Raw genomic sequence first — 72,089 nt, 5'->3', positions numbered from 1 at the left:
TATGATTTTCCTTCTCCTCTCCCCTGTGCCCAGAGGAAGCAATAATATTATCAATCTATTTAAACAGGACCTGTGAGCTCTAGACTAAAACAATGTTCTGATCAGGGATGGCTCATGGACAGGAGGTTTGGATCCAGCTGTGGAGGTGACTTTTTATATTTAAGCTAGAGTTCATGTTTGGGTTCATCAATGCTGAAATCTTGTGAGCTGCTTTCAGAGGGTTTCGATGCATGTTTCTGGCTTCAGCCTATCTCCAAGGATGGAAGGTTGAAAATTTCATCCTCAGACAACGACAGATCCATCTTTCCCCACGGATGGCTCTGCAATGACCCAGTGATCGCAGGCCTCTCTGAGGAGCGGCCGGGGGGATGGCACTGGCAAAGCGAGGACTCAGTACTCAGGAAATGAAAGGAAAGAAAAAGGCTTGTGGGGAAAAGAAAGCAACAAAGGGGATTAACAGCTGATGAGAAGGATGGAGGGGCTGAGTCTTCATTCAGGCCTGGTGAGTCTGGGCTGCTCTGGAGAGATTCACAGCTGCAAGCTTTCTCTGTCAGGGTTAATGGAAGTAAAATGGAAGGAAACAGGGCCGCTGTTCAGGACACAGCCTCCTTTCTTATTTGATGTGTTAGCGTCCAAGCTCCAGAAGGCAGAAAAATGTGGAAAATGGCTTGTTTCCTTGTAGGCTGCCCCAGGCTAGAGAGCTATGGGTGTCTCCTGCATGCAAGGAGAATTAACCTTCTAAAGGGCCAACAAGGAGGAATCGGTTGATATAAACAGAATGAAAGAGGGACATAAATCCTCAGTCCATCCCATAAACTGGGAGGCAGAGTAACAGGCAGCACAGCATTTACTATGAAACTTAAGAAGGAGCTAAGTCCCTGAATAGCAGAGTAGCTTTCGAGAAGGGGGCTTGCAAGTCAAGAAGAGAGTGCAAAGGAGGTTGTTAGAAACCTGAGTTTCATTTCAGGTTTGAATTTTCTCTCTGCTCTCTGGCCTCCTTTATTCCGATTCTCAGTGGAAATGCTTCCATTCTGGGGGAGAGGCTGGTGTGTGGGTGTGGGTGTGCTGGAGAAGGGTGTACAATGTGAAGCTTTTGTTCTCTGAAACCCTCTCATCTGAAACAGGGTCACATTCTCCCACATCTACTAACCCATTCACATTCGCCTTGGGTAGGGGAAACCCCAGCCCCTCCTGCTTACTCGATATTTCCAATGGCACCAGGGTGGCGGAGACTGTACTGTACAGACAGCAGCAATGCACTGTTGCTACATGTCCCTCATGGATGCTGCTATGTGTCAGGTCTCAGCTGACACCTCTGAGGGCAAGAATAGAGGCAGGAGCAGCCTTAGCAAAAGCAAAGTGGCTACTTAGGCCACTCCTCTTTTGGGGACCCCAATAGCCCATGTGATCTCTGGATCTCACCTGCCAGCTCTATTAGGCTACAGGACCAGAGGGGAAGGAAAGAGCTGCTCTGGTCTACATTCGGTGGGAGGTCAAACTAGATGGTGTTAAGAGCCAGGATTCTGCGAATGAGCTCCCTGGTAGACACTCTGCTGGCAGCCAGATGAGAGGGGCAGTCATCTCATGGTCTGATTCGTTCCTGGAACAGCTTGTGTCTTCATCTTTCCATGCAGCCTAGGACACTGCAAGGCTCCCTCGGAGACCGTAGGTGGACTTGTACAGGTGTATCTAGGTACACTTGGTCCTGCCCCAGTGCCAGTGGATGGACTAGATGACCTCTTGAGGTCCCACACACTCCTGCATTTGTGTGTATGGGGCCATGTTCTCCTCTGATCATTATTATTAGCTGCCCAAAAACATAATTAACACAGAATTACGGTTGTCCAGTGGTACCTTGTGCCCTTCCAGCATGCTGGGTTCAGCTACATTCAGACCTCTGAAAACCAGGCAACGAAGAAGGTAGACACTTCCTGCGCAACACAACCTTAACTCTGTCCCCTGGAGCTGGCAATAGTCACTGGGAATGGCTCAGTGAGGGGGAAGAGGGGTGCCATAAAAAGGAGCCACAAAGAACAGCTATGAGAACATGCCATTGCTTGTGTTATGTGCCAAGATCTGAATTCCAGCGTTTATCTGCACGCACTCCAGTTGCATTCACCATGTTAAGTATGGCTGTCCTGAATGTGGGAGCAGCTTGGCAGAGCTGGGATTGCGATAGAAGATCTTGGGGCTCACTGTCCCTCGGCGAGGGGGCGGGGGGGGTCTGAGCCCTCCACCCTGTGTGTGATCAAAGAAAAAGGTGAATGTGTACCTTGAGGATGCAAGTAGGTCTCACTTCAGCGCTGAGTTCTGTAGGTTGTGGCAGTAGCAGAGCACAGGGGTGGTCTTGCCATGGGAGTTATTGGCAGTCTGATGGCATACAATCAACGGGGCGTCTGCGGCCCACTGGGGGTCCACAAGCTCTTTCAGGGGCCCGCAGAGCCCCGCTGAAGCCAGGAGCGGCACGGGGCTGAAGCTGGCGCCCCCTCTCCCCAGCCGGGAGCAGCGTGGGGTGAAGCCAGCAAATCTCCTGCCGCCCAAGCCAGGAGCAGTGGGGGGCTGAATCTGGGAGCCGCAGCACTAACTCCCTGCTGGCCCACAGCCCCTAGCTACCCCCCTGCCCGCACACTGCCCCAACTACCCCCTGCCTGCACCCTGAGCTACCCTCTACCCCACACAGAACCTAGCTACCCCCTCCCTGCACCCTAAGTGGTTTTCAAACTTTTTGAACTGAATTCCCCCCCTTTGAGTTATATTTTTTGGTTGCGTCTCCCACAGCTGGGTGGCCTCCTGAGTGAGCCAGGGGGTGGAGGTGGCGCTCCCTCCCTGAACCCTGCTGTGCAGACCTGGCTCGAGCCCCCTTTCCCCACCAAAATAGAAGTAAAACTATGCCTATGCCCAAGGGTGCCCGGCCCGAGAGCCCGGTGCTCCTCCCTGCACCCAGCCTTTTTACCCCACATCCCAATGCTTTGTGACTGTTTTCCAGCTGGTCAAGGTTGGACACTTTTGTGGAACAGTTTAAGTTGAAAAATATTGACAGGAATTGTTTTCCCCCATGATAAATTCTGCAGGGAAAAAATCCCATTTTTCATCCAGGTCTATACACCGATTCAGAGCAAACAACGCTACGTCCTAAACTGCCAACCAACATGCCACTAAAATTGTTCTCAAGAAATGACCAAAAGGGAAGGAAAGAAAGGGTCCTTCTAAGTAAAGTATTCTGGGAAAGCATGTGAATTCTCCTGTTTCCAATTCCCTGAGCCTTTCCAGAGCATTGTAGTAACGTTACAAATTTAGTCGTAAAGCTGTGGTTGACTTACAGTAATCACTATAAACGAATAATAACTATGAAGATACTTATTATGATGCATTAAGTTACAATGATAGTAAATCTGTCATAAAACCCATGGCAATGCACTTAGCCATGCTGTAGGAATTCCATTATGTTATTGATAAAATCTGCTGTCTTACCCTTCACAGAGCTGCATCTCCGTTTTATTATAAATGGTGATTTGATGACACAACCTCTATCTTCCCCAGCAGTCATTTATCCTCTGAGTTTGCACAAGGCCTGGCGTATAATGCAGACAAAATGGTTTGTAATTGAAGACAGAAGGTGGGGTGATAACAAAGAACCTTAGTCTCTAAGGTGCCACAAGTACTCCTCGTTTTTCCTATTAGTGGTGTTTCTGCATTCAAGCTGTCATTCAGATGGCTTATTGGAAGTGTAGCAAGGTCAGCCACCTCCCATGTGCCCCCTTGTGGCCAGGGCTGGCGCTGCAGTGTCCTGTCTCAGTTTCCCCATTTGTTTCCTCTGTAACTCAGAGGCTTTCATGAGTCCAGTAATAGCAGGATCTGGTTTTATTAACATCATGTTCCAAAATGAAGACAAAAAGGTCTTCCACTACAGCAGCAGTAAGCTGGGCACAGCTCCTCCTCCCTAAGATACTGTCTCTTCCTCTGTTCTCTAAACCTCTTGAGAAGAGACAAGGCCTGGCCTGCCTTCTTCCCAAACGGAAAAAAAACCCATCCCATTGGGTCTTTCTATCCAGCCCCAGTTCTCGTCCTCGGGGCTCTGTCTCTTTGCAGCTTCATTCTGTAGTCCATGTGCAGGCATGGGGATTGTCTGCATGGTTCTAATTGCAGGTTGGTCTACATCTGAAAAAGGGGGGAGACCTTCAAAAATTGCATTGGTTGAAACTAGAGCTGGATGGGAAACTTTTTTCCCAGCCCATGAACATTTTTGAGATTTAAAAAAAAAAATCCATCTCAAATACGGAACAAAAGCCAAAATCTCAACTTTTTAGGATCCAGAAACCAAACAAACAAAAAGTCTGTTTGGGTCAATTGAAGTGTTTCATTTTGATTTTGATCTTTTTTTCCCCCTTAACTTTTTAAAAATTAATTAACTTAAATTTCAAAACAAAAAGTCACTGCAAACTGAAAAACCAGATATTTTTTTAAAAGGTCCAAATAATTTGTTTCAATAATTTCAAAAATGTTTTGAGTTGGGATTTGTCAAAACCAGCCCTGTTTTTGTTCCAGGTTTGACAAACTTGCATTTTTTGATTGGAAAAAACATTTAATCTAAAAATTTCCAGCCAGCTCTAGTGCAAACATACTAGTTTGGTTTTGGAGAGTAAGGTTTTCAGCTTTTTCTTGGGACTGAAGATAGGCAAATTACACTGAAGATTTGGGCCTTCTTCAGTTCCCATTAGCTGAAATTTGTGGGACATGTCAGAGTGCCTGATCCCTATTGGCAGATATGTTGAAGCTCCTTGGAAATATGTTGGGGGCAGATCAGTTGTGAATGAAGCTGACTGAGGTGGTGTTAGACTGAGTGTCCAGTACAAAGGGTCACAAAATGCGGCTAATATTTCCTGTGACTTTTTTTCTGTTCTTGTACCTTCTTAGTTCCTGATTCTCTCCTGAACCCACCAGAAAGGCTTTTCTCATGAATTTCCCTGGCCTGCTTCTGGACTAAAGAGGATGCTGCTTTTGGATGCTTGTGGAAACCAAACCACTGGATCTTTTCAAGGTCACACATTTCTGGTTTGCACCAATCACATCTACATATGCACACACATGCACTCTTAGGCTCATATACACAGAACAGCAGATACACACATGTAATAAGACCTGTTCGCTTATGCTTTCAGGTATAAACTCCCTTGAGGCACACACATAGATACAGCCCCGTCTGTGCTACAGTTTGAAGGGACCCAATTACAACACTTTTGTCCGTTAATCCAGTTAGTGCATGGTGCCATTTTGTAACACGGAATGGACCTTACCATTAATTTTTTAAACTGTGTTTTAACTATACTGCTAAATCTTGGCTATGCCAAGCTTTAACATGGTTCAGAACACTCAGTGGTTTGAGCATTGGCCTGCTAAACCCAGGGTTGTGAGTTCAATCCTTGAGGGGGCTGTTTAGGGATTTGGGGCAAAAATTGGGGATTGGTCCTGCTTTGAGCAGGGGGTTGGACTAGATGACCTCCTGAGGTCCCTTCCAATCCTGATATTCTATGAAATACTTAACTTAACACAGTTAAGTTCCCACTATTATACAAAATGGAACTGCCTTCTCTGGAGCTGCTCCCTTACAACATTTAGCCCAGTGGTTAGGGCACTGGAACAGGCCTGAAAGGGACTTTTTTTGATCCACAAAAAATGTCAGATTTGGTTTAATCTGAACTCCCCCCTCCACCCCCACCCCGATTTATCAGAACTGCCACCAAAGCAACAAATCAGTTATTCACCCAGCTCTAACTAGTTGCTCCCAACAAAGCTTCAATACAGAGAGGCCCATATATGCACTCATGCGGACCCAAACATCGTCCCCCCCCGATGCACACCAGATGCATCTTCAGATAAACGCACAGATTGCTGCATGCACTCACGTTCTCATGTACAGCCTCCCACTCTCCCATGCTCCTAGAAACCCCATCAACTTTGCCAGCAATGGGTGTGTTCCTTCTTTGTTGTTTTTCCGTTGTAATCTCCCAGGCTGGTAAGGAGTTTATAATTTATCACTGCAATAAGGCTTTTCTGACTGAAGAAAACCACATAAGCTGCCATTAACTTCTTGCTGAGCACAGGAACTGAAGTGCTGTTGCTAGCATTTATATTTTCTAATTACTTGCAGATGACTAGAACTGTGTCAATATGCAGTTGGAATATTAGCCTTTAAGCATTAGCTGGTTGATGCCCTGTTTGTTTACTGGCTACTTGAGTCACATACCAGATTTGCCAGAGTTGGGGAGAAATTCAGCAAAAGAGGTTTGATTTTAAAAGGGAAAGACTTCTGAAATCACTGACTTGCTTAGGTAATAGTCATAAAAACAGCATCCATCTTATAGTACATCTTTTTGGATCATTAATTTTTATGTCTAATCAACCTCTCATCTAAGAACTAGGTATGTTCAGTGGAAGTAAGTTACACTTTTAGGAAGCAATGGGAGATCCTCATCTGGCATAAATTGGCACAGCTGTATTGAAGTAAGTGAAACAATATTGATTTACATCATCTGCAGTCTCTCCCTGGATGCCAGATGTGTGGATTGGCAGGTAGTGATCTGTCTTACCTGCTAAAAGTCTGCTTCCCCTGATGAGAATATATCCACACCATGAGTTCACCAGGCTCCTTCACTACCTGTGTCCTCAGCTTGACAGACACCCTATACAGTTGGGTTTGACCCCAGTTTAAGGAGTCCCCCAAACCACAACTCTTGTTTATAACAATACCCCAGATAGTCAACCACCATCATGGGCTGCTGTCTTCTCATGTGTCCTAGTCAAACACATGACTGGGTTTCTCCAGCTACCTCCAGAGATGCTGCAACAGGCTGGGGAAATGACTGGTAGGGTAGGGGAGGGAGACGATTTTTGATGTCTTATCTGGGTCCTGAAACTTAGGAACACCCAGCACTCTTCCTCCTACTGTGTTTTCTCCAGACCCTGGAAAGCGGGGTTTTACAATCTGCCTGCCTCCCTCAGGGAGATGTTCTCAATCTGTCTTGTCAGTTGTTTGGCTTGGTACCATCCCCTTCCAAAGAGGCCTCTGTTCTTTCCATCATGCTGGTGAAACTAACCAGATCCGTCAGACCCAACTTTATGCTCCAACTGGCAGAACCTGCAGAAATTGTTCTAAGACAATTGGATCCAGCATACTCTCTACAGAGCTTATCTCTGGACATAGCCAGCATGGCACCAGGTCTCACAGCTACTGGGCCACTGCCCTTCTGGTGGGAATGGTTGTATTCTAAAGCACAGTTAATATCTTCCTTGACTATGGGCTATGATTTTGCCTGCTCATCAGATAGGGCCCTGTACTCTGCTTAGGCCTTCTCTGACAGAAACGGCCCACCTGACTAGCCCATGATGATTCTGCACTTGCCAGCCACTCAGAAAGCTTCTGGGTTGTTGTTTGGCCTTCTTCCCCAGGAGCTGTTCGATTTCCCTGAGGTCCGTTTCTCCAGGCATTGCAGGAAACCTTCCTGCTGCTTTTGCTGTCCTTGCAGCCTGGGTCTGCTGCAGCCACACCACCAACAGGCAGAGTACATCCTCCATCTTGCGGCTTTTCTGTCCTCCTCAGAGGAGGTCTCAGTAGAGCCCAGACAAGCCCCCGAGAAATGACAAAGTTGCCACTCCAGCAGGCTCCATTCTGGCTGGATGTAGTGATGTAGCAACTCTGCTTCTGTTTCCTTCACTGTCCTTTGGCCTACTCCAGCCATAGCAATGTCCTGGCCCTCTGAACAGACCTCTTTACAGAGTCCAGGCCCTTTTGGGAGCACAGAGGCCTTTACTAAAGTCTAACAGAAATGTATAAACAACCAAACCTTCAGCTTGGCTGGGCTCAGCTGGCCTCCATCTTGTGGCAAGCGTGCCTCTAGACTGCCCTCCTGTCTAATCACAGGTCTTTGGGCCTCCATCAGCCCCATGGTCCAGGGGCTGGCACACCCCTCCCCTCACTCAGGGCTTCAAGCAGGTGGCAGCTCCTAAGGACAGGTCTCCAATCTGGCTTCCAGTCACCCCTGGAGAAGCTGGTCTGGTCTGGTCTCTCCTCTCCCTTCCTCCCCGCAACTGCTGGGCTTCCTCATGTTTTAACGCTGCACCCAGGAGTAATAGCCAGTACAGGTGCCCAAGGGAGGGGCTAATTGAGACCCTGTCTACAAGGTAGCCCCTTCCAGACCAAAATGGGGTTTATATACCCCATCACAGAGAGACTAGAAGGAAAAGCAACTACCAGCAGTTTGTAACTCAGATTAGTTTGTTGCATTAGCTCATGTAAATTACCCTCTTTTGGACATCCACTTATGGACCAATTTATACGTAGTGTGAAACGTATCCCCTCGGCAGGTGTCCAGGAAGGGATCATTGATATTGTTATTTTCTACCACGTAGTTAAACATTTTGAAAAACCCTGCAGTTGGGGCACATAGTTTTTCTACATAACCCCATCCTCCCTCTCCCAGTCCTTCTTTTTGTATCTTAGGCCCACTTGTTGCATCTTGTGTTAATTTAGGCCCTGATCCTCATGCTTAACTTTACCCATGTGAGTTGTGCCATTAAGGTCAATGGGAATATCTCAGGTGCAGAAGAGAATCCCGGGCATTGGTGCCTTTGACTGTAAACTCCTGAGGGCAGGGGCTGCCCCTTACTTTGTGAATGGGAATTTCTCTTCATAGGCACAAGCCTGGGCAGTGCCAATGGAACACTGGAAGATGATTTGCATTATTGTTTAACATGGTCCAGTGCAAATGATGAGCTAGATTCTGTGCTGCACACTCCCTCTAGCTGACAGGGTGGAGGAAGTGGACAATGGTGGGAAGGGCCATTGTAAGCCTGGGCTCCTAGTCTTCCTGCAGCTGTTCTCTACCGGGAACAGGCATGGGGCCATTCTATGACTGCTCCCCACTTACAGCTGCAAGTGCCCACTTCAACTTCAGGGGCTAAAGAAAGGCCCCTGGGTTGAATGGAGACTGGGGCTTCAGCTAGCCAGACCCTCTCGTATCACAGTGAAACATATCACAGCAGCAATTCCCTGCTGTGCAAGGCCCAGCATATGGGCTAGGCCCCACTTGGGTCTCACTTAAGCATTCAAAATAGGGCTTAAGCAGTGCACAGGCCTTGCCTGACTCTCTGCACAGAGGGAAATTGAACCTAGTGAACTAGTTTTGTTCCAAACCCCAAACAACTGTATATTTTTGTAACTCCCCCCCGACCCCCACCCCATTTGATGTTTCCAGGACCCCCCCATTCCAGCAAAAGAAGATGGTGTTTCCAGAGACTGGCCCATTGAGGGAGCTTGATGCATGGATGCACTGCATGAGGTGAAAGGAATCTACTATGCCAATATATTCTTAAGACCAAGCGCTCAGGAAAGTACTTGGGAGGGGAGAGCTGGGGACATCATCAAAGTCTCATTCTCCCCTAGGATTCTGCATGAGCATGTTCACATGTTTCCGGGCTGGCATGCAGACAAAGCCATATTCAGTAAGTGGTTCTGAATCTAGGGCCCGTGGGGGCAGCTGGTAAAGGAATGGGGACTATCCCACCAAATCTATGCTGAGTTGTTTATTTCTATATCTGTTTGCCATCTCACCTCTGGTTGCCTGCACTCGCGCAAGATTTACTGGAGTAAAAATGTATTCAGTCCAGTTCTCCCTTTCCTTGCCCTCTGGGTTGTCATTTACATCTGTGCAAACTCTACCCAGGTTTCAGTGTGTGGAGGACTCTGAGTTGGGAGTGTTTTATACCCATTCTGCACTTGTTTTGCTTATGACAAAGGCTTCAGAGAATCAGAGCCCTCAGTGTGAACAGGGAGCAAAAGAACGAAACTGCTAAAGGAGAAACTCAAGTCCTTCTGAACCGACGTTTTTTGACAGGCAGGGACCTTCTTCCCCTTTGAATCCTGTCGCTTGCTTTATTCCTAAAGACATTCTATTCATTTTGTCTGCAGCTGCATTTTTTAAATTTCGTGTGCACAGATTTTATCCTTGTTCCCTACTGACTGGAAACGTATCAGTATAAACACATACAAATGTGTGTGTTTCCATATGTGACTTATTTAACTTTATTAAATAGTGCAGTATTTACAGTAAGGTCTAGTAACCGTTACTGATTACTGTTACAACTGGTACTGATCTATTTTATTGAACAAGTTTATTTTGTAACTAAATTGCAAACCTCTCTGTATACCAGCATGCAATACTTTATTTATTTTACTGCACTTAACCAAGAGAAGGTGTTTCAAGTCCCCAGCCTATTTAATATATTCATGTGGCCAGCAATAGAGTCATATTCTGCAACTTTCATTTAAAAAAATTTAGTTCTCAGGGCTGCAAAACAAAAAGAACCCTTTCATAGTGACCCAGTGTAGTATTGTCTGCCAGAATCTGCAGACAGCCAGAAACAAAGGCTTTGACAGGCGTGAACTAAACTGGTCTGCTATTAATCTCATTGGGGGTGTTATCTATAAAGACCAGTAATGACATGTGAACATCACCATAACCCACAAAGTAGGTTTGAAGGACATTAAAACATTCAAAATTAGGAGCTGATGCAATGCCCTCATGGGTTGATGATGCAGTGCAAAGATGTGGCATGATGCAGTGACATTGCAAGGTTGTGATGGTGCCTTGCAACATGGTGGTGTCATGGCAGAAGATGATGCTGTTGTTGTCACAGTAAAGTGATCTTACTTCATAACAGGATGACAACACCAAACTACCCCAATGAAAAGGTCAGGATGTTGTGATGTGGTGACTTTGTCCCAGAAGGCAAATGTGTAGAATGTCAACACTCCCTGTGGTTCAAAGTTTCTCTCTTCAGTGGTGTCACCAAGGCAATCCCTATTTACCAGGAACTTTGACTTCTATCATGTCCACTGCAATGAAATCAGTTACTGCTTGTGGAAGAGGGTTGGGAAAACGCTGGAAAGGTTTGGGATTTTGTAAGAGTGGACATTTGGGAGCTTTTTAAATGGGAAAAAAATACTGGTTTTGTAAAGAGGAATTTGAAATGGCTCAGAGCGCAATGGCTCAGCATGCATTGTTACAACTTGGGTTGTGAAAATAAAAACCCTCCTATTGCCTTTTGTTTAGATGTGTGTGCTAGGATAACATCCTGGGGGAACAGTATCTGGCCTTCACCTATGCTCTTTGGGGCCCAGTTCCAATTCCCAGATTGCATCTCCCTCTGATTTCAGGGTCTCTCCTACTTCCTCCATATGCATGCTGGCAATAGTGTAACTTCTGATGACTGTCTCATTAAAGAATGTTCCTTTGATACAGGGCACCTGGGAGCACTAAATAATGGATTATAATGGGCTGTATTTAAGGAAAAATCCCTCATTTTGTTCTGCCTCTTGGCTAGCAAATGGAAGTTATGCCTCTCTCTAGGCCTTTGCTATCCGTAATGTTCGAAAACATTTGGTCACAGAAGTGAACAAGGCTTGTGTTCTGTAAATATTGATCATGGAGCCCTATATCCCCCAGGAACAAAAAGGTAAAATGGTCTCATTAAGTGGCTCTGACTAAAACTTGAGGTTAGCCCTTTAGTGAACAATGCCTGTCTCTGCATGTGCCTTAGACTGAAGCTGCCTGAGACAGATATAAACATTGTGCCCAACTCCAACACACCCGAAATACTTACCTGATTTGAGATCTGGAGAGCTGTCTGTAGAGGTAGGTCTATGGCAGGTAGGCGGGGTAACTGGACAGCATACCATCCTACCAGAGGTGATATGATATATCCGTAAGAAAAAAAACCTTTAAAAAGAGAGATGCAGCCTACATCTAGAGGGGAAGCCAGATAGAGGGGAAAATTGGGGCAGACTGCAAGGAATGCATGTGGTTAATCAATTACTAGAGTAATTTAATCACACACAATAGCAAGGCCTAGAAACTTGGTCCTTTAGCTCCAGAACCACAGGTATTTACCATATAAACTAAAGGAGAGCTTCCTCAGGTGTTAGTAGTAATAGGGCCTTTGTCTGCTAGCCATTAGTGGGTACCAGTACATTACAAGACACCCAGCTGGGACTGCCCCCAAAAAGCTACAGGACCAGGGTGTCACATGAGCAAACTGAGAAGTCTAACTGTAGACATGACCCTTTATTATCATAGAATCATAGAATGTCAGGGTTGGAAGGGACCTCAGGAGGTCATCTAGTCCAACCCCCTGCTCAAAGCAGGACCAATCCCCAACTAAATCATCCCAGCCAGGGTTCTGTCAAGCCTGATCTTAAAAAACTCTAAGGAAGGAGATTCCACCATCTCCCTTGGTAACCCATTCCAGTGCTTCACCATCCTCCTAGTGAAAAAGTTTTTCCTAACATCCAACCTAAACCTCCCCCACTGCAACTTGAGACCATTACTCCTTGTTCTGTCATCTGCTACCACTGAGAACAGTTTAGATCAGTGGTTCCCAAACTTGTTCCGCCGCTTGTGCAGGGAAAGCCCCTGCCAGGTCGGGCCGGTTTTGTTTACCTGCCGCGTCCACAGGTTCGGCCGATCACGGCTCCCACTGGCCGAGGTTCACTGCTCCAGGCCAATGGGGGCTGCTGAAAGCAGCAGCCAGTATGTCCCTCGGCCCACACCGCTTCCAGCAGCTCCCATTGGCCTGGAGCAGCGAACCGCGGCCAGTGGGAGCCACGATCGGCCGAACCTGCAGAAGCGGCAGATAAACAAACTGGCCCAGCCCGGCAGGGGCTTTCCCTGCACAAGCTGAAGATCAAGTTTGGGAACCACTGGTCTAGATCCATCCTCTTTGGAACCCCCTTTCAGGTAGTTGAAAGCAGCTATCAAATCTCACCTCATTCTTCTCTTCAGCAGACTAAATAATCTCAGTTCCCTCAGCCGCTCCTCATAAGTCATGTGCTCCAGGCTCTAATCATTTTTATTGCCCTCCACTGGACTTTTCCCAAATTTTCCACATCCTGCTTGTAGTGTGGGGCCCAAAACTGGACACAGTACTCCAGATGAGGCCTCACCAATGCCGAATAGAGAGGCATGATCATGTCCCTCAATATGCTGGCAATGCTCCTACTTATACAGCCCAAAATGCTGTTAGCCTTCTTGGCAACAAGGGCACACTGTTGACTCATATCCAGCTTCTCATCCACTGTAATCCCTAGGTCCTTTTCCGCAGAACTGCTGCCTAGCCACTCAGTCCCTAGTCTGTAGTAGTGCATGGGCTTCTTCCGTCCTAAGTGCAGGACTCTGCACTTGTCCTTGTTGAACCCCATCAGATTATGACATTCAGTAGCTCTAATTGAACACCCTGGTTTGGGGGCTGTACAAATTAAATGTCCAGAGATTTGAAAAATCCACTCCCTTAGCAAATGAATAACAACAGAATGAGAAGAGTCCCCCTGGCTCAGATGCCAGTACAAATTCCTTTTCCTAGGGTTTACCCTGACCAGCTAACGCACCTTAAAGCTTCAACTTGCCTTGTCTACACTAGAATTTTAACACTTGTTGGTTAATATGTGTTAGCTAGCAGGTGTTGAACACACTCTTTTTCCCATAGAGTAGACACGGCCTATTATGTGTTTGTACAGAACCTAGCAAAATGGGGTCTTGATCTCAGTTGTGGCTTGCAGGTGCTACTGTAATGCAAATAATAACATGAACATACAGCACGTGCCATTCTGAGGAGCTACGGTCATGAATTCTCACATTGTATCCTGACTAGCACGGAACAGGATGATCTCGTCTGACCTGCTATCACTTAATGGCAAAGTTCCAGTCATGGCCTTGCTTTTACTGCAGAAGATGTTTTACAGTTTAGAATGAATTTAGGAAAGTATACTCCACTTCGACAGGACATGTTTAATTAATGCAGCTGCATTCTTGTAGCTTCTCATTGGCAACAAGTTGAATGAGTGACAGTGATTACTACTGGGACAGAATTACTCCTGGGACACAAATTCTGCTTAATAGGGACATTAAGCCAATGACAAGAGGTACATGGTGCCCAAACGCATGTTAAAGAGGGGTGAAATTCTATGCTCTGGTCTTAGAATGTATCAGATAATACATGATGAAGAAATCACACATATTGAGGGAATCTCATTTTTCTTCAGTACAGTATCTTATCTGACTGACTGTGTGGCCGAGTATGTGGTAGTGTGTGTGTGTGTGGTAGAGCATGCATCTGTGTGTGTGTGTAGCTAAGAGTGTGGTGGGGTATGTGTGTCTGTGTGTGATGGGGTGTGTATCCATGTTTGTAGCTGTGTGTGTGCTGTGTAAGCTGAATGTGAAATGTGTATCCTGTGTGTGTATCTCCAAATGTGTCACGGGGTACGTGTGAGTCTTTGTCTCTGGATATCTGATGTGTCCAAATGTGTATATTTGTGCTTGGAAGGGTGTGTGTGTGGGGGTAGCTGAGTGTGATGGGGTGTGTGAGTGTATGGTGTGTATCAGTGTGTGTGTGTGTGTGTGTGTGTAGGGTATGTGTGTGTAGCTGAGTGTTGTGTGGAGTATGTATCCATGTGTTTGGATAGCTAGGGTGTGTATCTACCTGTGTGCATAGCTGAGTGTGTGGTGGGGATGGGTGTGTATGTGTGGCTGTAGCAGAATGTGCATCCGTGTGTACATAGCTGAGTGTGTGCTATGTAGCTGTGGTGAGGCGTGTATCTGTCTGTGTGTGTCGCTGAGTGTGTGGCTGTAGCAGAGTGTGCACCCATGTCCATATAGCTGAGTGTGTGCTGTGTATCAGTGATGAGGCATGTATTTGTCTGAGTGTGTCACTGAGTGTGTGCTGGGTTGTGCATGTGTCTCCCATAAAAGAAATTCTAGGTCTGAGATTTTGGACTATGAATTGAAGTTGAGATGTTTTATCCCCAATGAAATCCATGACACGACCCTTCTAAAATGAACTGCAGGACCCTGCAGACATCATATACATTTATAATAAAGTGCTGAAACATGAAACAGCCCAAACAAACAGTGAAGGAACCAAATAAAGTTTATTTTATTGGCTTTAAGAAAATACTTCCTCCCTACCCTCCAGAGAAACCTTTAGAGGGAACAATCCCAGAGTTACAATGGAATAGGCTCCCAGCAGTTAGCTCCCCAGCAGGAGGTGCCTACTATAGTCAAAATTATATGGTATGGGTTCTGTTCACAGTCCAACAGCCTGACTGGCTGACCAGCCCTGAGGGCTTTATAATCAAATATTTGTACATCTAAATGGGAGCAAGGAAAGGAAAATAGTTCATAAGGCAAGTCCCACAGCCTATAATATTGGAATAACAGATGGAAATATTATATTTTTGAAACATTCTTTCTATAAAGCAGCCTCTTTGATGTGTGTTCGAGCAGAATATACTGTGCCAAGAATGGGGGAAAAAAATTATTGGTGTCAGCACAGACCAGAGTTAGCTCTTCCCAGGCGACGCATATCCCAGTTTGTTGGGCTACTGAGCCTGCCAGCAAGGCTCTGCGGAGTTAATGATCACTACAGCATGCCTTTCCCATCAGGCCTTTCTGCTGACCCTGGCCAGGAGAGACTGTGGAGTTAGCACGGCCGGTAGATGTTGATCCCAGAATGCACTGCTACTGACTGCACTGGGCAGTAGAGATGGTCAATACCATTTCATCTGAGCATTTTTATTCAATGACAAATGGCCTTTTAGGGGGAAATTAAGATTTTCAAGGAAAATTTTAGTTTCTTTTTAAATGTTCTGTTTTTTCAGTGAAATACAGAAAAGTCATTCTCTCTCCTCCCCCAAAGTTTTCATGATTTCCAAAACCAAAGGGGGAAAAAAAGTTCCATTTTCAATTGTTTTTGAAAACAAAAAAATGTGGGTTTGAGGTTTGGCTGGGAAACTGGAAAAATTCTTTGGGAAAAAAAGGGAACTTATTTAAGTTTCTTTCTAAAATCTTCATAGACAATACCTATCATTTTCCAACTGGCTCTGCTCAGTAGATACAGCAAAGTTTCAATACTTTTTTCAAGGATTCTGCCCCTACGCTGAAGCTAGACAAATTCAGACTGGAAAGAAGGTGTACATTTTTTAACAGCGAGGGTCACTGGAACAACTTACCAAGGGTCGTGGTGGATTCTCCATCTCTGACCATTTTAAATCAAGATTGGATGTTTTTTCTATCGGATCTGCTCTAGGAATTATTTGGGGGCACGTCTCGGGTATACTGGCGGTCAGTCTAGATGGTCACAGTGGTCTCATATGGCCTGGGAATCTATGAAACATCTATTTAAGTCAATGGGCTTCTTTTCATTGACTGTGGTGGGAGGAGGATCATGCCTAAGGTGCATTCCCAGTATTCACTGCTACTGACTGTGCCTGGGAGATGCTGCACAGTCAGCCCTTTCTATGAGAGGCCATTGCAGCAGGCACTGCTTCTGACCATGTACAGGAAGCACTGGTGGCTTAGGGATCTACCCAGGGAGGGATCTAATGACAGCTGCTGAGCAGCCTCATTATAGCCCAGTAGTAGTGTAGTCGAAGCTAACCATGGGTAAATAGAGTTTACCCACTTCTCAGTTGGGGAATATGGCATTTACCCACATTTTAGTTAAGGAATTACATTCACACACTCCTACTCTCCTTTGATCAGCAAACCCTGGCTGCCCAACCTCCACCACTGGCATGTGCATTATTTACCGGCTGATTAAGATCAGCCAAAAATGCATTTTAATAACTCTTCTGGTTTTCACCTCTGATGTCATCCTAGCCTAAACCCCATTTAATATAAGGGCATCTCTGATCATCCTTAGTATCTACCATGGTACTGCCTGACCTTGCACACCAAAAGGGTTACCTTAGCCACTTCTTACCACTACACCACTAAAGCCAAGGGTTGGGGTCTTTACTGCTTCCTGTCAGCCATATCCCAGCATGCTCTGCTATTGACTCTGCCTAGGTGGTCCGCCAGAGTTAGTGGTGTCAGTAAGAAGGAAAGAGCAGTGCCCACTTATAGAAGACTGGCTTAACACAGGTGGTCATGTCTCCTCCCCTCAGGAGTGACTGGCCAAGGAAGAATCAGCGCCTGCTGTTTAATAGTTACTAATGCTATTACTTCTTTAACTCCAATGGAAGAATGTTGTGCTGTGGTGTTATAGGTCACAGGTTCGATCCCTATGGAGAACTGTGGTCACCCTATATAAGGCCAAAATGGCACCCAGATGGAACTTAAACTCCTGTGAACCTCATATAGTTGGGGCTAGCTAGTCTAATAAGGAGACTATGTGCAATAATATGATGTCTTATGTATCCCTCTAATGGCTGGTCCCAGTAAGGCTAACAGCTATCTACTGAGTGCTAATGGAGTTACTTCTTGAGCTCAGGCTGTTGGTGCTGAGGTTCCAGGTTCAATCTCCCCCCATGCAGAGTCACATCAGGACACAACATCGCCATCTCACAACAGAGTCATTATATCACACTTTGCCTCATTGCAACTCAGGGCCACCATCATAGGGAGGGCATGCTATTGGCCCCTGAGAGAGCTTGGGGTGCTTTTAACGTCCTGTATGAGCCCTTAATTTGCAGGATGTGACCCCATCCTGCCAAAATTGGGACCCTATTTGTAACACAGTCCTGCTCAGGAAACCCTATATCCGAAACTGTCAACCAGTGTCTGCCGTGCTTTAATACTGTCTTAAGAGTCATGAAAAAAACACAATATTTAAAAAGTCTTTAAACACAAGATCACTGTCTGAGGTCTGATGGTGCATGCTTACTGTTCTGCAGTCATTCAACCTGCTGGAGTGGGCACCCTGGAGGCATTTACCCTTTCAGTGAAGTTATTGTTTGTTCATTGTTTATTTAGCTTGATAACTCTGCATGGCACCTAACACTCAAACCATTGCTGAAGTTTCCTTGGTGGCTGATGGAAGGTTGAGTCAACTCTCTCCATGGATCAGCTAAGCAGGGCATTGCAGAATGGCCCCTGATCACAGAGTGGGGAATTGGTTAGGAGAAGGTTCATTTTGTTCTTGCTTTCTTTTTGTAAGGAGGTGTGGCATGGTTCAGCACACTGGGCACTAGACTGGGACTTAGGAAACCTAGGTTCTGTTCCCTGACACTGAATTGCTGTGGAACCTTAGGCCAGTCACTTCACCTCTGTTTTTTTCTTCCACACTTTGTATGTCCTGCTGTGGAGAATGAGGGTGATATCTCTATTATTTTTAATGAATATATTATACACCTCAGTTTACCTGCCTGACAGTATCCTGTCTGGCTACACAGAGTTAACTCAATGGAGGCTGTTGGGGGAAAAACAAACAGCAAATGAAACAATGACAAAGATAAAGTATCACCACAGAGAACACCAACGTTCCTTAAGGAAACCAGTGTTTTCTCCAAGAATTGAAATTAGGCGGGTTATTCAAATTTACCGGGGGCGAGTGGGGGGGGTGTCAGGGCCGATGAGGGGTGAGACTGTGAGGGCAAAGGTGAGCTATATGGCACCATAGTAAAAACTGAAAAATGTTTCATGACCATTTTATTAGATTTTAAAATCATCACACAAATTAAAGTTGGCTACTCAAGCCTTCTATGAAGCACTACATCTACATCCTTCTTGGTTTCTGGTTATAATTTTGCACAACTCTGTTAATGAACTTCTTGAATGCAATGCATTCATCTTTGGTGGCTTCTCGTGTGTCCAGTACTTCCATTCCTTCAATTGATATGCTCATTAGTTCATTCACATGATCAGACAGAAGGCGACTTCTTTCAAAACACAAAAATCTATTCAATGAGGAAAAAGAACGCTCAACTGTAGCTGTTGTGACTGGGAGTAGCAAGAGATGAATTCCTACTTCTTTCAGCCCAGGAAACAGAGCATAAAGTTTGGGTCGAGTCACTAGTGATGATAAAAAAAGAAGTTGAAGTCAAATATTCATTCATTCGTCGTATGATATTCCATTCTATGTTCAAATTCTCTATTCTGTCCTGAGCACATGGCAGCCCCATTGCTGGTAGTGCCCCACTCCACTCATCTGTCGGTGTTTTATAAGACAGGGATCTGTAAAAGCTATGTAGAGGTTGAGTAGAATCTAGAAGTCGCTGTTGTAGATCTTTAAGAATCAAGTCTGTGTACTTTTTCTGTTGTCTTAACAAACACTTCTTCTCTTCACTTAAGGATTCAATATAAATGCCTTCATTAGTCAACTTCTGGACATAAGTGTTTGCTTCTTCCAGTACTGTTTCAATGGATAGCTCTCTGATTGATCCAAATGTAGCTTCCATTGCTGGACAAAGATCTACTACTGTTGTAGCAGATGCCTGGATGGCATTGTTTAATGACCCAAGCAGTTTCAACAGTAGACTTACAAGAGAGAGAATGGCAATAGTCTTCTCTGAACGTAGTAGTAAAAGTAATCCACCAGCCTCACTACTTAGATCCATTCCATCTTGGTAGATACTTTCGAAAGCCAGTAATAATGGCTGGAGTAATTTTAAGACAACAGCCAAGGATCACTCATGAGAAAGCCAGAGGATTTTCCCAGGTTGGACTAATTTGAACTTCAGTCCCAGTGTATCTTCTATATTTTCCAAGATATTCAGTCTTTTTGGACTCCTGCTAAAAAAAGAATATAATGAAGACATTAAATTTATAGCTATTTTAATGTCTTTTGAAGAGTCTGCAGCTCGTACTAGTGCTAGTTGGAGTAGATGGCCTCTGCAGTGTGTATAGGAGAGGTTAGGGTTACACTTTTCTCTGAGCAAAGCTTGTGCTCTGGTCTTCCAGAGAAGTTTGCAGCTCCATCAAATGCACAAGCAGCCATCTGTTTGTGGTCCCATTGACAAGCATTTAACTCTTCTAAGATGTGGGTTGTCACAGATGCAGCCAATCTGTCTTTTATAACTTAAACATCTAGAGATGCATCTACTGGCCTACCACTGACATCAAGATAACGTACACAATGACATAATACTTGATGACCATTTGCATTGGTGCATTCATCAGCCATGTATGCAAATTTAAACTCTAAGGGGCACTGAATCATTAAAGACCCCAGCTGAGGGAAGGAGGAGGATGTGAATGGGCAACAGTGGCTGGAGATGAGTCTCTGACAGACACAGAGAGAGGCTGTCTGTCTCTCCCAGGCCAGAAGAATAAAGTTTAGGTAAGCCCCAGGCTGATAGGCCTTTTGTTATTTAACCCTTTTCTCTGCTTGCTATGTACCTTTGGGTGAATAAATTAAACAATACTTTGTACTGAAGAAGCTGTTTCTGAGTCACTTTAATCAGCCATGGGTCACAGGCACTCAGGGGAAAAGAGCGTACAGGTGCTAGACACAGCTAGGCCTCTTGTGTTATCACAGCTGGTAAACAGGAGAGCTGCAGCCCAGAAATCCTGTCTAAGTGTGATAGGACCACATAGATCCACCCAGAGAGTGGTTGTGATGGGGCATATAAACTCTACGCTGCAACAGCCCCTCGGGGGTTAATCAACAAAACAGCTACTACCTCATCTGTGGCTAATCAATTGACCAGCAACAGCTGGGATAAAAGGCAGCAGCTCAGACAGTGGGGGTGGCTGTGGGTTACTTTGAGGAATCTTCTTAGCAGTGATCTGGCAAAGAACCAGGATCCCCACAGGGACCATGTGGTGAGGTTGCCAAAGAACAGGTATTCCTTCCCTCTGCTGCAAGGGTGGGGGAGGTCTAGACTTCTCAGGGCCCTGCTGTCAGGGCCTTGGAAAGATTATGACATAGACTTTAAAGACCAGCTGGCACAGCCTGGGAGAATGGGGTCTTAAAGGGCCAGTGTACCTTTCATGGGCCCAAAGATAGAGGAGTGGGGCAAACTTGCTCACAGGGGTGATCTTGTGGAACTAAATGGAGTCTGTCATGCTGCTTGCCCTGGAACTGTGGCAATTGCCTGTGTAGACTGCAGCTCCTGAGGCAGGAACTAACTCTTACTATATGTATGTATGCACCTAGCACAATGGCACCTTGATCTCGGGTAGGCCTTGGGGTGCTATGGTGGTACAGATGCTAATAATAAAGAAGGGTCAATTAGATCTCTGCTGTCATTCAAGAGTGGCAGGGGCCTTCCAGATGGGAGAACCAGCTAGTTGGATAAAAGGTACCCCAAGTGAAGGCTTCAGAGGGAATTTTAAGGGGTGATACAGCACCCCAAGGCTCAAGCACCCCAATGGTGAAGAGTAGCAGGGGGCTGCCTCATTGCATCCTCTTGCTACTTGATTCTCACAGCAACTTTGTTCCATATCTCTTCAACCTCCCTCTCTTAATAGTTGGAAGGAACACGGCTATGAGGACAGAGCTGCATCCATGGAACAGGGAGATGCCTTCCCTGACAGGAGAATGGTGCATGAGACTTGAAACCAAGTCACGTTCTGGCCTGGCAGTGGTGTGGGGCTGCTGATAAAACTCTGTGTGTGCAATGGGCAAAGTGAGAAATTCTGCTTATAAATCAAGAGGGTGATTTTCCTTTGCGGGACGCACGTGACTCTCACTAGCATTAATGGAATGCTATATGTAAGCAGAATCACGAACACACGTGAGGATGTTACACACATAGGGATGTTAGACAGGCCTAATTTCTCGCAAGCTCAGCTTGCTGTAAAATGAAATCCTCCTGAATTTATTGCATCCCTCTCAACATCACATCACAATATGACCAGTGTTGTGTCTTTGTGTCATGAAGTTGCATTAGCATGTGATGATGCTGTATCACAACAAGAGGATGCAAACCCATCACACACTTAATCAGCCTTGTTGTGTAAAGAAGCACTTGTAATGTCATGATATAATGATTGTGATGAGTCGGAATAGGTGGCAGCTCTAAATCTTTTCTAACTCGGCAGGTGGACAGATGTTAGTCGGATCATTTGATCCATTATTGGAAGGTGCTCATCGTAGAGCTGTGCCTTGAAGCTGGTACTTCCAGGCTCCCAGCTCCCTGTCATCCTTCCTGGTAGGCTGTGGAGGAGCCTGGAAACCCTGGCTGACCTGGGAGGCTTGTAAGTCATGGCTTCCTGGGTCCCTGTAAGCCTTTCAGGCGGGCTGGTGAGGGTGGGCAAGCTGGTAGGAAGGTGCTACCTCAGACGGTGGTGATGAGTCCTGTCTAAGAACTTATACAGAATTGAATGATCTGAGCAAATGGTCCCCAATTCCTAAGGTCATTCCGTTTAGTTCCATGAGCAGGTGCAACTGTGTGTTCAGAGTGGCGTCCATTCATTATGAAAGCTCTGACAAACTCCGCAACAGCATCGCAGTCTCTGCTCCCACCAAAGCCGATGGCCGTTCTGCTCCTAATAAACTAATCTGATGGGTTTCATCAGGAACAAAACAAGAGATCACGTTTTTAATAATAAAAAAGGGATCCCTGCATCTTGTTAACATCTGGAATTCAATCATTTCTGCGCTTAAAATCTGTGGAATGCTTCAGCAGGACATAAATCTTGCCACTTGCTGTACATGGGATCCAGATGCGGAGGGTGGCGGAAGCTTTGAGCTAACGCTAACAGAAAAAGTGCAGAACTAACACAGCGTACACCTCCCTGCAAGGTCTGGTCCTAGTGTCAAGCCTCAAAGCCAGGGGGTCGCACCCCAGGGGTTAGCAATAGACTTGCCTAATTGGCTTTGGCATTGTGTGAAGTGTAGGGTGTGTTGAATCTTTCACAGAAGCCCTGTAATGCAGTACTTCCCACATGCTGACTGGACAGGAGTAGTCAGTTTTTTTTGTCAATGTCCAAATTTCTTAGTCAAAGGATAGTCAAGATCTAAACTCCAGAGGAAATAATAAATAACCCAACAAAAATAATGATAATAATCAGTAAATAAAAATATTTTGGGGTCTGTTCAAAAGCATCTGGCAGTCTGGATTTGGCCCGTGGCCCACCTATTGAGGTCTATGACATCTCTATAGATTTGTTGGTACCTTGAGATTTTGCATTAACGAAGGTTCCTGGATCAAATGCTACGTGAATGAAGTGCCCATTCCTGGACAATTCCTTTGGAATAATGACAGATCAGTTGGAGCTGCTTCACTGGGTAGCACATAAGAGCTCCTCAAAGGATGTCACCTGAAAGTAAACTACGTAGTGAAAATAAGCTAACATGCCAAATACCCTCCTGAGAAAGACTGAGAAAAGTATTCAATGTGTATAAAGCAGACACCTCTGAAAGTTATCAGTCCTATATTGAATCTAAACAGCATAAAATTTAGGGGAGGTGGGGCAGTGTAATGAAGAAGAGACTTGGCCCAGGAGACCAGTTCCATCTCTGCCACTTAGCTGCTGTGTGACCTTGGGCAACTTACTTTGCCTCTGTTTGTCACCTCCTTTGTCTGGCTTGTCTATGTAGAATGTAAGCTCTTTGGGGCAGGGACTGTCCCTTGTGGAATGTGTTTGTACAGCATCTAGCACAACACAGCTCCTAGGCTCTGCCATAGTAATAATAAAACAGGCTGAAATAGCTTCTTCCCATATTTTAAATTAGTTTTCTGTTCCTGTTAGTGCCGGTGAAAGTCTCCAGAGCAGTAGCCACAGAACAGACATAACACAGATGGGGATAGGGGCAGTGAAAGCTTTCCTCAGACATGCCCTGCCAATATACCTCACCCTGATGTGGAGGTAGGGGGAAGAGGGGAGACCAGCCCCTAGGTCCATTCAGTCCTGACTTCTATGCTGAGACTGCCAAATAGGGTGGTAACTGTAGGGTGAGCCCTGTTCAACTAGGAGCTACAATCAGACATTTCAATCACTTCATATAGAGCAGCATATAAGCAGCTTTATTTTGGATAATGGATAAGCAAGCGCAGATGTGAATTGATGACCTATTATTATCATTTGTATTAATGGCCCAGTGCTCCATTGTGCTAGACCCATATTCCAACATACAAATTAGACAGTCCCAGCACCAAAGAACTTAGACTAAAAGCGATGCCCAGATGAAAGTTCCTGGACACCTCATTGCTACATTTGCTACATTACTACAATTGATGTCCGTTGTGATACCTAGACCTTTTTCTTGAGTGGTTATAATTAATATAGGGTCCTGCAGTGTCCAGCCGCAGTTCAGTTTATTCCCAATACCAAATTTAATCTACCATCATACGGCTCATTCACGTTGTCCCTCTGAAGTTCCTCATCATCTCAGGTCTTGACTAACTTAAATAGTTTCATGTCATTTGCACATTTTATCACCTCATTTTTCACTTCCCTTTCCAGGTTGTTGAAAAATATAGGATACACCAATCCTAGTGAAGAACCTTGGGACATCCAGCTGTTAAGCTGATGTTATGTTGAAAATTAATATTTATCTCTGTTCGTCTTAGCCAGTTTCTAATCCATACCAGTTCTTTACCTCTTACACTATAACTACTTCATTTCCTTCATGGTCTCCTGAGAAGGACTCTTTCAAGGGGGTTTTGAAAGTCTAAAAAAAGCCATGACAAACTTCAGTGAAAACAACCAAAAAACTTGCTTTCATTGGCATTTTTCTTCAAAAATTGTCATTGAAAAAACATAAACTTTTTTTTTTTTTTTTTGGTTTAAAACAAAAGAATTTCCACTTCAGACTGCAAATGTGTTCAGATTTCAGCTTTGGTGTATTTTGACAAATGCCAGAAAATGTTTGTTTGAAACAGATTTTTTTCTTAAAAGTTTTCATTTTCTGTTGAAATCAGTTTTTCCACCAGCTCTACTCAATGCCTTGGTATAAGAAACTCAGTAGTGGGAGATAATGCTGGGAAATTTCATATTAGGAACCTCAGAGAATATTTATTACCTGTGGTTTTATCAGCATAATTGGTTTATTGCCATAAGTTTCATTCCCTTGTGATACTTATTTAGTTTTTTTTTATATTAGATACTTCCAATCAAGTGCCCAGTGAGAAGAAGGGCAACAAGAAACAGGACAAGCGAGCGCTGAGTTTGATGTTCTGTGAGTTTTGGCCTTAACCTGTGCAATGAGCTCTTGGAGAGTAGAAATTAAAAGCAGAGGATCTGGCCCAAAGACTCTTCAAAGTCTACCAGTATTTGTTCCAGAAGTCCAGAGCTGAGCTCGCAACTCCCCCAGTAATAAAATGATAGCCTGCGGTTGTTGCATCTCAGATGAACTGAAGATTTGTTTCCACTAGCAAATCTAATAAGCAATGGAGACCAGGGAAATTAATTTAACCCTTCTGTAAGCAGGACTTATAAGATTTACAGTCCCACTGTGCTGTTAGTCAAGTGCTGTTATTACTGTCCATTCAAATCACAGCTAGAGGAGAAACCCACGGTATTGCTATGATGACTCCAGGCATTAGGGCCCCAAGCCATGAAAGCACTGAGACATGCTCAGATCCACCCATCAGGAAAGCACTGAGGGATAGATGTTTAAAGGTGTTTAGCTGCATAGGCCCAGATCCTGAAGGGGTGTTAGGTGCCTAAATATTTTTTTGGGATCTGGGCCTTCAGCATATGTATCTTTAAACAGCTGGTCCTTCCACACACGTTTAACTTTTAATGGTGCTTAAGTCCCAGTGACTTCAGTAGTATTTAAGCACACGGTTTCTTGTTTCCCTGAATAGAGACACTTCCCTGAATGGGGGCTAAAACTCTGTCTTTTTATGGTTTTGAAACAGAGCTAATCATTCTGACAACAGAGGGAAAATTAACTATTTATGAAGAAATATATAGGCAAAACATAGGAAAATCATGGATCATTTTTATCTGTTTGACTGAAAAAGTGAATCAGATTACACATTACAGTTAATTTGGATTAAATTTTTCACAAAAAAGGATCTTAGTCAACAGACCGGCTTTGAATTTAATAATCTCTGGGCCTGATCCTCAGATGATGTAAATCGACATAGCTTGCTCAAGGTCCATAGACCTTGCTCAAGGTCCATATGCTGATTTACACTGGCTGGGGATATTATGGCCTATGTTTTATTTATAATTATTTTCTGGTCAGTTTCAAAATAATCTTTTCAATGCATTCACTGACCCATCTGGTTTCCTTCTAGTGGGCTCCCATCACCTGTAAATACCCACAACAGCTTGCAAGAGAGCCAAAAGGTATTCCTCATATTTCAAAGGTGCTGAGTTTGAATCATGCTAAGGTTGCACTTGTATTAAAAGTTCTTCAGATAATATTTTTTTTCATCTTAATGTTAGTAAATTTTCTACTTTATCATCCCTGCATTTAAGGACACCATTGAAATAACTTCATGTTAAAGAAACAAATGATACAGTGCTATGTTTTGTCATCAGGACATGTTAGTCAAAGGGTGTGAGAGTTTAGAATGAACATGTGAATGCGTTTTGAATTTTGCTGCCCAAAATAAAATTTGTGACTTCTTTTACTTTATGAGCAGGGTTGGCCAAATTCAATTTTCCTTTTTTTTATAATGTTGCAAGATAATATCAATGTTTACTTTTAAGCATTTTTTATTATTTATTGATTTGAATTTTCACAGTTGTGGGAAATTATGCGGGATCAGATAATAGGAGAGATCAGAGAATAATTATTTAATGGCCATAGCTATTGAGATTTAAAAAGTTAAGGCTTTATAATAATTGCAACACAAATTGTCAACATCACATGTCAAAAAATACAAAGTAAATATCCTTAAACTAAATTCTTGCTTTTTCCCACGTGTAAATTTTGATTATCAATGGAAATGTTTTTTGTCAGTTTGTATGTGTTTGGTGAAGTCAATGTTTACTGATAAAAAATCTTATCCTTTCAAGCCTATTTATAATTCTTGCATGTTTCTATTGTATGTTGGCACAACACGATCTAATGTCGCCACTGGCTTATGTAACACCTGTGAATTCCAGCAAATATTACCCAAACACTTCTGATACTTGAGCTGAGAAAGGAATAGCAGGCTTTCATTTGAAAGGGCTTCAGTATTTTTCCGTTTTCGTCTTTAGTTTGGTGCAAGACAGCAAGTGCACTGTGCTTTTGAAGTATGGCTCCTCTAGTTAATGTGAACACTCAATAGAACATGGTATAATGATGCTCTTCTAAAAAAGGCATAACTATTGCTATGCATGGGGTACATTAACTGTGCCCTGGGAGAAACCTACAATTAAGCAACATGAAGCAAATAGTGATATTAGAGAAATTTGTAGAAAGCTATGATGAGTCAGGTATAAATTACTCCTGCTGTGTTTTACATACATACATAGGGCTGGTTGAAAATTGTCCATCACATTTTTTCCACAGAAAATTGTTTTCTGATTAAATGAACATTTTCATGGAAAGTCTCTGTTTTCTTCATACCTTTTCATTAGAAAACCCCAAATGAAATATTTTCAGCTGAAAATTAAAAATACGTTTTGGTTAAAAAATGTTGTTTTCAACAATTTTTGGCCAAAATGTTTTCAGCCAAAAAAGTTCTGGTTTTGGTTATTTTCAGCTGAAAAGATTTGGTTTTGGGAGTTTGGGGTGGATTTTTTTTTGTTTTTTGTTTTGAAAAAAAAAACTACTTAATTTCCCCAATACTAATTTCTCCCTACTGTTACTCACACCTTCTTGTCAACTGTCTGTAATGGGCCACTCTCTTACCACTTCAAAAGTTATTTCTCCTCCCTTGTTAATTGATTTATCTCGTTAGACTGACCTAACACTTGGTAAAGCAACCCACATCCTTTCATGTATTTATACCTGCTCCTGTATCTTTTACTTCATACATCTGATGAAGTGGGTTCTAGCCCACAAAAGCTTATGCCCAAATAAATTTGTTAGTCTCTAAGGTGCCACAAGGACTCGTTTTTTTGCTAATACAGACTAACATGGCTACCACTGAAACTTTGTCATGTTCATTAAAATTTTCTGAGAGAAATAATTATTTTCTGGCCAGCTCTACAAAATGCGTGTTTCACCCTTGATGACTTCAATACAAAGACCAAAAGAAAGAAAGAACAAATATAAATTTGCCATGAAAGAGAGAGGGACGCAAAGCACAGGAACACTGTAACTTTGTAATATTCATTCTGAACCGATGGGCAGAAATGCCCTCCAAGGCAGAAAGGCCCAGATACAGGTGGTAGGTGCCTGAATACTTTTGAGGATCTGGGCCAAAGTCTCTTTCCATATAAAGGTGCATTACAAAGAAAACCCTCCATGTGCAGGGCTACATGCTCCACATGTCATCGAGGCATTGGGAGAAGATCCTAGAAGAATATATTGGTTGGAGAGGGACAAGGAAAGGATGAGGAACAGAGTGTCTCTCATTTATTGTACGAAGGTACTCTGGTACGAAGGCAACACAGACAAAGTTAAGAACCACAGGTTAAAATTGGTTTAGCCACTGATGCTCTAGGCTCAGAGTTTGCTTTGTAACCATTACCGATGCAGGCTTCATTACTGAAATGTGGAAAGATGGCTCTTTCCTGTTCCATGTTTGAGTAGCTGCTGATATTGTTCACTAAACAGGAATGCCGGTGGCAAAGGAATTAACAGAAATCCCTTTATAATTGGAAACAGTGAGTTTGTGTATTTTTTTCAGTTGTCTATTTTAGGCCCTGTAAAATGAAAATTAACTGCAATGCAGGGTCTCCAGATTCCCACAGTCCCTTACAAGAGGGGGAAAATGCATCCCAGCTTATTGGGAGCCTTAATTAACACACGATAACTTAGTATTCAAATAAAGTACTAGCAGCTTTATGGGATACATCTGGCAAGGATGTTTATCTATCTGAAACCAATAGACTTCCAAAGTGTCCCATCCCATCTTGCACTGCTTCTTGTGTAAAACTTTGGAGTGATTTTTCAGGAGCTGTTTCATATTCGATTGTTCCCAAATCCTGGTCTGGAACACAAGAAGGGAACTTTGCTGGGCATTACGGAGAACCTCTGTAAGACCTGCCCCTGGGAACATTCAATTGCATACCAGCACTAGCTCTTATTATATTTGTATTGTAGTCACATCTCGAGACCCCAGCAAAGCTCAGAGCCCCATTGTGCTAAGTCTTGGACAGACACATAGTGGGAGATGCTCCCTCATCCTGTGATGTGAGTTTTCTCTGACCGTAGAAATTTAAATAGAAGTATTTCTTCTTTTTTGGACAGCCGGGTAACTGCGGCACAAAGAGATTAAGTGACTTGCCCGAGGTTGTCCAGAAAGCTTGCAAAAGTGCTGGGAATTGAACCCACACCTTTTAGGACCCAGCGCAATGCCTTAGACCAGTGATACTCAGACTGAGGTTCGGGAGCCACATGTGGCTCTTTAATGCATCTCCTGAGGCTCTTTGCAGCACATGCTATTAAACCAGTGTGATTTAATTCTCAACCAATCAAGCTGCTTTTACTATGTTATTAACCAACTGTAGTTGACAAAATAATAATACTTGGTCAGTCACTTTGCTGTGAGAATAATAGATATAAACTATTTTCATGTCATACAGTTTAAATATGAATATATAGAACTACAGTAAATGTCATATTTCCATGTTATACAGTTTAAATATGAATATATAGAACTACAGTAAATGAACCAACAAATTTACACTGCTGGGGCTCATTTGGGTAATGTTGATTTCTAATTTGGCTTCTGAACCACTGATGTCTGAGTATCTGTCTTAGACACTATACCATCCTTCCTCTCTAGCACAGGATCACTCTCAAAGTCTTCCTTATATTCATATGGCAGGTAAGTTGCTGTACAGCACCTAGCCCAGGGGTCTCAAACATGAGGCCTGCAGGCCGCATGCGGCCCACGGAATTATTTCCTGCAGCCCGCCATAGCTCCCCTCACCCCCCGCCTCCTCCCTCCTCCTCTTCCCCTTCTCCCGCCTCATCGCGCCGCATCCCTGCTTCTCGCCTACCTCCCAGCGCTTACAACTTTCCAGGAGGGAGCGGGGAGGAGTAGGGATGCAGCGCACTCAGGGGTGGAGGCAGGAAAGAGGCAGGGATTTGGGGAAGGGGTTGGAATAGGGGCAGGGAGGGGCGGAGTTGGGGCGGGGACTTTGGGGAAGGGGTTGGAATGGGGGGGGGGAAGGGGTGGGAAGAGGCGGAGCAGGGAAGACGTTGTTAGCTGGATCAGCAAAACATAACCCACCTCTGGCCCTGCTGCCGCCAGCTCCCACACACACGCTCTGGGGAGGAGGGCAGGCAGGCAGGCAGGCTCTCGGAGCTGCTGTTTAAGGTAGTGTTCACAGTCACTCTCACTCTGGAGGTGGGGATGTCTGCTGCATGCATTTCAATGAGACATTTTCACAGTTCTCTGAAGTTTACCTGAGTCAAACTGCCCAAACTTGACAAACAGCCTTGCAGCTCCTCCCTCCGGACCAAGCCATTGAGCCTGCTTTTCCTGCATCCCCAGTCCTCCCCTCCAGCTATACCCCGTGTAAGCAGAGTCAGGATGAGCTCCACCCTGACATCTGGTGGTGAGTTGTGGCAAGTTGTGGAAAAGAACTTCAGGGGCTGATCTCATTTGCATAAGCATACCCACCCCGCCTAGCATGAGCCCATAGCTGCCCAAATGGTCACTTTGGCTGCTGTGGGATCCCCAGTTTCTCTGTTATTGGGGCAGGAAGAATAAATTGTTATTATCCTGATTATGTGAATCAAGGACAGTGGAACTGTACTTGGCCTTTTGTTATGATGGAGGGACTCACCAACAACTAAGCAGCACTCGCTAGGCAAGGGACATGGGTTCCAAAACTCAGTAAATGGAGAGAGGTTGGGGGATAGGGATACTGTGTGGTATGGGTCCCTGGTAAGGGCCTTACATGCTAATTGTACTTCCTCCTCTCTCCACTGTGGAATAGCGGAGCTAATTTTGATTCCATTAGGAGTCTAGTTACAGGCTGTTGAGCTGAATTCACTTTGGGCTAAGGGTGCACCAGCACTGAGGCTCCCCTACTACAAGCTGAAATTACAAAAGAGCTAAACTTATTAAGAGCTGAAATCACAGAGTGTTGTGTTAAGTAGTGAGGGGGCCTGAAAATATATTGCAGAGCAGTTTGCGGGATGGCTGGAGCAGGTCATGGAGGCAGCTGGCGAAGTGGAGCAATTTGCGGGATGGTTGGTGGAGCGGAGCCCCATGGAAAGGTGGGGCAATCGGCTTTGAACCACATAAGGTGCCCCCTTAACCCCCCCATCTCCACCCAGGTTGGGAGGTAAAACTGCAGATAAACTTTTGAACTCCGGCGCTGCACTGACCAGGAACAGAGACTTTTGGGTTGTTGGACTTTAGGTGACTTTGGGTTGCTGGACTCAAGAACCAAAAGGAAAGGACACGCCCCAATTTGCTTGGGGTGGGTTTTTGCTCATGGGTTGTGTTATGAATCCTGTTGGTGGTGTTTCCCCAACATAATGCCACATTGTTTCTCTTGGTTATTAAAAGGCTTTGCTACGCTCAGACTCTGTGCTTGCGAGGGGGGAAGTATTGCCTCTTGGAGGCGCCCAGCGGGGGTGGTATATATTTGTCCCAGGTCACTGGGTGGGGGCTCGAGCCGGTTTTGCATTGTGTTATTGGAATGGAACCCCTAGATACTGAACCCGGCCCTTGTTGCTGCCAACTCTGACGGGCAGAAAGGTTACACCTGACTCACACCAATCCTCAGCCAGCCCCTTCACCACTCTTCAAATCTCCCCTCCCTCAAGGGAGGACCAAACACTCCCACCATTGAAATCCATCCCCATTGATCCCATGCACAGTGTGAAATGCTTGGGGAGAAGGGAGCCAGGAAAGCAGCAGCAGCCAGTCACTGGGAAAAGCCTTTTTCCTTTAACACTGGGAAGGAGGGAAATGGAAGGCGAATCTGAGAGAAATATCACGTGGGGGGAAGGGAACAGGGATCTTGGATTTTCCAGTTTACAAAAGCCAAGCCTGTTCCCCGCATCTCTCACCCTCAACAACGCCTGGGTGGGAAAGAAATCCCTGACCCTCCTATGGGATGCGGATGCTTCAACACAGGTGCTGACTGCTGAGTAAATTTGCTCAATAGAGGCCTACAACTCCCAGCATGCTCTACTCCACTTTGCACCAAGCTGGCACCTTAGAGGCGGAGCAAGGCATGCTGTGAGTAGTTGTGAAGAATGTTTGTTAAAAGTGGCAACGTATTTTGTATGAATAGTTACTTTAAAAAGTTCCTGCCATTACAGCTATGTCGATAGACTGTTAGTGTAGATCATCATCAGTGTTACTGACCACACAAGGAATAGTTACAGACGTTTACATTTTATTAAAACCCCTCTTTGCATTAGTTTTAAAAAAGTTAATACAGTGACTTTTAATAGCATACTATATTACTCTTCATTTTTTTCATTTTTACTATACTTTTGTATCGTTGTAGGGAAAGGATTCAGTGATGCAGCCCTCGGGCCAATGTATTAGTCCTCATGTGGCCCTCATGGTGATTTGAGTTTGAGATCCCTGGTCTAGCCCTATGTGGTCCTAGTTCATGACTAGGGCTCCTAGGTGCTACAGCAATACAAGTAATCAATCATCAACATCATTATGTAAAGTATAGAGGCATGAAGCATGCTGTATAGCTCCACCTCACAGCCATACAGAGAGTATCGCACTGTGGCCAAGAAAGGCTGCTAAGTGTTCTGCAGAAGTGCTAGATCTTATCAGTTCTCTATCTATAACCAGACTTGATCCTTGTGGAAAGCAGAGCCACACGGCAGTAATTGTGTTAGGAAAATAAACTAATCTCTGGAGAGAGAGAGAGAGAGAGAGCAGCTGTTGGGCAACCAGCATGATCAGAAGGAATGTACAACAGCCAAACAGGATGCAGGGCTAGGGGGTTGGTGCCACCGCTGGGGCAGAGAAGTGGGGTTGGAATGCAAGCTGGCAAGACAGTCCTACGGATGTTACACCTGTAACTCATGGCCTGAATCAGGATCATACTCACACAGATATCTGGGGAGACAAGATCAAGGTTGCTTCAAAACTGTTATCAAAGGAACCATCAGCACTGCAATGGCCACGTAACATAACAATGCAGCAATTCTTGCTGCCCAAGTAGGTACCTGACAGCTATGACATAATCTCTGGGTAACTCACCACCCCTGCCTTTTAAATTACGACTTTATTTTATTACCTCAGGCTGCCAGGTGGAAGCAGGCAGTAATGCATCATGGAATGACTCAGTTGTCTAATCATCTGCACTAAAATGTAATTCCCGGGCATTTCCTGCATCTCTCCAGGCTGGAATCACTGCTTGGGTCCTGAAGTTCGCTGCTGTAATTGAGGAGGTATTTAGATTCCCAGCTTCCACTTATTTCAATGGAAGTTAAGAGCCTAAATATCTCTGCATGAATCTCTGGGCATTTCCTGCACCTCTTTGCCATGGAGTCCTTCGGTTTCTAGAACTTTGGCCAGAAAGCAATACAGCCTCATAGGTAGGGTACTGGGCTGGGATCAGAAGGCCCAAGCTGTGTTCCTGGTTCTACAGCTGACTTGCTATGTGACCTTGGACAAGTCACTTAATCTTTCTGGCCCAGATTCTCAAAGGTACTTAGGTGCCACCTCTCATTTATTTCCATGGGAGTTAGGAACCTAATCGCCTGTGGAAAGAAGAAGAGGAGTACTTGTGGCACCTTAGAGACTAACCAATTTATTTGAGCATTCGCCTGTGAGGATCTGTGCTTCTGTTTCCCCTCTTTTTGTCTTACTTATTTAGACTGCAAATTTTGGGGGGAAGGGACTGTCTCTTACTATGTGTACGTACAGCCCCTAGCACTACAGACCTCAGGGTGCTACTGTTTATATTAATAATATTATACAATATATGCCTGGGTCTAAATTTCTGGTACATTAATACAGTAGCAGGAATTGGTCTATCTAGCCATCCTAGGTATTTATCTGTCCCTTCCCCTATTATTGTAAACAGTGAAAAGCTCCTCGAAGCCTTTATGCTATCCCAAAAATTGGTATCATTTACTGAGTGGAGAAAGGAGAGAGTAGTGACCCTTGAAAGTGCCTGCGAGGCAGATCTTCTCCCCCATTAAATCTGTGCTGATACCACCGTGTGTGAAAAGCAAACTTAAATGGCCTAAGTGACCAGAGAGGAATCCCAATAGATAAGGGATTCCTGAAGTGGCAAAGAGCCGACACAGTCAGCCCTATACCACCTCCAGGGTGGTCAAGATGCTGCTGTGCTCTGGCAATTCCCAGTTACCAGAATGGCCCGTTGGGGGGCTATTGCAATTGGGTGAAATGTAGAGCAGTCTTGAGGTCATTCTAAGTTGCACAAGTGACAAACTAGCCCCCAGCGAGCCTCAGGATTAGAGTAAAGGAGGAGAACAGCTATCTTTGTGCCTACTTCACACCCTTTCTCTACACCTTCGGTCCTGCATCAAGCACTGCACCTCTGAACCAGGGATTGGAGCCTGCAAAGGTAATTTTTGGGAGATAACACCAGAACATCACCTTGCTGTAAAAACATTATTTAAACATGGGAACAATTCTCAAAACACTGGATCTGAGCAACCCAAGCTCAGGGAGTAGGGTGGGGATGAGGTTCAAAATGCAAACTAGGATCCAGATTCTCATTTTGCAAATGGTCCCTCACTTCATAATGAACTGAACCAAAAACCTGGCTCTGAAGAGCCCCAAAGTTTGGGAAGGGTTGAAATCCAGATCCAAAATTTCTGGCTTGGACCCAACTCAAATAGTATTGTTTTATGAAAAAGACAAAGCCAATCTTCAAGCAATGTCAACAAGATATACAGTTGTGTCTTGTGTTTATTCTGTCTTATGAACTTTATTGAGCCTCTCCTAGAGACAATTTTAAAAAAAATGCTTAAAAATATGCAGCTCCTAAAAGTTTTCTTGCAAATAAACTGATGCCGAGTTCCTCCACAGCAGTTCATTAAGAGATCTAATACATGCTGCCAAGAGCTTGATAATATTATATACTGCATCAGGCAGTCATCGCGCTGCCATAATTAAGGTAGTAAAAGAGTTTCCATTAAAACCCCTGTTTTCACAAGCTCATAACTTTCTGAAACATTCACTTTTTTGGTTGAAATTTTTTTCATGTTTGGCCTCAATCCAAAGGTAATTTTGAGGGAAAGTTTGAGCACAATCCTTTCAGTCACTTTTGAGTTATGGGAGAGCGGGGTTTTTTTGTTTGTTTTTTTAAATAACATTTTTTACATTGTGTTTTAAAAAAAATCTAATCACCTTTTTCCCCCTAAATAGTTGTAGCAAAATTATCTGATCTCAGCTGCTCAAAAGCAGACATAGATACACTCCTTATGTTAGTCCTTAAACACAGAATCATAAAATATTTAAGTGAACATAGTGTGAAAAGGACAGACGAGCATGGGTTCTATTAAGGATGATCATGCCTCTGTTACCAGTAAGAATTCACTGAAGGGGTCACGTCTATCAAACTGGTTGATATTCTATAATTGACCTTTTGAGATGCCTTTAATGAATTCTTCTGCAAGAAGCTATTAAGGAAACTAAGTAATCATGCTGGATAGGTAATACTGTCTTGTGGGTTAGAAATAGAGCTGGGTGGGAAATGGATTTCCTGTCGCATAAAAAAAATTGAGATATCAAAAAAATTTCCTGTCCTGAATCAGGACAAAAAGTCAAAATCTGAAATTTTCACAAGCCAAAAATCTGAAAGAAAAAAAAATTGGTTCAGATCAATCAAAACATTTCCCTTTGATTTTAACCATTTAATTTTTTTTACTATAAATACCTTACATTTTGAACCAATTTTTTTTTGAAAATGTCAAAGGAAATATTTTGGCAACCTAAACATTCTCAATTTTTTGAGTGAAAAAACTTGTCAAAACTTACCCTTCCCCATGAAGTTTCAGTTTTGACAAATTGGCATTGTCTGATGAAAAAAACATTTTACTGAAACTTTTTCCAACCAACTCTAATTAGAAACTGGTTAAAAGACAGATGAATAAATGCATGGTGAAATATGTTGGAAGGAACAATCGGAGCTACTCATAAATATTGCTGAATTCAAAACTAATTATAAACACTCAAGGAAAAGATCTTGGATAAAAGTGTCTAAAATGTGTGACTTAGGTGCCTATGTCATGTTTCCAAAGTGAATTGAATTTCTCATTGAATGTCAACAGTAGGTAAGCTCCTAAGAGCCAGATTTTCAAAGGTATTAGGCACCTAAAGATGTAGATAGATGTCTAATGGGATTTTCGAAAGCACCTAGGAAGGTTGGGTGCCTAACCTCTTTAGGTGCCTAACCTCTTTAGGCGCTTTAGAAAATTGCACCATGTGCATATCTCCCTTTTTAGTTACCTAAATACCTTTGAAAATCTGGCCCTAAGTCACTTTTGAAAATGGGACTAAGGTCCTAAGTCATGTATGTGCTTTTGAAAATGTTACCTCAAGTCATCAATGGGGACAGCTCTGCTTAAAGGACAGCAGTGATCGAAAAAGAATATAGGAGGAATACAGATTAAGAGGGAACAATACTGAAAATATTATAACATCCTTTGGTAATTCACTGATACAGCCTCACCTTGAATAGAGTGTTCAGTTCTGGTCACCCCATATGAAGAAGGATCTGGTAGAAATTATTCACTTTCACTGTCCTTGTCTAGATGCTTTGAGGCAAGGATGGGGAGATATTAGGTCTGCATCATTCAGAGGAGATGAATAAGAGTTGATATGGCAGAGGCATAATGAACAGTAGAGTAAAGGTAAATCAGGCATTCCTAATTACCTGTTCTCTTAATCATAGAACAAAGGGGAGACATAATGAAATCAAAGAGCAACAATTATAAATGATATAACATGGTTGTTGTTTTTTTACAGGATGCCAAATTAACCTGTGTAATTTATTGCCACATGATTATGAAGCAGTGTCTATTCCACAGTGAATGCTGAAATTAGCTCCCAAATAGAAGCCTGATTTCCAGTGCTCCTCCTGTGCTCAGTCTGGCATCTCAACTTTGAGAAGGAGCAGAAGGCTGGTTCAGTGGCAAGGGTGCTAGCCTGATGTGCGGGATTCCCTGCTTTGCCACATATTTCCTGTGTGACCTTGGGTGAGTCACTTAGGGCCAGGTATTGAAAGGTATTTAGGGATCTAAAGATACTGATTCTAGTGGGCTTGTCAATGGGAGTTAGGCACCTAGCTGCTTTTGAAAATGTCACTAGACCCCTACCTGCATCTTTAAGCACCTACATGTCTTTAAAAATCTGGCCTTTGTCTTGCTGTGCCTCAGTTCCCCATCTGTAAAATGGGGCAGCAATATTTCCATACCTCACCAGGGTGTTGTGAAGCACTGAGGCACGGTGGTGATGGGTGAGGCAGGGGCTGCATATAAGTATCTAAGGCAGACTGGAATGTGATACACTCAAGGAGTTCCCTGCATTTTTACACCCACCATTTATTTTTCAGCTCAGCAACATCAGGGTGGGCAGCTACCCTTCCCTTATCTCTTAAGTTTGTCCCTCATCCTTCATTATCTTTCACGGGTTCCATCTGCTTGAAAATCCCACGACTGCCATCCAGCTCGGAAGTGTGCGATCAGTTGCACAGCCTTTGTTTTGTTGCATTTGTTTGTCCACACAGTCAGGAGGGCATGACTCCTTGTTTTCAAACCATTTCAGAACTCCCCCTGGTTTTGTTTATGTTTTTAAATAATGGGATAAAAGTGCATACACAGATTTTTGCCTCCGTGTACATGATGGTGGATATGCTTTGGAAACTGTAGCCATTAAGGAAAATTGGTGTCGACCTCCCCGCCCCCCCCCCCCCCAAAAAAAAAAGATTGGGGAGGGCAGAAGTATTACCAAGAAATGTTATCAACACTCTTTAAATCAAAATGTTGACCAACAAAATTCATTGACATGTCACCCAGCTCTAGTGCTAGTTGAAAATAGGCAGGAGGGGAATTGATACAATTTTAGTCTAACCTTTTTTTTTCTGTTTTGTGTGTGTGATTTCAAAACTGCACTGAAAACTGTCATCAAAAAAATTAAAATGCGGTAAATTTCCACCAGCTATGCCTTTGGGATGGGATTTTGGAAGTGCTCCACATTGGCCTAACTCTACTCCCACTGGAATTCGACCGTTAAGTCAGTGCTGAGGGCTTTTGGATATCCCACCCTTAGGTTTTCTGTGCCTCAGTTTCTCTGTCAGCAATATGGGAGTGCGATAGTAGTAATAACCTGCCCCCCCTCAGAGGGGCTCTATGGGAATGAATGTTTGTAAAGAGCCTGGAGAGTCTCTGCTGGAAAGGGCTGTTGTTTTCAGACAGATTGTTTTTGGTTTCTAGCATGGCCCCCGAATTAAAGTCACTCGACCAGTCTGCAGTAATAAGCAGATACGTGCAGGCAAGGACAAGGGCGCTTGTGTGTTAAGACGAGTGCCTAACATTCATTATTGTAGCATTCCTTGGAAGGGAATGCTTTTATCCCATTTAAAAAGCATGAACGTGGGATGTGCATTAAGCTCACTTCACAAGAGAGTATTTTCGCTTTTCCTTTGCAGAGGCATTTCTTTTCCCTCCACCCGTACATTCCTGCACAGACCCCTTTTGTTCACTGCCCTTAGCCAATCTAAATGCAGCAACAACAGTCCAGATGTTCCCTATCAAACTCGAGGCCATGCCAGCAAACTTTGGCCCACATGAAAGTGCACTGAGTAATGGGTCTCCACAAATACCATTTTCCCCCTCTGACTTCTGCAAGTATTTTTACATGTTAATGGGTTCCACTCAGTTGCAGCCTAAGGGAGGCCACAGAACTATGCTGTGTGAGTGTCCAGCAAATTAGCAGTTAAGGTATACTAGGCGCCTTGATGCTGTCATGCCTTCAGGGCCTCGTCTGGGCTTCTCTAACCTTGAGCTGCTGTCACTCATTTTCCTGCTAATAGCTTTCCAATGACGGGGCCGGATGGGTGTAGCCTTTCCAAATGAAAATGGTCTAAGGCTGCAAAACAAAATACATGTGTTGTCCCCCCTCACTCCCACCCTGACCCAGAACTGCAGAAAATGCTTATGTCGATTTGTGGCAAATCCTATGCCCTCAGCACCATCTATGGCATCTTTATGCATCTTACAGGGACATATAAACCCCGGGAAGTTTGTTCTGTGTAAAACTCATTCATTTGGCCCTGCCAATGTGTGATGATTCAGCGTCTTCTTTCACATTTCCTCCCTTTCAGCCGCAGTTCCTCCTGTTCCTCCTTAGCCAATGGCAGAGAGCCCCTATGGCCAGTATAAAGAACAGGAGGACTTGTGGCACCTTAGAGACTAACAACACTAAGGCGCTACAAGGACTCCTGTTCTTTTTGCGGCTACAGACTAACACGGCTGCTACTCTGAAACCTATGACCAGTATGTATCTCTCCAGTCACCAGTGCTTTCCAATTTCCCTTCCTCGGGCTGCCCCGGATCTCCAGTGCTAAACCTCAGCTAACCTTTTCCCCCAGTTTTCCCACTGTTATGCAGAGTAGTGTCTTTCCCTGCAAATAGTCCCACTGTTTTCAATTAAATAAGGCACATGAGTACGGGCTGCAGAATCTAGTCCTAAACAATCACATGAGCCAGACTCTGCTACCATTATTCATGCTACATGGAGTAGGGTATTAATATACCTGTCTATCTAAGGTACTGAAATGACCCCCATTACCATGATATCAGCACATCTTACAATCTTTCATGGATTTAGGGCAGTGCTATCATCCCATTGTACATAAGGGAAACTGAGGCACAGAGAGGCTAAATGACTTGCCCTTGGTCACACAAAATTTGTGGTGGAGCAGGGACTTCATCCCAGGTTTCAGGGTAGTGTGCTAACCATGGTTTCATCCTTCCTTTCATATCCTTACCTGAGGAAAGGTACCAGAATGTAACACTCAGTCTCTCTGTGCCTCTGTGGAAGGTTGGTAGAACTACTTAGCTGCCTCACAAGGGAGGTTTGAGCTGAGTAGATGTTGACGTCAGTGTGGTGTTGGACAAAAAGGTCCATCTGTTAAATATTATTAATAGAAAGTGACTGTGGTTTCAGCTATGCCCTGGTTGAAAAGGTGGGAGAAAGGAAAGATTTTAACAAGCAGTAAAACAGAGCTAGCTGATTTTATCATATCATTAGAGAATGGAGTGTCACCCTAGTGTGTGTGTGTGTGTGTGTGTTTAATTAAATAACTCTAGGTTGCAGTAACAGAATGTAACGGTTGCCCAGTTAAAGCACTCAAATCAGGAAATGCCAAATGTAACCTTAACTCAAACCCTTGTGCACTTTGATAGTCCTTAATTGCAGAATCACATTCTGTTTCTCAAATCATAATACAAAACCATAGATCTATACCTTTAGAGGTACAATACACTAACTTTGGATGGGCAAAATGCTAATTTTTAGAGACTCGTATCTTAACCTCATCAAAACCAGCATTCATGGGAACCATCAAAGGCACTTCCCCTAATAAGGCCTGTGTTCCTCTCACATTTCAACAGTCCCCTCCCATTTGTTTTGGTACTGGAGCTGGTCAATGGGAGTTGTAAGACTGTTTGTTTATTTATTTTATAATGGGAACAGTGTATTTTTTCCCACTCCCTTCTCACCTTACAATGACCAAACCATTTTTACTCAAACCTTTAAAAAAAAAAAATGAAAAAATCAGCCTTGGATAGAAACCAGACCTAGAAAATTTCCCAAGGGATCCAGCACACTGAAGGTGGCCTTTCCACAGGGGATGTCGAGCCCCTTGCCTCTCAATGGGACAGTTTGAGGTAATCTGTGCATGGAATTCTTCATGCAGATTTCCCTGTTTTTTAAAAAACAAAACAAAACAAAACAAAACAAAAGGCCTGTCTGGTGGCTTTTCATGCAAGAGGGTATAATCCGGACAATTATACAGCAAATTAATTACAGCATCCAGTCCTAAAGCTAATACCGTGATGAAGAGAAATGCAGTTACAGGTAAGAGAGGACAGATACATTTTCAGCCCAGATTTACAATGAGGTGAAGAACCAGTGAGGAGAGTTTCAGGAAGGCTATACAAGACATCAAGGGCTACAACGGAGAAGGTTCTTGCACCAAGAGTGACCAGATGATGAGAAGGGACCAAGAGGAAGTTGTTTCACACAATCTTAGCAGAAGGAGTGTCTCTAGGGTCAGGGCAAAGACACTGAGGTTTTCAAAAATAAGCATGATTTTTTGGGTGAATGATGAAATGAAGGGGAGAGAGAAGAGGCATCTGAGGATGAGGTAGTCAAATTTCTTTAGGGAGGTAGACTGGAAGGGTGAAAAAGGAAACTGGGATTATGGTCATATTTTTAACATTTGCAGGAGCTATTAAAGGTTTATAAAAAGCAATGGATTCCACACTCCCTTCATTAAGGGAGGAAAGGTACCACTTTAAGAGTTTTTATCACTTAAAAAACCAAAAATAAGCCCCTAAATTATCCTGTTAAAAAAATTAAGAGGCAGCTGCAATTTCACACGTGGTTTGGTTTAACTAGTCAGAGCAATCTGGGATATAATGGCCCCTGAAGATCTAACCTGCCTAAAGAGTACCCAGCTGTGTTCAAAGTAGCTGTTGAACTCCAGATTCTCTCTCGCATTTCTGCTCTTCTTGGCGTGTGCTGCTGATCCAGTGAGATGTTCGGTGATCTGAGCACATTCAGTAAGTTCTCTCTATTCTAAATCAGCTGATGGGGGAAACAAACTCATGGATTGGCCAAAGGGAATCTAAGAAAGGCCCTTCATGCAGGGACCTAATAAGCCTTAAAATGAAATAGCTTCCGTATGATTAAAAAATAGGGTGTTTCCAGAATAATTTTTTAGATGTTGGCTCTTCAGACAAATGGATTTTTGTCCCCACTAAGAAGTCCCTACAAGCAGAAAACACCATTTGGGGGGTAGCTCTTACATATTTGGTTGTTGACCCTAGCTGGCAAGTTCAGATTCTCAAGTGTTGAAAGCCATGACACAGAATAATGTACTTTGTATCTTTCAATTCCCCTTCCCCCATGCCTATAGGCTAGTCTGCATTGAGAAGAAGGTTTAGATTTGTATTAGAAAAGCTACATTCTCCTTCTGATTTGCCTAAACATATAGTTATGTTTTAAGAGAGAGACTTGGTTCCTTATTTGCCATGCCTATCATGAAAATCCCCTGTTTAATTTCACAAAGAAAATTGATTAAAAACTGTAAGGAAACATCTGCATTTGATACAACAGTTGAGGAAGAGTATTAATTGTGATCAAAGCTACTCTGCCATCAAGAACAATGGGGGATTTATCCATGAATAGTGGTCTTCTTTATTTGATGGGTGAGTGGACTGATCTGTTTTGGGGTATTTGAAAGTGTTTTATGCTAAATATTCAATCTAGCCCAGTGGTTCTCAAAGCCGGTCCACCGCTTGTTCAGGGAAAGCCCCTGGCGCGTCAGACCAGTTTGTTTACCTGCTGTGTCCGTAGGTTCGGCCGATCACGGCTCCCACTGGCTGTGGTTCGCTGCTCCAAGCCAATGGGGGCTGCGGGACGGGCGGCCAGTATGTCCCTTGGCCCGCGCTGCTTCCCGCAGCCCCCATTGGCCTAGAGCGGTGAACCGCGGCCAGTGGGAGCCGCAATCGGCTGAACCTGCGGATGCGGCAGGTAAACAAACTGGTCCGGCGCACCAGGGGCTTTCCCTGAACAAGTGGCGGACTGGCTTTGAGAACCACTGATCTAGCCCATTGCAACCTGGAGGAGTAATTGTGAGATAATATTAGAATCAATTCCCCTCCGCCTCCAACATAATAAGGTTTTTGACTCAATCAGTATATTGTTTTAGCCAGAATAAAGTAGCCATATAGTGGAGCAATGTGAACAGTACCACGCAAAAGTATACTCACTGCTAAGCTATTCCTGATTCTAGCAGCTGTAGTAAAGTTATAGTGGCTTACTGCTGTCAGGGCTTATCATGATAGGTGTCTCTCCAGCAAGGTCTTTAAGTGCTTAAGTGCATGCTGGATCAGAGACAGAATTCACAGCACTGCCCAGGATCAATCCTATTGGTCCTGATTAAGGAAAGCACTTGCTTAACTTTAAGTACATGGCTGAAGTTAAGCAAATGCTTAAGAGCCTTCCTGAATCAGGTCCTTAGGATCCCATCCAAAGTCCCTTGCAGTCAATGAAAAGACATCAACTGGCTTCATTGGAGTTTTGATCAGGCACTTCAGGCAGAAAGATGCAAATCCTGCAGATTTCAGAGTGGTAGCCATGTTAGTCTGTTTCAGCAAAAAAAAAAAAAAAACAAGGAGTACTTGTGGCACCTTAGAGACTAACAAATTTATTTGGGCATAAGCTTTCATGGGTTAAAACCCACTTCATCAGATGCATGCAGTGGAAAATACAATAGGAAGATATATATACACAGAGAACATGAAAAAATGAGTGTTGCCATACCAACTGTAACAAGACTAATCAATTAAGGTGGGCTATTATCAGCAGGAGAAAAAAAACTTTTGTAGTGATGATCAGGATGGCCCATTTCAAACAGTTGACAAGAAGGCATAACAGTAGGGGAAAAATTAGCATGCGGCAATAGTTTTTACTTTGTGTAATGATCCATCCACTCCCAGTCTTTATTCAAGCCTAATTTAATGGTGTCCAGTTTGCAAATTAATTCCAATTCTGCAGTTTCTTGTTGGAGTCTGTTTTTGAAGTTTTTTTGTTGGAGAATTGCGACTTTTAGGTCTGAAATTGAGTGACCAAGGAGGTTGAAGTGTTCTCCAACTGGTTTTTGAATGTTGTAATTCTTGAGGTCTGATTTGTGTCCATTTATTCTTTTGCATAGAGATTGTCTGATTTGGCCAATGTACATGCAGAGGGGCATTGCTGGCACATGATAGCATATATCACATTGGTAGATGTGCAGGTAAATGAGCCTCCTGTGGTGTGGCTGATGTGATTAGGTCCAATGATGGTGTCCTTTGAATAGATATGTGGACAGAGTTGGCAACGGGCTTTGTTGCAAGGATAGGTTCCTGGGTTAGTATTTTTGTGGTGCGGTGTGTGGTTGCTGGTGAGTATTTGCTTCAGGTTGGGGGGCTGTCTGTAGGACTGGCCTGTCTCCCAAGATCTGTGAGCGTGAGGGATCATCCTTCAAGATAGGTTGTAGATCCTTGATGATGCACAGGAGAGGTTTTAGTTGGGGGCTGAAGGTGACAGCTCGTGGCATTCTGTTACTTTCTTTGTTGGGCCTGTGCTGGAGTAGGTGACTTCTGGGTATTCTTCTGGCTCTGTCAATCTGTTTCTTTACTTCAGCAGGTGGGTATTGTAGTTTTAAGAACACTTGATAGAGATCTTGTAGGTGTTTGTCTCTGTCTGAGGGATTGGAGCAAATGCGGTTATATGTTAGAGCTTGGCTGTAGACAATGAATCGTGTGATGTGGTCTGTATGAAAGCTGGAGGCATGTAGGTAAGTATAGCGGTCAGTAGGTTTCCGGTATAGGGTGGTGTTTATGTGGCCATTGCTTACTAGCACTGTAGTGTCCAGGAAGTGGATCTCTTGTGTGGACTAGTCCAGGCTGAGGTTGATGGTGGGATGGAAATTGTTGAAATCATGGTGAAATTCCTCAAGGGCTTCTTTTCCATGGGTCCTGATGATGAAGATGTCATCAATGTAGCATAAGTAGAGAAGGGGCGTTAGGGGATGAGAGCTGAGGAAGCATTGTTCTAAGTCAGCCATAAAAATGTTGGCATGGGGCCATGCGGATACCCATAGTAGTGCTGCTGACTTGAAGATATACATTGTCCCCAAATGTGAAATAGTTGTGGGTGAGGACAAAGTCACAAAGTTCAGCCACCAGGTTTGCCGTGACATTATCGGGGATACTGTTCCTGATGGCTTGTAGTCCATCTTTGTGCGGACTGTTGGTGTAGAGGGCTTCTACATTCATAGTGGCCAGGATGGTGTTTTCTGGAAGATCACCAATGCATTGTAGTTTCCTCAGGAAGTCAGTGGTGTCTCGAAGGTAACTGGGAGTGCTGGTAGCGTAGGGCCTGAGGAGAGAGTCTACATAGCCAGACAATCCTGCTGTCAGGGTGCCAATGCCTGAGATGATGGGGCGTCCAGGATTTCCCGGTTTATGGATCTTGGGTAGCAGATAGAATAACCTGGTCAGGGCTCTTGGGGCGTGGCTGTGGAGATTTGTTCCTGTGCTTTTTCAGGGAGTTTCTTGAGCAAATGGTGTAGTTTCTTTTGGTAACACTCAGTGGGATCAGAGGGTAATGGCTTGTAGAAAGTGGTGTTAGAAAGCTGCCTAGCAGCCTTTCGTTCATATTCCGACCCATTCATGATGACGTCAGCACCTCCTTTGTCAGCCTTTTTGATTAATCCTGCAGAGTCACTGTTGTATGCTGAGCAATTATTCTCAACATATCCACAGCACTGAGCAGTCCATGCAGCGCCTCTGTAGGGCTGAGTTCTTAGGCACAGATTCTACAGACTCTTATGCATGTGTCTTCATTTACTTTTGTGAGTCATCCCATTGAAGACTATGAGACTATTCATGTGTTTAAAGTTTAGTATGTGCGTAAGTGTTTGCAGACTTGAAGCCTAAAGTTCCCTGTTTTTGTTTTTAAACCTTTGTTTTCAGTGCCATGTAAGAAATAATTTGTCCCCCATTTTTAAAACTTCCTACCTTGTTGTGAGATTATTAATCTTTATATCATTGAGCATAAAGTCATCAATAGAAAGTTTCATTACATGGATGTATTTAGTACATACAAGAAGCACCTTTTTTGCAAATATGTTAAATTTACAACTAAATTCAATTTTAACTGGAGCATGTGCATTTATTCTCTTAGAGCAGTGGCTCTCAACCTTTCCAGACTACTGTACCCCTTATAGATTCATAGATATTTAGGTCAGAAGGGACCATTATGATCATCTAGTCTGACCTCCTGCACAACGCAGGCCACAGAATTTCACCCACCACTCCTACAAAAAAAACCTCACACCTATATCTGTGCTATTGAAGTCCTCAAATTGTAGTTTAAAGACCTCAAGGAGCAGAGAATCCTCCAGCAAGTGACCCGTGCCCCATGCTACAGAGGAAGGCGAAAAACCTCCAGGGCCTCTTCCAATCTGCCCTGGAGGAAAATTCCTTCCCGACCCCAAATATGGCGATCAGCTAAACCCTGAGCATATGGGCAAGATTCATCAGCCAGATACTACAGAAAATTCTTTCCCAGGTAACTTGGATCTTACCCCATCTAAAACCCATCACAGGCCATTGGGCCTATTTACCATGAATATTTAATTACCAAAACCATGTTATCCCATCATACCATCTCCTCCATAATTTCAGGAGTCTGATTTGTCTTGCGTACCCCCAGATTTCACCTCACTTAAAAACTACTTGCTTATAAAATCAGACATAAAAATAAGTCTCCCAGCACACTATTACTGAACAATTGCTTACGTTCTCATTTTTACCATATAACTATAAAATAAATCAATTGGAATATAAATATTGTACTTACATGTCAGTGTATAATATATAGAGCTGTAGAAACAAGTCATTGTCTGTATGAAATTTTAGTTGGTACTGACTTTGCCAGTGCTTTTTATGTAGCCTGTTGTAAAATTAGGCAAATATCTGTATGAGTTGATGTACCCCATTGAAGACCTCCATGTACCCCTACAGGTACACCTACCCTTTCTTGAGAACCACTACCATAGAGAACAGGGCACAGTCAGACATCATCATTCTTCTCAAATTGCCATACATTAAAATTTGCAGACACTCTAGTGTATCAGAAAAACAATCCATATTAATATCTCCTCAGTCCCCGGAAAAATCATGGAGCAGGTCCTCAAAGAATACATTTTGAAGCACTTGGAGAGGAGGAAGGTGACCAGGAATAGTCAACATGGATTCACCAAGGGCAAGTCATGCCTGATCAACCTGATTGCCTTCTATGATTAGCTAACTGGCTCTGTGGATATGGGGAAAGAGATGGATGTGATATATCTTGACTTTAGCAAAGCTTTGGATATGGTCTCCCACAGTATTCTTGCCAGCAAGTTAAAGAAGTATGGATTGGATGAACGGACTATAAGATGGATAGAAAGCTGGCTAGATCATTAGGCTCAACAGGTAGTGATCAAAGTCTTGATGTCTAGTTGGCAGCCGGTATCAAGCGGAGGGCCCCAGGGGTTGGTCCTGGGACCGGTTTTGTTCAGCATCTTTATTAATGATCTGGATGATGGGATGGATTGCACCCTTGGCGCGTTCGTGGATGACATTAAGTTAGGGGAAGAGGTAGATAGGCTGGAGGGTAGGGATAGGGTCCAGAGTGACCTAGACAAATTGGAGGATTGGGCCAAAAGAAATCTGATGAGGTTCAACAAGGACAAGTGCAGAGTTCTACACTTAGGATGGAAGAATCCTATGCACTGCTACAGGCTGGGGACTGGCTGGCTAAGCAACAGTTCTGCAGAACCTGGTGATTACAGTGGACAAGAAGCTGAATCTGAGTCAACAGTGTGCCCTCGTTGCCAAGAAGGCTAACAGCATATTAGGCTGCATTAGTAGGAGCATTGCCAGCAGATCGAGGGAAGTGATTATTCCGCTCTATTCGGCACTGGTGAGGACACATATGGAGTACTGCATCCAGTTTTTTGGGCCTCCGCTACAGAAAGGATGTGGACAAATTGGAGAGAGTACAGCGGAGGGCAAAAAAATGATTAGGGGGCTGGGCACATGACTTATGAGGAGAGGCTGAGGGAACTGGGCTTATTTAGTCTGCAGAAGAGAAGAGTCGGGGGGGGGAGGGATTTGATAGCAGCCTTCAACTACCTGAAGGGGGGTTCCAAAGAAGATGGAGCTAGGCTGTTCTCAGTGGTGGCAGATGACAGAACAATGAGAAATGGTCTCGAGTTGCAGTGGGGGAGGTCTAGGTTGGATATTAGGAAAAACTATTTCATTAGGAGGGTGGTGAAGCACTGGAATGGGTTACCTAGGGAGGTGGTGGAATCGCCATCCTTAGAGGTTTCTAAGGCCTAGCTTGACAAAGCCCTGGCTGGGAAGATTTAGTGGGGGTTGGTTCTGCTTTGAGCAGGGGGGTGGACTAGATGACCTCTTGAGGTCTCTTCCAACCCTAATCTTCTATGATTCTATCTCTATCACCTGAGTTTCAATTAAAGGGAATTAGCTTTTCAGTCTGATTAATATTTGTCCATACCACATGCCATTTGAGATTGTGAATTGTGTCTGACAATCCTCTGGACTTCTCAATGTGGGGTTTAAACAATAACAACAATTAAAAAAAAAACAATACAGTTACCCACTTAAGTAGCCAAAACCTCCTGGATGGATCACATCAGTCTTAAAAAAGTTTGAGTTTATGCACAATGTATTGCTGTAAAGCTTTTTCTGCTTCCAATTAGTGTGCAGAATTTCTGGAATGGTGGGTATTTTTTTAATATTTCCAGTGCATGAATCACAAAAAGCAGTGCCCATAACTTATTATTAAAGCAAAAGGAGACATATATATCACCCACCCAGATATAACATGCTCTTAAGTGGATGGATGAATCTCCTCCAGAAAAGCTAATTTGGCTCTTTAAAAAGGGGGATGGGTATAAACTAAACTGGTGCAAACTGTACTGTACTTTGATAAATCATCACTGCACTGGAGATCTGCATCACCATCTGAAGATCTGGCCCAGCAGTCCAAACCTGTCATCTTCAAATGGCATTTCACAACTGTCCTGGAAATCTCATGAAAACACAGGTTCTAATGGTATTAAGGCAATCCTCCACTGCTAGTCCTGGACTGAATCAGGGAGTACAAAATCATGCAAAAATTATATACAATGGATGTGGAAATAATACTGATCATGGTGGTAGGAAGTTAGTAGATCTTTTCAGACTGTCAGGGTTCAGCTCCAGTGCTGAGCAAAGGGTTAGGTTAGTTCTTCCTTTATCTGAACATGTTTATCTATTCCTCCTATAAAGGCAGTAACAGGAGAATAATACCCCGTTCCCCTCATTCTCTTGCCCCACTACAAACCACGTGTTCCAGTGATGGTAACTGTGAAAACACTGTAAGATAGAAATAGCGAATCTACAGCGCCAGGTCATTTGCAAGCCAGAAAGGACTGATGGCCTCCAGTTTTATAAGTCTGGTGTTTGTAAATGTGAAATTAAATGACTTCACTAGGTCATAATTATTATTGGAGAAAGCTGGCCAAAGAGACTGGTAATTAAACCATAGACTGATGGAAACTGTTAAATAGGGGAGCTTAACTGTTAAATAGGGGAGATACTTTTCTATAAAACACATAGGAGTTTTATGACTGGAATATCCACTGCAATAAAGAGAATATGGTGCTTCATTTTTGTATGTAATATTAAAACCTGGAAGCAATTTGGACCCCCAAAGTTGGAGAGCATTTGATTCTGCCCCCATTTGGATTCCTTCTTTGCTCCGAGATGTCTACAAGAAGAACTCATCCCCCCTTCCTTTCCTCCCCCACCCAAGATCACACAGGGAACATCACAAAACCTCATCGTTATCAGTGCTGATAGCACTACGATAATCATCATGCACACCTTACCCTTCTCCATCGTTAGACATCAGTACAGTCGCCATTCCATACCAAACCTGAAACCAGACTGCTGAGGGACGGTTCTTGCCCTTTTGGGACTGTAGGGCCAGCTTTTACAGACTCATTTAATTACTGCCAGAGAGTGGAAATGCAAGCCCTTTCGTCCTCTCACTGAGTGGGACCAGTATATATGGGATGAGTTAGTCATGCAGAAGCTGTTAAAGTGTTTCCAAGATAAATCTTAGAATTATACATGGCCATCTAGTTATGAATTCTCTCTCCAAGGGCTTGGACATGGCAAAACTTCAGAGCCTAGCTAATCCTTTACAGACTGGGAAACTATGGAAGGGGGAGGGCTGCAGTTAGACACTGCAAATGCCCCCCTTTATTGAAAATGATGTATTACTTAAGCCTCAAGCCTGTTGGCCATCTCAGCTAAGCCTGACCACTCCTGCCTCTGCAGTCCCTTCTGCCTTTTTTATTACTGGAAGTAAACTTGATTGTTTGGACCTGTAGTATATGTAAATTAGATACAGGAATTGTGTGCAGATGGACAAAATACTTGCACTCTGTAAGGCTGTCTTTGTTGAGATATAAAAGTATATTATTATTTGTCTTTTTCCTTTGTCTTTATTTGTAAATATATATATCTGTATTCCCAAACAAAATGTTGGAATACAATTAAGGCAGAGTACACATCAGTAATTTACGGTAAAATACATTACAGAGATGTTATAATTATCCCAAACCCAACAGTATAAACACAGGAAATTCACAGTTAAGATGAAACTTAAAAGAAATCCAAATTTGTTGAGGTCTAGAAAAGCAGTTATGGGGCACGCAAACATATTATATGTTATGGATATGGAAGTGTGTGTGTGTAAAAGTAATATATAGGCACAAGCAACCTTCATTCTGGCATTTCCTAACTTTTGAGTGCTTGACTTTGCAACCATAATGATGTTCTTTTAACACAGGTTTTTCTATGTAATTTCCTAGATTTTTAAAAAAGCAAACAGAAAAAACAGAAATTCCATCATGTGACTTCATATTGACACCTTCGTGGGTCATCAGCGCAGTTGGAACCTTTAGATCCACTGCACAGATCTTGGCTACTTGAGCTAATGGAGTAACTGGTAGCAATAGTAAGTTGTCATCCTTTATGGGGACCAGCACTAGAGGGGGATGAGATAGTTTGCCAGTAGGTTTCACAGACATATGCTGACAGCAGAGGAATGGTGAGACTCAGGAATCTTGGGTTCCATTGAAGGCTCTGGAGGGGGGTGTGCTCTAGTGGGGACAGAGTCTTCTGTTTCCCCCAAACTTGAATTTTTCTGTGCTGTCCCCTTCCTGTCCTCTCCTCCACACCCCTGGCTATTCGTCCCAGTCCCATCCTCTTCACCTTGTCAGTCTCAGTTTCCACTCCTTAGGTTTCTCATCCGCGTTCCAGTCTTCTTGCCCAGAAAATCTTAGACTCCCCCTCTGGTTTCACCATCCTAGTCTCAGTCTCCCCACTTGTTCCCTGTCTCAGTCTTCTTGCCCAGCCATTCCCAGTTCCCCCACTCCTTTCCAGCTCCTAGTCCCATCTCCTTGCCCAGCCACTACCAGTTACCCCTTTCTGACTCTTCATCCTATCTGTCTTTTCACCCTACATCCCCAGCCCCTTCTGTGGCTCCTTGTACAATCTTAGTATCCACCCCGCTGCCCCCAGCTCCTTGTCTCAGTCTCTCTGCCTCTCCCATCCCAGTTCTTCTGATGTACCCTGATTCCTTGTGAGATCAGCTTCCCAACCCCTCACCCTCCTTCCACCCACCCCACTGGTCCCAGTCTCCCCTGGCTGCTCATATTCTCTGTCTCTCCACTCCAACTGAGTCCCAGTCCCCATCATTTTTCTCCCTGGCTCCAGTCCCAGTCTCCTTGCCATCCAATTCCAATCTCTTCTGCCTTCCCTCCCAGCTCCTGGTGTCCTTACCGAGCCACGCCCAGTCTCACACTCCACTCCAAATTCCAGCTACCCTTTTCCTCCCACAAGCCTCCAGTCCCAGTCTGTCCCTGCCAGGCTCCTTGTCCCACTCTACACCCCCTCCACACCCCACCAGATCTGGCTTTTGTCCCCTCTGCACATGATTCAGGAAGCTTCCTCCTCCTTGCTGCCTGGACATCAGCAGTGATGAGGGTGGGGATGTTGAGAGCACAGGAGAGACAGGAGGCTCTCTGCTCACAGATTCCTTGCCCAGCCCTGGACCTGGCACAGCTTGGAGCATCCAGGAATTGCACTTGCAGAGAAAGTCTTGCTTAGCCCTCAGCAGATGGAATCTTTGGGGAAAAAAGCTGTGAAGCTCTAGCAAGTCTTGACTGAGTTTAAGTGAACTGCAATTTTTCAAAGGCCTGGTTATTTGGCCAAATTTGGATTGCTTTTCCCCAGCCAAATATTCACTCATGCAGTCAATCATAAACTTCTAGCTCTGTTGCCTGGGTAGTCAAATTCTTATGCCTGGTCTACACTAGAAAATGCGGTTAGATTAACAACATCAGTCAAGAGTGTGAAAAATCCACACCCCTGAGCAGCATAGTTAAGCCAACCTACATTCCTGTGGAGACAGCACTAAGGGCTAGTCTACACTGGCAACGCTGCTTTGGCAACGCTTTAACGTGGCTTGTGTAGTCACGGCAGAGCGCTGGGAGAGAGCTCTCCCAGCACTCTAAAAAACCCAGTCCACGAGGGGCATAGCTCCCAGTGCTGGTGCACCGTCTACACTGGCACTTTACAGTGCTGAAACTTGCTGTGCTCAGGGGTGTGTTTTTTTCAGACCTCTGAGAAAGCTGCTGCGCTCTAAAGTGCCAGTGTAGACAAGCCCTAAATTGATGGAAGAATTCTTCTGCCAGCCTAGCTACCACCTCTAGGGGAAGTGGATTATCTGATCCCTGTCACTGGAGTAGGTGGCGTCTACACTGGAGGGCTCCAGCAATGCAGCTGTGCCAATGTAGCATTTCAAGTGTAGACAAGCCCTTACATCTGCCACGAACTTGTCTCCTGACCACTGCCATGAACTGTTATTGTACAGGTAGAAACGATCCGGTAGCGGGGGTGGCAGGAGCTAAATTAGTCCATTCCTACTGGCTGTCCCCATTCAGGTGAGCGCTGGAGGATGCCTTGCAGCATTTGGAGGGCTCCAGAGGGGGTGTGCTCTGTTACGGCCTCGTTTGCTGCTTTCTCGGTGGCGCAGCGCCCCATGGGCGGAGGGGAGGCGATGCCAGCCTGGCTCCTGGCCCAGCAGTGGCACCCTGAAGGCACAGAGAAGGGAAGGAATCAGGGCTCGGCTCCTTACCCCTGGGCCTGGAGAGCAAGGGACGATCTACGATAGGGTGGGAGGCGGGAGCCACATGCCGCGCCCCGGTCTGCCAGGCTCCTCCCCCTCAGATCTCCCAGCCCAGCAGCCACCTTCCCCTGGAAGCCCCGCCCTCTTCCCCATGGTAACGCGCTAGGACCCCGCCGGGCTGCCGTGGGGTGCCTGCTCTCAGTGATCGATACGCCTCCCTCGCCTTTCTGGCGTAACAGGCTGTGGGAAGCGGCCGGCGGAGCTCGGGGCAGCTCCGGGCGCGGGGTCCTGCCGAGGCCTGAACGTGGCAGCGGAAGGAGGAAGCGCCGGCCGCGAGCGCCGCCACCTCCCGGCATGAGGCGCTATGGCGGGGGGCTGGGCCGGCTTCTCCGAGCAGGAGCTGCGGAGGCTGCGGGGGCCGCACGCAGGTACCGGCCGGGGCGAGCGGGGGCCGGGTATCCCTGCCCCGGAAGCTGGGGGGAGGCACTTGCTGGTTCCCCGGGGCAGCTGCTCGGAGCCTGGCGTTGCCCCCCGCTGGGCGCGGAGCTGGTGTCGGGGCCCCGTCCGAGACCGGCCTCTCCTGGGACCTTGGGTCTGGCCCGAGCTCGCGGGGCGGGGCAGGGCAGCCGGAGCCCTGGGCCTGCCCGCGGCTAGCTCGACCGGGTGCTGACAGTCGCGGGGCTGGAGCCGGGCCCGCCTGGAGGGATCGGTCTCTCCTGACCCTGGGCACGAGCGGGGTCTGTGGCGATGCCCAGCCCTGGAGGGGTCTTGGCCAGCTCGCTCCGGAGGGGAAAGGCTCCTTTCGACCCCGAGCCCGGGAGGGTCGGTAACCGCTGGGACAGTGTCCCCAGGAGGCCGGTGGCTTTGCACGCCGTGGCCAGTTTTAAATCAAGCGATTCTTTTGTCCTGAGCTTGGAACAGGGCTTAGCCTGGGGACGTGCTGCGGGCTGCGTTAGGCAGGGGCTCGGTGCGGGGGAGCGCAGTGGTTCCTTCCGACCTTCGAATGTGTGAATCTCTAGCTGGTTTCTTACATGTATGTGGTGAAAGAGATTCTCCCTCTCTCCTCCTTCCCTTCTCTCATCTCATAGCTTTTACGACTACAAGGCACCATTATGATCATGTAGTCCAGGGGTTCTCAAACTGGGAGTCGTGAGGTTTGAATTGTCGCCCGGTGCATGGGTGGCAGTCTGAGCCAGCCCAGCTCCGCCCCATTCTGCCTCCAGCACCTCCAAAGGAAGGACATCAAAATTGAAGTTTGCCCAGGGCACCGTTTTCCCTAAGGCTGGCCTTAGGACTGAGACAACTTTAGAGGGCTTGATTGTTCAGCAGCTGAAGAGCTGCATTAAACCACAGAACAATCAGAACACTGGGATAGGCAAAAAAAAGTAATTCATAATTTAATAGTCAAGCACACAGGTGGGGCGGTGCTGGCGGGGGGCTTGTGCGGGCTATAGGCACCCCAAAATTTGCATTAGCCACCCTTCCCAGCGCAAAGGTCAAGCGTTACACAGAGGTAAGGGTGGCATTGTATTGCATTGTTACCTTTAGTTCTGCACTGCTGCTGGTGGTGATGCTGCCTTCAGAGCTGGGCACCCAGCCAGCAGCTGCTGCTCTCCAGCCACCCAGCTCTGAAGGCAGCACCTGCTGCCGGCAGCACCGCGGAATTAAGGGTGTCAATGAGGTGTGAGTAAGTTTGCTGTGAAAAGTGATATTTGTATGTATGTTAATAATACTTTTCACAGCTTCCCGGCTAGCTAGCTAGGAAGTTTGCCCTAGTAAATCTGCTGTGAAAGGTGATATTAACAAACATACAAATATAACTTCCCAGCAGACTTAGCACCAGTGCCACTCTTACTTCTGTGCTGCACCTGGTGGCGGCGCGGCTTTCAAAGCTGGGCAGCTCTGAAAGCAGTGCTGCTGCCAGCAGCAGCGAAGAAGTGAGGGTGGCAATGGGGCACTAAAATCTGCCCTGAAAAGTGATATTGACAAAGTTGCTTCATGCCTCTCCCCCCAGTATTAAACAGTGACTATTTAAAAAAATAACTTTTTTGCTTATAACAATAATTTGATAAAAATGTGTTACTTTTTCTCACTGCTTTTAAATTAAAACTAAGTTCATTTTAAACAGTAGGGTTATATATTTAGCGTTTAAAATAGTGTTATAAATTAAAAACATATTTTTATATTTAAGGGGGGGTCTGCTCTTAGAAGCTTGCTGAGCGAAAGGGATCGCCAGTACAAAAGGTTTGAGAACCACTGATCTAGTCTGACCAACTGCATTGTCCAGTTGCATCCAGTGATTCCTGCATCCAGCCCAACAACTTGTGGTTGAACCAGAACATGCCTTTTGGAAAGACCTGAAAGCTTGATTGAAAGATTTCAAGTGATGGAGAATTTACCACAGTTTTGAGTAATCCAGGAATTCTATCCAGCATCCAAGCTCCTGTATTTCACTGAAATAATCTGAACCTCTAGTATTAATACTATATCAGCAAAACACTTTTACGTGCCTCTCTTAAAAGGGTTCTGTTTTTATTTTTACTATAAACAGATACATCTGAATCTTCTGATCAGCAGCGTCGACCCTTGTCTGTAAATAAGAGCCGTCAGCAGTTGCAACGAGAAAAAGCTCTTCAGCACCAATGTCAGAAACTGGGACTGCAGGATGGAGCAGCCTCGGTACCTCCAGAACAGCTGCTTTCTGTACCAAAACACAAGCCCTGTCTTCCTCAGCAGCCTCTGCCACCGCCTCCTCCATCCGCAATGGAGGATCAAAGGCAACATGACACCAGAGATCAGCAGAATGCACAGGGACTTGAAAATCCTTGTAATGACAATGAAAAACACCAGGACCTCCCTGTAAAGATGGATTTCAAACTGGAGAAAAAGAGAGTGGAATTGTTAGTAAGTCTGTAAAATCAAGGGATTGGTTTTATTCCTTACTAATTCATCATTTTGTTGTACAATAAACTGAAGCTTAATATTAAACTGTACTGCATTTTAGAATAAGAAGTCTTCTTTGCTTCTTTCCTGCTGATCCTTTAATTGCTACCCTTTGTTCAGTTATAGCTCATGTAGAACAGAGTCCTGCAATCTTAAGGGCTAGTCTACACTGGCAACATTAAAGTGCTGCTGCAGCAGCCCTTTAACGTGGCTTGTGTAGTCATGGCAGAGCGCTGGGAGAGAGTTCTCCTACCGCACTAAAAAAAAGCCACCTCCACGAGGGGCACGGCTCCCAGCACTGGGAATGCGGCTCCCAGCGCTGGTGCACTGTCTACACTTGCGCTTTACAGCGCTGAAACTTGTTGCACTCAGGGGTGTGTTTTTTCACTGAGCGAGAAAGTTGTAGCGCTGTAAAGTGCCAGTGTAGACAAGCACTAATTTGTGCAGATAGGAGTCCCGTTGTCTTCAGTAGACTCGGTGCAGGCCAGATTGCAGGATTAGGGACCTAAATTGTGAGGCGTCCAGGTCATGGGACTGTTGGGTTTTTTTTTTTTAGATTGTCTTTGAAGGGTTAAGCACATCTCTGTATACTACAGAAATAAACCAGAATCAACAAAGCTCACATTTGGAAATGCATCTTTTTGTTTCTGTGTAACTTTTGCCCCTTTCAATAAATTGCTCTCCTGGTTTTCAAAACTTTCTGTGGGCCCTCTTTTGATTTGGTCTGGGGGAGGATTTCAGTTGTTTAGTCTCCCCCCCCTTGGCTAAATTATGGCTGGCTAAATTATGGCCAGCTAACACAGCTTTAGATGTGGTAGACTCATCTTGATGGGGTTTTTCAAGTGTGTTGAGCTAACATGATTGGAAAAAAACTATCCTTTTTACATCAAGAGAAGGCCGTGAAGTTAACTAGCTATGGGGTTCTCAAACTGAGGGTCGGGACCCCTCGGGGTCATGAGGTTATTACATGGGGGGTTGCGAGCTGTCAGCCTCCACCACAAACCCCGCATTTCTTCCATCATTTATAATGGTGTTAAATTAAAACCACATTTTTATATATTTATAAGGGGGGGTGTCACACTCAGAGGCTTGCTATGTGAAAGGGGTCACGAGTACAAAAGTTTGAGAACCACTGAACTAGCTATACACTGGTGTTGTCTTACTTGCTGACTCAGTCTCTGCCTCCTCTGTAATTACTCCTTGTTACTCTACAGTGTGGGGAGAGGGTGCGCCAGAGACATTTTTTCACTTGTGGTGTTGTCTGTCTTGAGCTGTGTTTCTCGCCAAACTACTGAATTACCTGTTCTTTTAAAAGTTGATCTTAAACCCTTCCTGTTCACTTCAGTGTAGTGTCTCAAAACCCATCCCAAATGTCCCTTTCCTACCTAACCACTCCTAATCTTCTGTTTTCTGCTTACTGTAACTAATAGAGCTGATCAAATAACTTACTGGATGAATTTCACAATTTTTTTTCAATAAATTAAGCCAGTATTTCTCTCTCTCCACCCAGTTTGTAGAGCTGGGTGAATAAATATTTGACTGCGTAGAAATTCCTGATATCAGAATAGTTTTCATGATTTCCTCATTCTAGTAATTAGACTGCCAGACTGTATACTTGTTGTCTTGTTTGTTGTAACTATTTTGCCCTTGTTTGTCTGAACTTAATTCTGGGTACGCAGAGTAATAAGATCTTAGGCTCCAAAGTTGTTATAGTTAATGCTAAAAAGTATTGGAAACGAGATAAAACATCATGTTTTAGGGTTTGAGTTGATCTTTAACAATTAGGGGTTGGATGAGAGTATCACAGGGATCAAATTACCCTATAGGGGCCTAGAGTGGGGCTTTTTCCACCTTCCTCTGAACCATCTGGACAGTAATTGCCATACTTGATCAGACGCATGCCCCATCTAGTCCACTATTCCATGTTGCTGTAAGCAGCTATGTGCAGTTTTAGTCAGGAAGTTCTCCTTCTCACTGCTGTGGTACAGCACTGCATAAATGGCCAGGTTCCTTACGTGTATTTATTTTTCATTTGTGTAAAAGACTGGATATTTGGCACAGCCTGTATTAAGGTGATTTTTGTTTCACATTTTAAAGTTTATTTTCCTGCATGCCTCCATACGCTCTGTTTCTTTTTCCATCAGCGAGAGTCCCAGTACTCAGTAGAATGTTCATTCTTCCACTATCTGTACGCATTTTGTAATGCTCCATGGCATGTATTCATTTAAAAAGTAAGCACATACTTCAGCAAAGCCATGGACAGGGTGGATTTGATTTAAATCACTAGTCAGGAAGACTCGATTTAGTCCATGGATTTCTACATAAAAGTGCATTCTCGTTAGCTGTTATAACCTTAATACATGTTCTTCACAACTCAGAGATAGATGCAGGTTTCATTTTTAGAAGGTACACTCTATACAGTTTTAAACAGTGATTTATTTTTAAAACTTTTCAGATTCGTTTTACAGCTATATCAGAAAATGAATGATTGGTTATTTTATTTACCAAAGGTAATTGAAGCAGGTATTTATGAAGTCGTTGGAAGGTGAACTATCTCCAATTCAACAGGTTAATCATTAATATCTGGAGGATTTTCTTGCCAGGCTGCATAAGGAGGAGAACATCACCAGACAGACATTTAAATTGTTTTATTTAACTAAAACAACAACTTTAAGTATTCTGGATTTTTTTTCAACAGCAAACATGTAATATTTTAACAGAAACAAGCATATGAATTTTTTAATTTAATTAAACATTCAAGATTTTTAAAATCAGGTTTGTTTTTGTTAAAATTGCTTTTAACTAAAATAATTAAATGAAATATTTAAAAAAAACCCAAAATTAAATCACCTATGTCAGCCAGGGCAACATGAGAAACTTAAAATATTGGCTTCTGCAGCTAACTCGGTCGTCTTCACCTTCATTTTCCTGTTTGTTCATAATCTGGAAAAGAAAAAGAAGCTTTCCTGCTTTTTCAGGTCCCAAACAATTTCTCAGTTTGGAATGAATTAGTCCAAAGGAAGAAAATATTCTTTCTACACTGGCAGAAGAAGCTACTGCTGTAAAAAGTGAGATTATCACTTCAACAGTCTCTGAATCCAAGTGCTTAAGTGACTTCCATCAGTTCACTGGTGTGACTCTTTTTTTAAAACATCATCAGCAAACATATATTTCTCTAATGGTTCTTATTTCAAACTGGGTCTCTTTTACGGCCTGCTGCCATTATAGGTTTTCCCTTCTAGTGAGAGAATGGTATGGTAGATCTCAAATCAATGAAGGCTACACTCAGAAAGACCTCAAGACTTCTGGAATATGCTGCTCAAACAGTTTCACTTCTGTTTCTACTACCTGTCCCTCCCTTCTCACATTTATTTCCAGACTTTTCCTTGTCCAGATGTATTCTGCCCCCAACACTCTTCTATTCATTGAACTTTTTGAAACTTTGCACTTTTAGAGAGAGGTAAGAGATTGACTCTGTGTGCGCAAATTTGCAGAGGGACAGTAGGGTTGAGGTCTGTTATTTCTCACCTCTAATTTAAAAACATTTTTTGTTGTTAACAAAAGCATGTTACCTCTGGAGACACAAATCCACAGTTTGACAACTGCAAAACTAAGCATCTCTGATTATATCTTCTAGACTGAGCACTGAATCCCATTGGGTAGATAGAAAGATTAACCTAAATAATCTAGACAGAGTCCTGTGGAACCCCATAAAATTGGGTCCCTAATCCATGAATTATCGGAACTCATTTACAAAACTTTTCTTAAAGATTACATACATATATTGTCTCATAGTATAGAATTAGAATTTATAATCCCTATTCCATGATGAGATATCTTTGAGCTGTAATGTATCTTAATTAAAACTATCTTTAGGTAGGTTTTTTTGAGGAAAAAACCTTTTTCAAAAAAATCTGATTTTTTTTTTATCTTTTTAAAAAAATCATTGATTTTTATCCACCCTGGCCTTGGACAGTGCTATTTCTGACTGACAGGGCCAAACTTTCCCACTCAGCACACGCTATAGCTAATCTGTTGGTTGCTGCTCAGCAGCCACCAGTGCAGCCCCAGCTACCATGTATATTCCATTGGAAAACTCCCACTTCAAATAACATCACCGTGTTCTAGCATCACAATGGTTTGAAAAAATTTCTTCCTTCTCTTTAGCTATCAAGTAACTTCTGATGTTTTATTCCGGGATGGATTGATTTACATCACAGCAATTTAAATCGCCAAGTGGAAATCCTCAATTTAAATCATCAACTTTAATCAACGTTTTCATTTGTACTTCAGTTATTTTCTCAATAAAGATGGTTATATAGTAAATGGTTATATAATTAATAAATATCTCGATGGTTGATATAACCATTAAAACATGTTGATTTACAACTAAATAGAACCTTTACACGCTAGTTTGGTACATCTGTTTGCTACCTAGGAGCATATACTGTACCTGTATATATTTATTTAGACAATTGTATAGCTTACTATTTTCAGATTCTTATTAACTGTATCTTCTTTGTATGTTAGAAAATGGTGAATGATATGTTGCGCATTTACTAGATAATTAACTTTTTGCTCATGATTTGTGTCAAGCTGCATTGGGGGGAGTAACTGGAATTTAAACACACAAAACCGCATATAAAATTTTTATTAAAATAACATGGAATGTTTTGGATACATAAACTTCTCTGATCAAAACATGTTTCACATTTACAACTAAATTATAATACGTTCAGGCCTTAACCTATTTTATATTAAATTCAGTTTTAGTTTTTAAAAAGGTTTGTTTATAAAAAGAAAACCGTACTATAATTTAAATAAAATCAGACACGCAATTTAAATACAAAAATAGTTTTTTAAATTAAAAACCAATCATTTTTATCCTCCAGTGTATTCCTTGCTCATGGAAGAGCAGACATATTATGCATTTAATTATGGGGAGAGGATTGTTACTGAGATCCCTTTGAAAAGGTGATGGATGAAACCACCACAACAACTAACATAATGTGACTTAGGTAGGGAAAAATGGCTTTTGGCCACCGACAGCCACATCCAAAGACTGGCATTCATCTAATCCAATTAGGATGAATTTCTATAATACCATAAAATATTTCTCTGCCCAGGATTTTAGAGATGGGATGGGGTGTGTATGATTTATAGTGAAAATCACCGTTTGTGAACAGTATATGCTCATTTTAGTTAAAAACATGGAATTCTAATGTAGAAAAGAACTAACCCCACATTCTTTGTTCAAAAGAAACCCTGGTTTGTTTGGATTTTTTTTTTTTTTTTTAAGAGCAAACTTGTTGAGTATCTCCTGAAGCTAATAACTCTTCTTCCTGGTCAGTCTTCCTTCCTAATTCCCACAGAACCAAGGTGTTGAGCTGTCCTTGGATTCTTGGAAACCCTTAATGGGTACTCTAACAAAATAAACACAAGGACAAGGAGTATGACTGCTGTTTTGGGTGGGGAGGAAAGAAATGAACTCTCGTTTAACCCTGTTGCTTTGTCAATGCCCAGGCAGGAGAAATCTCGTTGGGAGGTTCTCCAGCAGGAGCAGCGGCTGATGGAAGAGAAGAATAAACGCAAGAAGGCGCTCCTGGCCAAAGCCATTGCTGAAAGGTGATGAGGGCATTCTGTATTCTAATTCCATACCTAGGGAGGGCGGGTGTTTATTGTCTATGATAAGTTACTAAGTTTTAGCAAATCCATCTTGTCCCCCTTTCCTCTGCACTAACGGCTTTTTTTGTGCAAATCAGCAACAGTACATGATACTCACATTTTATTTTAAATTGTGTGGTGACTACGAAGCTTTTTTTATGTGGATTGCATTTCTGAAGATGCAGCTTCTTCTGCAGACTGATAATTCCTGTTACAACTTTGCAGAGTGAATCTGATGTTCTTGAACAGATCAGTGATTGAGCATTTCATATGGTGGTTTGTGTACAGTGATTAGAGCAGGGGACAGGGAGTCAGGACTCCTGGGTTCTAGTCCCAGCTCTGCCAGCGACTTGTTATGAGACATTTAGGAAGTCACTTAGTCTGTTTGTTCCCTCACCTATAAAATGGGAATATTATCTTTTTCTCAGAAGTCTGGAGAGACTTAATTCATTAAGGTGTATAGTTTAAAGTGCTTTGAGATTCTCTGATGAAAGGATCTCTGTTAAAAACATCTTAATATTAATGAAAAATGCAGCAAGTTGAGTCTGATAGAAGAGGACAACTAGCTGTGCTAAGTTCAGACTGAATACACACTGTGATAGAAAAGTGTTGGTATTAAGTGAGAGACCTTTAATGCTAAGTCAAGAAGGAGTGTAGAGATGAATGAAGCAGCAGTGTCTAATAGGTTTCAGAGTATAGGACTAGAAAATACAAGAATTGGGTGAGTGAAATAGAGAAGACTAGAAGATATAGTTGATGGGGCTAATATGTAGTTTGGAAAAAGTGGATGAGCTAAAAGCGCTTATTAGTCTGCTGGCACAAGGGTGAAAGATAGGGCTGGGTTGACATTTAGTTGTGGGAATATCAGGATAAGTCTCTGTTACCATTGAACGCAAAGGAATTGATAATATAAGGGGCATTTGGAGGTGGTATGCACCTGGACATAGGTGGTGTGAAAAAAGTATTGGTTACAGGACCAGTTGCTGCTAGAATTGGTGAATTGATTAAAAAGGTGACAGTGGTTTGCTAATGCTGGTCAGTCAGAAGACTGGAGATTTTAAGATACCTATGGCTATTTTATGGAATATCAAATCTGTGTTTGACAAGCGTGGTGCACGAATCCGATGGGTGGGGGTAGCGTGGCCTAGTATGAGATCTCATTGAAAATGACCTGAGGTGCTTGGATCTGAACATGCTTCCTGTAGATTGTTTTAGTTCTTGAAAACTTACAAATGTAATAAACAGAATTGAAGGAGATTATGTAGGGCTTGATTGAAATCTTTCATATTTGATGTGAATCTTTCCATTGACTTCATTGGGCTTTGGATCAGGCCTATAGAGAGTAATCCTACAAAATGGAAATAACCACGTTAGGTGACCCAGTCCCTTTTTGGCTCCTGCTATCTGGGATTCTTTGAGAGGGGAAAGTTGCAGGACAATGTGCCCTTTTCCTTTCTAGCAGTTTCCTGTGTTCTTACGCTTAAAGTTACTTAATTTCAGAGAGTGAATTTTCCAAGTGAAGGAATACAATCCATTTTGGGCACTTTTGATTGCAGTCATTACATAATTTTGTTTCAGACTGTTAATAGCAGGCACTTTAGATCCCCATAGATATGGGAAGAAAGATCAAGAGTCTTAAACTATGAAAGAGAAACCTTTGAGCAACTACTAATGAGCTGGTGGGTCTGTAATTGAAACACAACATGTCTCTTGTGTAGGATGCTTCTAAAGAGAGAGAAAATTTGTGTCGTGTTTTTTCAGATCCAAAAGAACTCAGGCTGAAACAGTGAAACTAAAGCGGATCCAAAAAGAGCTGCAGGCTCTGGATGACATGGTGTCTGCTGACATTGGAATCTTAAGGAACCGAATCGATCAGGCCAGCATGGACTATTCGTTTGCTCGGTAAGCAATTAACAGACAGAGCAGCGAGTGCTCTTGGGAAAATGTATAAGAACATAATGGCCATACTGGGTCAGACCAAAGGTCCATCCAGCCCAGTATCCTGTCTACCGACAGTGGTCAATGCCAGGTGCCCCAGAGGGAGTGAACCTAACAGGTAATGATCAAGTGATCTCTCTCCTGCCATCCGTCTCCACACTCTGACAAACAGAGGCTAGGGACACCATTCCTCACCCATCCTGGCTAATCGTCATTAATGGACTTAACCTCCATGAATTTATCTAGTTCTCTTTTAAACCCTGTTATAGTCCTAGCCTTCACAACCTCCTCAGGCAAGGAGTTCCACAGGTTGACTGTGCTCTGTGTGAAGAAGAACTTCCTTTTATTTGTTTTAAACCTGCTGTCCATTAATTTCATTTGGTGGTCCCTTGTTCTTATATTATGGGAATAAGTAAATAACTTTTCCTTATTCACTTTCTCCACACCACTCATGATTTTATATACCTCTATCATATCCCCCCTTAGTCTCCTCTTTTCCAAGCTGAAAAGTCCTAGCCTCTTTAATCTCTCCTCATATGGGACCCGTTCCAAACCCCTAATCGTTATAGTTGCCCTTCTCTGCAGTTTCCTTTTACTGAAGAAAGGCTGATGGGAGTCATGTCACTTTAGTCATGTGCATTAAAAAAGACAATGCCAGGTGTATTTTAATAAGTTTTACTATACAATGGTTTCTCTTAAGATCACAATGGCCTAAACAGAAGCTTGCAACTGATTGAAAAGTTTCCTGACTGAAAACTTTACTTGCCATCTTCCCCCCCTTTCATTGTACATACGTGCTGGGCCATTATGGTAGGGTTGCACATAAGCACTACTGTGTTACAGGGTTTTGTTGCTGGCTTTTTTTCCTGGGAAAAGAGCAGTTTTTAAAAAAGAACCAAACACATGTAATGTATTACATCAACTCTGTAAACAAAAGTCCTGAGTCAGGAAAGCACCCTAATTCAGGACAGCACTTAAATTCTATTGAAATCTGTGGGACTTGCATGCTTGCCTAAAGCTAAGTATGTACGTAAGTGCTTTCTTAAATTGGGACCAAATGTAGGTCAGTTTCAGACTTCAAGGTTTTCAATGTCTCTTTCCATCATCTGAGGTTTTTTTATTACTATTATTATTACTACTACTACAAGGGAGTGCAACTCTGATTCCCTTTTGCAGCATCCTTCAGCATGCAAAATTAATCTGAGTGCCTCATTAGTATAGGGTAAACCGCAACATGAGTATGTAAATATAAGCATGTTTATACAGGCATTTAATAAAATGGAAATGTTTGGTTGTGGTTTTTAGTTCACTATCCAACGTGTAGACATTGTAGTTTTCCTTGTGATTTTTGCTGTGCATTGACCACAGGCCAATAAACATGGTGATTAGCTTTTAAATGAATACCAGTGGTATCTAAGAACTGAGGATAGCTATCGACTATTATCATTTAAAATGGCAGAGACTGGCTGACCTTATGTTTTAGGATATTCTTTAAAAATCTCAGTTTCAGATATATGCCAGAGAAGACTTTTCAGTGCCAGTGTGTTTGTAGGATTTGCTCAGAGAGATTTCAGAAATCATGAAACATTTAGACATGTTATCATAAAACATTACACCCATTTGAACTCTGCATTTTAAATTCTCAGTGGTAGGAAAAAATCATACAGAATGTTTACAGGAAACTGTATTTAGGTAACAAAGATGGGAAAAGGAAGGTTAGTAAGGAAAGAAAGCAAAGCTTTAAAAATATGCCTAATGAGTTTGCTGTGTTTTGTATAATCAGTTTTTCATGGTTTGGAAAGTAGAGTTACACATGGATTTTCAGTGTTGTAGAATATACCACCCACCATTAAAAGCTTTCATTTACCTAACAAGCAATGTCTTTCTGAGCAATTATTGAAGTTTTGCCTTATATTTTAAGGCTAAATGCCAAATTAGTTTAACCTGCCAAGAAGTGCAATATTTATAGTCCTGATTGCATAATTGGACATCTGACTGTTATAAAATGGAATATTTATAAATATTCCAATGCAAAAAACCTGTGTGAATGCAGGTTTAGTTTTAATTGGACAGATGTTTCCACAGTAAGCTTAATTTTGTTTCTTACGTGTATGCTTCGTGTCTGAGTCCTTCATTACATAGTCTCTGTGGCTCATTATGTGATCTCTGTGACAGAAAGAGCAGTGGGTATTTTAGGGGCCCTGTGGACATGGCTTTGTCATTGACTGCCAGGGATAGAGCTCCAGCTGGGGGCAGAATCCTGCAGTTATTTCTTACTGGAATATACTCTGAAAGAATTCCTGTTCCATTTTGTTCTGCTCCCTCAAACAAAAGGACCACTTGTCCCTCTATTGCTTGGTAGTGAGACACCTGAATATGGCTTTACGAAGCAGCTCTTTGTTTTTACAGGCACCTTTGTGATAAAATCTTTGTAATTGTTGCTTTACATTAGAAAGTTTGTCATGTCAGAATGTAGGAACTGCTAAGTGTTCATGCTGATGATACAATTATTTCTACACTGGTGGCTCTGCAAAAGCTGTGGTCGTTATATAGTGTCGTGTGCTGTGCCCATCTGGACTGCTAGTGACATAGGTGTATGTTTCTTTGAATGAGCAGGAAAGTACACTTTTAGAAAAGACTGAAGTAGCAACGTAACTACTTCATTAATTACATAGAATGTATATCTGTTGGATTGTTGATCTGTTTAACAATAAAATAAACATGAATCGCTTTGGTATCTTTCTGAATAGTTAATTTTCCATTGGAATACATGGAGCAGTTACTAGTGGTGATTTCTTTCAGCATGCTGGAGATGAATCTCATACAAAAATCAACAAAATTGTTTGCCACCTGTGTATTTCAGACAAGGGAATTTACTCCTAGAATGCAGCAGCAGTGGAAACTAACGGAGTGGACGTTCTTCTGTTGGCACGTTCTCCTTTCCGTCCTTTGCTTTATAATTGTTGAGCAATGTTGCTGTGTGCTATTAAATAGCTGGCATTGTCCGCTCCAGAGGAGAATGCCTTTCTGTGACTGATCAAGTATTCATCCATGTGTGTAACTTGTAAAGCACTTTGGGATTCTTCTGAATGAATAACACCCAAAAAATTATTTTTGCAGGAAGCGATATGATAAGGCAGAGTCAGAATACGTAGCAGCAAAGCTAGATTTCCAACAGAAGACTGAGATCAAGGAACGTCTCACAGAGCATCTATGCACTATCATACAGCAGAATGAGCTCCGTAAAGCCAAGAAGCTGGAAGAGTTAATGAAGCAGCTGGAAGTGGAGGCAGATGAAGAAAATCTGGAACTTGAGATTGAGGTGGAGCAGATGCTGCAGCTCCAGGAGGCAGAAGCAGGGAGACAGGCTTCCCAGTCTCGGAATCTGTCTTGGACTGCTGAGGAAAATGCAGCTCCACGTGCTACAGTGGAGGAGAATGAACATGCTGGTGCTGCTTCTGAACAGATAGCGGAGCAGCCTGGAAATTCCTGTAGCAAGTCGCTTTCAAATATGGGTAGCCAAAATCAATCAGTAAACACTACTCGGGATGAAACCCTAGCTCGCTCTGATACATTACTATTGTATGCAGATAAGGTAGCGTCTGATGGATGATATACTTGATTTACTGCATGCTATAGGTTACCCCAAGGCTTCTCCAGTGTCAGTAACACATCCCTCTTACGTTGCCTCTATTTTTAATTTGATTAAAATCAATTTTTAGTGACCTGTCAGAATCTTCCATTCTGGGTCACCTGTCTGTCCTGTTCTGTATTTTTAGGTCCATTCATCCCCAGATTTGCTCACTATTTATGGAGCTTTCTGAGACTGGGGCTTGCTAGGAAGGAGTACTAAGAAGTGGGCAGCAATGTTTGTCTGTAGGCTGGGCTTGTGTGAGACTGAAGATTCCCAGCTAACTATTGCCGACATCAAACCAAGAAAGGGAGGTGCTTGTTTTCTTGAGAGGGTGTCATAAAAGATTAGGTTTGATTACTGAGGTGTTCTTTTCCTCATGTACGATGATAGGACATTTCCAATGTGTCCACAAATTTCCTTTGCAAATTTCTTTTAATTGTGTAAAACCTGGCTAGGTTTCAGAGACATCCTTGGATATGGGAGCTGATACTTTATTCTGTAGAGAATTATAAACAGATTTAGATTTGTATGTTGCTATAAAGGCCAGGTTGGCTGTAATATTTCCTATTTATAACGGATGTCTATTTTTTACAAATTATTGTAAAAAATTTGCAATATCTGGTCTTTGGAGTCTGATTTGTGAAATTACAGCATCAAATGTGTTACAAAAGTATCAGTATATGGTAGAAAGGAGGTGGTTGTAGCCAAAAACCGTACACTAGAGATCTGTCTAGTATTGAGGCAAATGCGATTACAAATATTTGTCTCATTTTCAGTAACATCATAGCTGCCTTAAATCTGAGAAATCAAACTGGTGTAGATAAAATAATGAATAACCCCAAAAGTAAATGGGAACTAACCCTTTCCATACATTATGTAATGTTCAGTAAATTAAAGTTAACAATTTCCTTGTCCTAAGGGTGGGTGTATATAACCCCAGTAGAACCTTGTTAATTTGCCCAATTATTGTTTTCAAAAGGATTTTAAAAAAATCATTCCAGATGGGGAAAGACAAAGGAATACAATTTTGGTTTTGTGATGACCTCTTGGAGTGGGTGGTTTGCAGAGGGGCTGTGATGCAACCATGAACCAGACAGCAATTTTCATATCTTCTCTGCTACACAGTCTGCAGCTTTCTTTCACTATGGACATTTTAACTGTTTCTCTTATACTGAATGTTTGTACGTCACAGTTTGACAATCACTGGAGTGACCCCACCAAACGCGATTATGAGGGTTCAATTATCTATTCGGTCTTTGAAAACCATCACACTTTATTCACAATTTTTATTGTAAAAATAAATTAATGTATCTTCTATGTGGCTTGTTTACTTTCAGTTATAGTATTTGGTGTTCAAGAGACGGGACATGAGTGGGTTCTGAATAATCATGTAGCAATCTTGAAAGATATACCCTTTGACAGCCTTCCTCTATATGCAACCAGCACCCCAACGGTAGTGCTTCCAAACAAAAAAGTGTGTAAAATAGCCTTGGAGAGCTGTATCCCATAACATGGAACTCCAGCTAACTGCAAGCTGGAGGTGCTCTAAGAAACATCTTCGTCACAGTGGCTGCAGTGAGCATCTTCTGGGGGAAACAGTCTCAAGAGAAGTTCTCCCACACACATTCCACAATTACTGTCTGTCTGATGGATGGTTTATAAAACTGGAAATTCAAAACCCACCTTTGTTATATTAGATATGAAATATTTTATACGGGGCACTGCATGGCAACACAGTACTATGGGAATCCTATTACTTTCCTGGACAGAGCGTAGAGATCCACCTATGTTCTCCAGAATTAGGATTGGACACATTCATTCATGCTGCAATTATGAATTGGCTTGTGACTGTGGCTGATGGTGACAGCTGACAAAACTGGAGACCAGCAAGCTCAATAAAAGCATTTGGCAGGTGCTTGGAAAAGGATATAGTGCTTAACTCAACACCCAGGCCTGCTGTCCCAAACCCTTGGGCTATATTATACATTTTGCTACTTCAACTGCAGAAAGGCCCTGGCTGGAGCACTGACAGGTAGTTGAAATAGCGAGAGAGGGACAAGCCACAAGTTTTAGTTAAGATTGTACCTCTGGTCACATAGTGTGAATGTTATGGGCAGAAACTAATTTTAAATCTGACCGCTGCTGCTTCTACAATAGCTTGACTTTTCTAGCAGTGACATCTCAGCCCTGACTTGACCCAGATAGTTTAGAGGGGGAAAAAAGTTTAAATGTGTCCCCAAAATTGCTTAATCCTGCTGATCAACTCCCAGCTTCAACATGAATTGATCCTCATCCAATCAGGGAGCAGAAACAACAGCATCTCCCTGAAATTATCTAATTGCACAATGGTAATAATGAATAACAAATGCCTACAGTGAACACACAGTGTGAGCATCCGATAGGCAGAAATGTGTCTGTGAAATGATCATCCAATAATTGCAACAAAGTGAACACTTCAAAACAGAAACTGGGGGCAAGATGTATCAATTTAGCAGATTTTCAAGAGTAGCTAAGAGATCTAAAGCACAAGTCCTATTAAAAAGAAAAGGAGGACTTGTGGCACCTTAGAGACTAACCAATTTATTTGAGCATAAGCTTTCATGAGCTACAGCTCACTTCATCAGAGTGAAGCTCACGAAAGCTTATGCTCAAATAAATTGGTTAGTCTCTAAGGTGCCACAAGTCCTCCTTTTCTTTTTGTGAATACAGACTAACAAGGCTGCTGCTCTGAAACCTGTCCTATTAAAAGACATTCCTCGGCATGAACAATCTTATATCCAGCTGAAACATCTGAAAAACAGCGCCCACAAAGCAACCCAAATGTAATGCTGAGGACTTTTACTGTGTCAGAGAGCAGAGTGTTCTGAATCAGCAGTGCCAATTTCTGTAATATGGGGGTTTTCTTTGCTGGTTCCTCCCTTCCCCCCGCATCTACCTTCTGACCAAGTCTAGCTCTGTTTAGCTTCTGAGATTGCAAACTGAAGTTGTCTGGCTAGAAGCCATAAGGAGATATTAAATGCAAATGGATAACATTTGATCATTTTTCTCTGCAGGAAAGAGTTAAATTTATTTTTTCTCTTGCTTGCAAAGCTCTTCTCTGACAAGTGATATAAAACACTACAATTGTGTCATTTCCACTTCAGCCTGACACAGCTTGAGTAAGTTCACAAATATTTTGATGGGTGCCAGTCTGACAGTTTTTAATTCTCCCCGTGCAGGAATTAAGCAGTCCAATCATAACAATATGTACGTTGGTCAGAAGTGCCAAGAGATTGTTTGGGGGAACTAAAGAGTTTTCTCCTCAAAGGAAATAGAACAATTGAAATCAAGCAAAAGCTACTCTTAGCTTCATAGTTAGAGTCCTACCAAATTCAGGGTCCATACTGGTCAATTTTACAGCCATAGGATTTGAAAATTAGTCAATTTCATGTTTTCAGATAATGTGTTGTAACCATGAGGGTCTGACTCAAAAGGTGGTCATGGGGGTGTTGCAAAGCTGTTGTAGGGGGAGTTGTGGATTGCCACCCTCACTTCTCTGCTGGGCTTTGAAGGCAGCAGCCCTGGAGCTTCCTTCAGCCACAGGAGGTTCCTGGAGATGGAGGTGGCTCTGATCTCCCCCATGCTGCTAGGAGCCCTGCAGTTGGAGACTCCTAACTGATAGTTCCAGCTGGACTGGGGAGGGACAGGACTTGCTCTTCTGCACGGCTGTGACTGGGGGGAGATCAGACCCACCTCTGGGTACCCACCTTGACTGCAGAATGTTGCCGGAGGTGGAAGTGGGTCTGATCTCCCCCGTGCTGCTGGGAGCACACCAGCCAAGGGAGGTACCTGGAGGTGGGTCTGATTTCTTCCCAAGTGCTGCCGTGCAAGGGAAGAGTCCTTACCCTCCCCAGCCCGGAGGGTACTAGCAGCTGGAGCCGGGGGCACAGTAGGAGCCCAAAGCTGGGGTGCCCCCAGCCCTGCCCCTGTCCTCCCCTCCTGTAGCTAGATTTCATAGGGTAGGTCTGATTTCATGGTCCGAGACACATTTTTCACAGTTGTGAATTTGGTAGGGACCTATTCATAGTATTTAATACATTTCACAGCATTCAGTCTACTCCATTGTGGAGTGAACTGATGAGCATTATGAGTGTTATAGCATGGTAGTAGTAGAATGGATTTCTTCAGAATTCTGAAGTTTTTGTGGGTAGATTAGTAATGGATGTGCTGATTTCTCAATCACGGTGTTGTGTGAAGGTCTGCCTTTGGGAGTTCAACCCAGGGTTGAGCACATCTTAGTGAAAGATGGTGGGAGGGTAGCAATTTACAATATCTTAGGGTTTTATTTAATATTTCATCCCAAAGCACTTTACAGCCAAATATCACTTGACCTATTTGTGATGCTGGCAGACCACGTGCCAACTCATACCAAGGTCCCAGTGTCTCAACTGGACATGGACAAATGCATAGCTAGAACCAGTCTGGCTCCCCTGTGTGTTTGTATTGTTAAAATAGTTATTAGAGTTATAACAATGTGTTTAGATTTTATGAAATGCTTGTAAGTTGCTGCATGCATTAATCTCACCTAGAACATCTGTATCGCATGTTGTCAGGTAATATGAGTGTTTATACCTGTAAATCACCAGACAGGAGAGAAGCATTAATGAGTGTGAAATACTAGTTTCCAACAGGAAGTGTTATCTCCTGCCTAACGAAAAAGGCCCATCAACACCGAACGAATGATTGTGGAACATCAGAGGACAAAAGGCTAATGCAGTCCAAGGATGCATCAGGCGAGGTATTTCCAGTAGAGACAGGGAAGTGTTAATACCATTATACAAGGCATTGGTGAGACCTCATCTGGAATACTGTGTGCAGTTCTGGTCTCCCATGTCTGAAAAAGATTAAGTCAAACTGGAACAGGTGCAGAGAAGGGCTACTAGGATGATCAGAGGAATGGAAAACCTATCTTATGAGAGGAGACTCAAAGAGCTTGGCTTGTTTAGCCAAACCAAAAGAAGGCTGAGGGGAGATGTGATTGTTCTGTATAAATACATCAGAGGGACAAACACCAGGGAGGGAGAGGAGTTATTTAAGTGCCAAGAACACAAGAACTAATGGCTATTGTCAAGGTTCCTCCCCCACTCTGAACTCTAGGGT

General features: G+C 43.4%; 1 protein-coding gene across 2 annotated transcripts; it reads left to right on the top strand.

The window, feature by feature from the left end:
- Positions 1-52,997: 52,997 nt before the first annotated feature.
- On the top strand, positions 52,998-68,265 carry GORAB (golgin, RAB6 interacting). 2 transcript variants are annotated; one of them, XM_077824799.1, is made up of 5 exons: positions 52,998-53,199; positions 55,323-55,671; positions 61,238-61,339; positions 63,140-63,280; positions 66,437-68,265. In XM_077824799.1, the coding sequence occupies exons 1-5, from the start codon at positions 53,136-53,138 to the stop codon at positions 66,927-66,929; spliced, it is 1,149 nt and encodes a 382-aa protein (XP_077680925.1). In that variant the 5' UTR covers positions 52,998-53,135; the 3' UTR covers positions 66,930-68,265. The 2 variants fall into 2 exon arrangements, with proteins under 2 accessions (XP_077680925.1, XP_077680926.1); XM_077824800.1 differs by lacking the exon at positions 66,437-68,265 and having other exon boundaries at positions 53,006-53,199; positions 63,140-63,284.
- The last annotated feature ends 3,824 nt before the right edge of the window (positions 68,266-72,089 follow it).

This window comes from Eretmochelys imbricata, chromosome 8 (genome assembly GCF_965152235.1).
Source record: "Eretmochelys imbricata isolate rEreImb1 chromosome 8, rEreImb1.hap1, whole genome shotgun sequence".
Classification (NCBI taxonomy): Eukaryota; Metazoa; Chordata; order Testudines; family Cheloniidae; genus Eretmochelys; species Eretmochelys imbricata.
Note: the sequence above shows the minus strand (reverse complement) of the source record. Positions and strands in the feature narration are given on the sequence as shown.

Bases quoted from the DNA above. Each gene is read 5' to 3' on its own strand.
- GORAB (XM_077824799.1), top strand. From the start codon at position 53,136: ATGGCGGGGGGCTGGGCCGGCTTCTCCGAGCAGGAGCTGCGGAGGCTG. The intron at 61,340-63,139 runs GTGATGAGGGCA...GTGTTTTTTCAG, and splicing joins GCCAAAGCCATTGCTGAAAG to ATCCAAAAGAACTCAGGCTG. The intron at 63,281-66,436 runs GTAAGCAATTAA...TTATTTTTGCAG, and splicing joins ATGGACTATTCGTTTGCTCG to GAAGCGATATGATAAGGCAG.